This window comes from Mus caroli, unplaced genomic scaffold (assembly GCF_978045245.1).
Source record: "Mus caroli unplaced genomic scaffold, Mus_caroli_1 scaffold_3, whole genome shotgun sequence".
NCBI classification, from domain to species: Eukaryota; Metazoa; Chordata; class Mammalia; order Rodentia; family Muridae; genus Mus; species Mus caroli.
In genome coordinates, this window is record NW_028227258.1 from 17,465,591 (window position 1) to 17,526,779 (window position 61,189).

General features: G+C 43.3%; 2 protein-coding genes and 1 pseudogene across 8 annotated transcripts; all 3 read right to left on the bottom strand.

Moving 5' to 3' along the window:
* Window positions 1–6,152: 6,152 nt before the first annotated feature.
* On the bottom strand, window positions 6,153–17,927 carry LOC110290840 (guanylate-binding protein 3). 5 transcript variants are annotated; one of them, XM_085835469.1, is made up of 11 exons: window positions 17,690–17,927; window positions 17,101–17,238; window positions 16,067–16,262; window positions 13,542–13,669; window positions 12,717–12,826; window positions 12,457–12,527; window positions 11,544–11,824; window positions 10,076–10,288; window positions 8,767–8,869; window positions 8,275–8,468; window positions 6,153–6,890 (listed from the first exon to the last, which is right to left on the bottom strand). In XM_085835469.1, the coding sequence occupies exons 2-11, from the start codon at window positions 17,104–17,106 to the stop codon at window positions 6,672–6,674; spliced, it is 1,521 nt and encodes a 506-aa protein (XP_085691595.1). In that variant the 5' UTR covers window positions 17,107–17,238; window positions 17,690–17,927; the 3' UTR covers window positions 6,153–6,671. The 5 variants fall into 5 exon arrangements, with proteins under 5 accessions (XP_085691595.1, XP_085691596.1, XP_029331344.1 ...); XM_085835470.1 differs by having other exon boundaries at window positions 17,030–17,238; XM_029475484.2 differs by lacking the exon at window positions 17,101–17,238.
* A 9,954-nt stretch (window positions 17,928–27,881) lies between these two features.
* Window positions 27,882–30,253, bottom strand: LOC147005435 (acyl-protein thioesterase 1 pseudogene; annotated as a pseudogene).
* Window positions 30,254–30,388: 135 nt separating this feature from the next.
* On the bottom strand, window positions 30,389–47,826 carry LOC110291249 (guanylate-binding protein 7). 3 transcript variants are annotated; one of them, XM_085835466.1, is made up of 13 exons: window positions 47,672–47,826; window positions 46,107–46,260; window positions 45,701–45,813; window positions 43,085–43,280; window positions 41,448–41,575; window positions 39,759–39,868; window positions 38,965–39,161; window positions 36,318–36,563; window positions 34,776–35,056; window positions 33,694–33,906; window positions 32,478–32,580; window positions 31,973–32,166; window positions 30,389–31,708 (listed from the first exon to the last, which is right to left on the bottom strand). In XM_085835466.1, exons 4-13 carry the CDS (start codon window positions 43,272–43,274, stop codon window positions 31,454–31,456), a joined length of 1,917 nt encoding a protein of 638 aa, XP_085691592.1. In that variant the 5' UTR covers window positions 43,275–43,280; window positions 45,701–45,813; window positions 46,107–46,260; window positions 47,672–47,826; the 3' UTR covers window positions 30,389–31,453. The 3 variants fall into 3 exon arrangements, with proteins under 3 accessions (XP_085691592.1, XP_085691593.1, XP_021013943.1); XM_085835467.1 differs by lacking the exon at window positions 46,107–46,260; XM_021158284.3 differs by lacking the exons at window positions 45,701–45,813; window positions 46,107–46,260 and having other exon boundaries at window positions 47,672–47,825.
* Window positions 47,827–61,189: the final 13,363 nt, after the last annotated feature.

Consider the following 61,189-nt stretch of genomic DNA (forward strand, 5'->3'; position numbering starts at 1 on the left):
AAAAAAAAGAAAACGGATCACTAGTAAGAAGAAATAGTTCGGACAAGGGATAAATGTAGGGAAAAAATACTGTTATAATTTTTGTTACCTTGACACACATCTACACATACATGGGAGGCAGGGGTAGCAACTGAGGAATTGACTCCTTCAGATTGGTTTGAGGGCCATTTTCTTGCTTTATGATGAATAGAGGAAGGGTGAACCCACTGTGAGCAGTGTCATTCCTAGGCAGGTAAGCCTGGCCTATGTAAGGAAGATCTAAGCAAAAAAAAGAGACCAAGCCAATAAGAAGCATCCCTCAATCGTCTTTGCTTTCAGGACACAATGACTTCCCTCAAAAAACAGGACCATTGTCTGTAAGGTGAAATAAACCTTTGTTTTGCCAAGTTGCTTTTGTTCAGTGTTTTATCACAGCGATGAAAAAGCAAGCTAGAGCGTATACAATGATATACATTTATGAAAATGTTGCACAAGTCCATTGTTTTGTATGTTTAAGCAAAAAAAAAAATCTAATTAAAAGTACGTTTGAAAGCAATTTAAGCCACAGATAACAGTTTTAAGAAAAAGAAAAATCCTGAAAATTCTAAATCCTATACCATTTGGCACTTCCCAGAAGTTCCTCTGTTCAGTTAGTAAATGATGGTGTACAGTGTGTTCACCAATTGTTATTCCTCCACACTTGTACATGTGTTGATAAAGCTCACAAGACTGCTTCATGAGCTACTCACTATCACATCTGTTCAAGGAGAAAGGTGATTCAGAGAGAGGGTGAGTGAAGAGCTGCAACACCAAGCAACTTCATGGGATCCAGAATTGGAAATGGGCTTAAACGAATTCACTGCTCCTCTACTCTATACTGTGAAAGATAGGATGGGAGAAAAACAGCACCCCATGAAGTGAGAAGGCATGGAAGTGAGAAGAGATACTATTACTGGAAACAATCGAAAGCAGATCGAAGTTTCTTAGAAACAAATCTAAATACTGAGAAATAGGTTGTTTTCTTTAGACCAGTAGCAGTTGTTTCTATTAGATAACCCAGAATTACTTTGCATGCTTGAACGTTTGTGAATCTTGTAGAACTTAAATGTAAATTAAAAACAAATTTCTGTTTTTAAGCTCAAAAGTCTTCTTTGTAATATTTTTCTTGAGAGAAGAGTGTGTCAGAGTCCTTTTTCTAAACTACTGAGTATAAATAAAATCTGCAAAGGCTGAGAAAAGTCATTGACAGCTTCACATTAACAATGTTTGGGTGTCCTAGAGTTCTGACATTTGGGAACATTGTGGTTAACAAGACATCGATAGGCCTTGAGGCAGTCCAACAATCGTATTTCCTGAGGGAAGACCAAGGATCCAGTCGTTGTTCAGTCTGATAGTCTGGATGTCTCAGCAGTTCCAATGGTCTTAACCAAGTCAGAAATAACTTGTATGAGCACTTGTATACTACACTTGGCATTCCATTTTGCAGCTGGGTCTTGTTATGACTGCACTCTGAGTCCAGTCTGAATGCAAAGAAAACCAGCCTTGTTTTCTGGCTCAGCAAGTCGTCTTTACCTATAAACTCTATACAAGTAGAGCTTGACACTCTCACCTAGAAGCTTCACCCACACATCTGTCCTGGCCTCTGTCCTGTCTGTACTGCAGTCCTAAGTTCTTCTCTCTCTCTCTTTCTCTCTCTGTCTGTCTATCTTTCTGTCTGCTCTCTCTCTCCCTCTTATTTTCAGATATGTTGTTTTTATTTTGAATATATTATGGTATATTGGTACTAATTATATTAGTACTAATTATATTAGTACCAATATATTAGATTCACTGTGTGCGTGACCATACATACCATTCACCATCTGCTCTTACCACTCCCAAGGGCAGACACAATGCCTAGTAATCACTTTTCAAGTTTCAGATCAACTACCTACAGTGCACCACTTCCCAAGCATAAACACTGTCAAAAGGAAGGCACAGTGAAGTCTATCATGCAAGAGCCCACTTTGGTCAACTTCTTTGTTTTTATTACTTGTATTTTAAAAGTTTATTGTTTGAAAATGCCATAAAATATATGATATATTTTTCTCATACTCATCCCTTCAGCATCTCTTTTGCCCTCCTCTCACGCCTGCAAGAGTACTTCCCACTTTCATGTCTCTTGTTTTGTTTTTGGTTCTGCTTTGTGTCCCCCTGGGTTTGGCCAGGGCTATTTAAGTGGTCAAGAATAAGGAGGTTCCCATAGAATCATCAGTAATTCAGCAGTGGCTCCATGACTGAGGACAATGACTTTCTCTCCAGCATCTCTCAACTGCCCATAGGTTTCCAGAACGAGGCTGGCCCAAGGAGCCTCTCCTCTACCTGAACATCTGTGAGCCCAATCTTATTGGAACTCTAGGTTGGCAACTTCTAACCGTGTTAGCTCCTTCCTAACAACAGACTAATCAAAAGTGTACTTTAAGACTGTTTGTGATTGTATATGGTTTTGCTTCAGAGCACTCACCTTTCAGCTTCCACTAGTCAATCATTAGATGCTTGTCAGGCTGAACATCCTCCTCATTTGCTTACAATTTCTATAAAACCTTGTACTGATGAGAGTTCAGAGCTGTTTCACCAAACTCTCCTGAGGGTCGGTGGTGAGTAAGCACAAACTTGAATTTATAATAAAGAGACTCTAATGTGATGACTTCAGAGTCGGCTCCTTGGTAGTCATTTGCGGTTCACAAATGCTTCCTGGCACAACAGTATTGGCATAAAAACAGACTGGTTGATCAATGGAATAGAATCAAAAAACCCAGAAATAGACCAACACACATATGGACAATTGATATTTGACAAAGAAGCCAAAACTATACAATAGAAAATACGAAACCATCTTCATGAAAGCACCTTCAACAAATGGTGCTGGTCTAAATGGATGTCTGCATGGAGAAGAATGCAAATTGACCCATATCTATCACCCTACACAAAACTCAACTCCAAGTGGATCAACTACCATAACCTAAAAACAAACACACAAAATCTAATAAAAGAGAAAGTGGGAAACTGCCTTGAACTCATTGGCACAGGGAACAAATTCCTGAAGAGAACATCAAGGGCCCAGACCCTAAGATCAAAAATTTTGGGACCCCATGAAACGGAAAAAAATGTGCAAGATTAAGGACACCACCAATAGGACAAACATCATCCTACAGTATGGGAAAAGACCTTCGCCAACCCTACATCCAACAGAGGAGTAATAAAATAAATAAAGAACTAAGGAATCTGAATATCAACAAACCAAATAACGCAGCAAAAAACTGGGGTACAGAGCTAAACAGAATTCTCAACAGAAAAAAACTCTCAAATGGCTGCAAAGCACTTAAAGAAATGTTCAACATCTTTAGTCACTAAGGAAATCAAAAAGACTATGAAAATCCATCTTACACCAGTCAGAATGACTAAGATCAAAAACTCAAGAGCCAGCACAACTGTCAAGGATGTGGAGCAGGAGAACACTCCTCCATTGCTGGTGGGAGTACAAACTCGAACAAGCACTTTAGAAATAAATTTAGCAGTTTCACAGAAAATTGAGAATTATTTACATGAAGACCAACTATACTACTTCTGGGCATATATCCAAGAGAAACCTCAGTATACCACAGGGATACTTGCCCAACTATGTTCATGGCAACTTTACTTAAACAATAACAAACATAGATTGGGGAACAACCTAGATGTCCCTCAACTGAAGAATGAATTCTCTAGATGTGGTGCATCTACACAATGAAATGTTATCAGCTATCAACAACAATGACATCATGAAATTTGCAGGTAAATGGATGAGACTTGAGAATGTTGTCCTGAGTATCCTGAGTGAAGTAATACAGAACCAGAAAGGCACATATAGTATGTACTCACTTATATTTGCACATTTGCCATAAAGTGCAAGATAACTGTGCTATAATCCATAGACCCAAAGAAACTGGGTAATAAGGAGGGATGAAGGGAGGATTCACGAGTCTCACTCAGAAGGGGAAACAGAATAGTCATCAGAGGTGGACAGAGAGTGGAACTGGGTAGATGAGGGAGTGAGGAGGGCTATGAGGATGCTCATCAGGTATGTGGAGAATCTGGCTGAAGAGGGCTGGGAGTGAGACTGGAAATCAGTGGTGGACATCTCTGGGAACAACTGGAGACCTAAAGTCAGGTAGGCCGTGGGAGTCCATGGGGGTGATCCTAGCTGAGATTCCTACAGGCAAGGGACTGAAGTGGGAGCTTGCCTCCAGGGAGTGCTCAGACCCCAGGATTCAGGTATGATCACCATTTTCAATCTGGGGTCTCTCTGAGGCTAGTCTGCACAGAAGAAGCACGGGCCACAAAAGAAACAGAGCTTCCTGCCCAGGGTCCCTTCATGCCTTGCTGTGAACAGCAAGTCCAAGAATCTAGTAGTTGCTCAGTCCCATGAGGCTGATTGTTTCAGCTGGTCGTCTGTATAAGCTGGAATCATGAAGAAGTAGGTTCCAACAGATATGGTAGCAAGTAAGTGCAAGCAGTCTAAGATGAGTAACTTCCTTTTTCCAATGTCCTTATGTAGGCCTCCAGCAGAAGGTGTGGCCCAGATGAAAGTTATGCATTACCAGGCCTGAATCTGGAACTTGCTTTGTCCCATGCTGACATTGAACTAAGAGATCTACTTGCCTCAGTCTCCTGAGACTTATGGCATATGCCACCTTGCCTTGGCCTAAACTGTGCCCCATAGCTACTATGTCTCAATATCTCCATGTCAAGATCTAGGTCAGAAGCCTGTGTCTTCCAGCCTCAGGATCTTCATCCCAGGTGTGCCCTCCATTTCTGGATTGTAGTTCATTTCAGATGTAGTCTAGTTGACAACCAGGAATAGCCTCATCATCCATCCCTTATCAACTTGACACAAATAATATCTCATGCCCAAATGAAACCATAACCAGTTCATAAATACGCCTAACATGTTATAACTATCCCTAGTACAATCACACTGTAAATTTAGGTCAGTGTCCCTCGGGAACTTAAATACCAATTGATACTCTCTTAATTGATGTTAAAGAAATTGAAAGAAAACACAAACATCTATACAAATGTGTTCTCAACAAAATAAAACAGAATCATTCATTCCATATAAATCCTCAGTTTTGCACCTGGTCATGTGGCCTTAGGTAGTATTTATAACTACCTTCCCCCACTGCCCCTTCCGTATTTCCACCACCCTCTACAAGCACCTCAGCAGGTCTTGGCTCTTTGCCTTGAGTGTCCCATACCTTCATTCCTGATGGGTCTGTGCCCTTTGTCATCCTGCTTGGATTAAGCTGTTGTAGTTTCCCATTGACTTTAACCACAGGATATGGTAGTACGAAGAGACACCCTAAAGGATCTCCTGCACTCCAGACATAATCCTTCTTACCTCCATTGTGGAGAGGCAATCCAATTTCCCTATGAGAATCTGGCTCTGTCACCACTCCTAACACTGTTATTCCTTTCTTGGCCTGTTGGTTTAAAGGCTAAAAGCCCAAAATGACCAGAGGGAAATCTGAGCTTCCAACTCAATAGAATGTTTGTTTTCTGGATTGTAGTTCATTCTAGGAATAGCTATCACAAAATGTAATGTGAATTTTAAAAACTATGAAAAAATAAAATACTATTGGAAAGTAAACAAACAAACAACAATAAAATCTTCTCTCACTCTAGATCTTAATAAAAGCACTCAGCTTCAGCCATTGCAAAGTCTGAAGGCTTTGCAGTGTCTTGAAATTTCCTCCACCAAGGAAACTCGCACCCCAAATGTATACAGGTCACTGGCCACTCGAAGCTAGGCTTGTGGCCAGAATGAAGCCAGAATGACCTGTAGCCGATTTCCCAGTGAAGTCTGAGACCTCATGGGCCATGCTGTACTGTGTTTCTCTCAACCTTCTGGTCTCCCTAACTAAATGTGCAGTAAGCGCTCTTATAGCTCTCTAGGGCTTGCCTAGCCCAAGGCTCCAAACCCTTCTACATCTTACCTGCGAACCAGTTCTATAGGCTGCAGAAAGACAAGGCCAGGTTTCTCATTGTCTCCCTAAAAATGGTAGTTCCTTGCCATTTCAATTAACCCCTTGTCCACCAGGGTTCTGTCAAAACCCAATTCTTTTGCAAGTAAGAAGAGGGACACAAATGCTTCATTATTTTAATCTGCATGTCCTTTATTATCAATCAGTCATTTTTCTCATACATTCTCCTATGAAAAAAACCACTTGCATGTTTTAACAAGAGCTCTTTTTAACAATTTATCTGTAGTGTCCAACTGGGATACATATGCCAATGTGTCTTCATTTGACCATGTTTCTGTTTGATTTACTTACATCTTTTCTAGAAATAATTTCACTGTATTCTGACTGGCCTCCCTCTTTATTATTTAGATTATGTCACTGAAATTTGACAGAATTTATGGATGCCAGACCCTTATATTCTTCAATCATTGGTTTGTATCTTTAACCTTAAATATAATTGTTAATGAGCTGACACAGAATTAGACTCCGAGGAAGCAGTATCTGACAATTTAGCTATTAATGGAAGTTCTCACCTTCTTTGTAACAGTGGCTATTAAAGTAGAATGTGTATTTAAAAATCACAGCAAAAAGTTTGGTATCAAAATAATAGAAGCCTGGATTTTATAAATTCCTTCCCAGAAACTCTTTAGACTACTTTATAAGTGAGCCGAGGACTTTCAGCCCCGCACCAAATAGTTTACCAGCTCCTGGTAAAATCACAATGAACGCATCGCCAACTGTGTCAAGGATTTGACCAAAGAGTGAGGGTTTCCTTCTTGTTCTTTCCATCTCTTCTCTCAGATGACTTATTTCATTCGTTAACATATCAGATTTCTCTCTGAATCCTTCAATAAGCAGTTCTTCTTGGACCTGTCAAAGAAAAAAATCTGCTGTTGTTTGCAGGTAGAAATTTGTATTTTATAACTCTATCTTAAGTACCATTATTTACTTGTCTACAACCTCAGAAGGGTTTTTGATATTTCAATAAATTTGCACATACCAATAGAAATACTCATGCTTTATATATAGATAGAGGGGATCCCTCAGCCCCTCCTCATACAGAGTGAATGTTTTAATATAGAAAAAAATGCCCTGTGGGGGAGATTGCAGAAAGCAGGTGAACAAAGATTGACCCTGAGTTCCAATGAGGAGGTATCTCTTTGAATATTTAACAGATAATGGGAGTGCTGACCTTGTATAAAGAATACTGGTTATTAAACTCCAGCATGGGATCCGGTGAATGGAGAAGATATGGGCATAAATAGAGCAATTTATGAAATTGCATCATCCTTTATTTTATTGTATTATTTTATTTTTCCATTAAATGAATTGCCCTGTCTTTGTGCATGTGTGAGCACGTGTGTAAAAGGGAGCACATGCATGTGTTTGTACATGTCCATGGAGGATAGCCGTTGACTTTTTATATCTTCTTCAACTGCCTCTACCTTATTTTTTATAAAATATATTTTTTTATTTTACATTTTTGAGTACTTTGCTTGCATGAGTGTGTACTATGTGCATGCATTGCTGCCCAGAGGTATGAAAGAAAGGTATCAGATCTCCTGGAATTCTACGTTTGGATAACATACATTGCCATGTGCTTGATGGGAACTAAGCTCAGGTCCTCTGTAAGAATAGTAAGGGATTTGAACAACTGAGTCAACTCCACAGCCTCATTTTAAAGACAACCTCTCTCCTCAATCCAAGAACTCTCTGATTCTACTAGGCTGGCGGACTAGAAAGGCCCCAGGGTCCTCCTGTCTATTCCCAAAATGTGCCAGTGTCGCTGGCATATGTCACTTTCCTCCAGAGTTTTACCTGGGTTCTGAAAATCCTAATTAGCTCCTGTGCGTATACAATGAGAACTTTACTGACTTAGCCATCTCCCAACCCCATCATCCTCTTGCTTTATACTGGGATAAATCTGATACATTCACACAAGATGGGGCCTACCTCATGTCTCTTTGAAGGTTAAGCCTAGAATCCTAAAGTCTAGTGGGAAGCGTCAAGTGGACCTCAAGAAGACCTTCCAAGAAACTCACCAAACAGCAGTTCACAACCCTGGGGGACACTATCTCCAAAGTCTAACCCTCCACTGATGCTGGAATCTTGTGTTCTCACAGGCTTCAGTATGACCCAAGTGGACTTTGATTAAAAACCTTTGCAGTTGAAGTTACAGGCTCAAGATTAACACTTCCCTTCCTGGGGAGTCAGAGCACCAGCATCTGGCTCTGCCAAGCCCATCTACACTCACCTTCAGCTTGTGCTCCAGCATCTTCTCCTGCTCCCTCAGCAGCATCTCCTTTTCTCTCTCCATCTTCTCCTGAAGTTTAGCAATGTTTTCTCGGAAGCTTCTCTCCTGAGCCTCCATCACTTGCTCTTGCTCCTTCTGTCTCTGCCTCAGCAGCTCTCGTTCCTTCTCAGCCACTTCCTTCTTTGTCCGCTCAGCTGTTCCACAGATGTTTGAGAGAGGGAAGAAATCACAGTCAGAATGTAGTCAGGGCTTGTAGGGGAACCTCTGAGTACTCCCATTAGCCGGGCCAGCATCATTGTGGTCCTTAACACGATAGAAAGGTACTAACTGAATGGACATACAACACAACACCAAATCCATTATTATTTCCACATTGAGGAGAGGTCATGACCTCTGTCAGGAGGAAACTCCTTGCTCCACAAGGACCTCCCTGAGCATCAGTCAGAGGTCTTTGCAGAAGGTAAAGTCTAATACTTGAACCCTTTACCCTACCTGCTATGGCTCTCTCTCCATCTGTAAGAGCTTTGTCTGACTGCAAGATAGAGTCCTCCATAATAGCTTGTGAGTGTAGGAAACTCTGGAGAACCTCTTTTGCCTGGGGACCCAAAACGAGAAAACATAATTAACGCACTAAAGATATAGTCTTCTGCTAAGATATTGATTGATCAATAAAACATCTACTCTTTTGAGTCCTGTCCTACAATGTATAATTCCATAGTCATAACCAAAAATTCAAGTTCTTCTTGGATACGAAAACTCTGCCTCAGTCTCCTTGTTAGCTTCACAGCCTACCTTCCCAGAGATGCTGTCTACCAACTGCCCCAGGTTACATCTCCCGCCATAGTCACATGCTGTTCCAATGACATAGAGTCTCCACTGTTTACCATGCTTGGATATATTTTGTCTCCTACCTTCATGGGTATCCCCCACTTTATAGCTAAGATAACAGCTACAGACATCTTACTTTGTATCTCAGACAGCCAATACTTTAAAACTCTTAAAAGTCGGAGAAAAGCCAGGTGGCATTGGCTTTGTGATGGTGTTTTAGATTTAACAGCAGAAGCACAGACACATAGAGAGGTGAGAGGACAGGCAATTGTAAGCCCAGCGAAGGGAGGAGTCGATAAGATGTAAGGGAATATACAGAATGAGAGAAGGAAGATGTCTCAAGCTGCACAGTGATAAGGAGTTAATATGTAAAGAAGATGAAGAACATACACGACACAACAGGGAACACTAGCATGCTTAAAAAACATGTAACTGCCCTGAAGAGATATTTCTTAAAATAAGGAATTCAAATGGCCAGCAGATATTTGTACTTGGCTTTACTAATCCTCTGTAAAATAACAAATGAAAGCCACAAGGAGGTATCACCTCACTCTTGTGACCATGCCTATTATCAAAGCCTCAAAAGTTTTGGTTGTCTCTTCACGAAATGGAAACCGGTTGCAGTCGTGATGTGCAACAGCATAGATTCCTTAAAAGACGGAATTCTGAGATTCTATTGGCTGACCTTACAGATCTGCCAGTGAGTGGCTGTGTGGCCAGAACACCAAGTAAGGCCATCGATGCATTGCATTTGTCCAGTGCGTCAGAGTGGAAAACTCTGCTGGTTTGTTTATTTATCTTGAGAAGTAAAAACAGGTATTCCAGCCAAGCCACCTGAAATGAACCCTCAGGCCAGATCTGAATGCTCAGTGTCTGCTACCATGAACTCATCTTCACCTCGGTTAGGTCTACCAGTGCCCAGCAGCCAGCACTCAGCTGAGCTCTGTAAGCCACTGCCTCTGCTGTTCCCCACCTTCACTCCCTTCCTCGGCACTTGCTTGTAGCCCAGCTCAATCTTCTTCCTGGCTTCTAAGTAGAGGCTGTGACCCCCAGGAACAGAGAAAGCTCCACAGGAGATGCTCTCCCTCAGGGACTCTGAAAGCCTCTCCAGTTCAGCCTGGCAGTGACGAATAGATGCTGCTTCGTTCTGTAGCATGAAATCTTCCTTCCTTTCCTCTATGGTGACCTGCCGGGTGAGTAGGGGGAGACAGAACAATCTCTTAGAAGGAAAGTACCACAGTCATCATCCTGGATGATCCCAGTGTGACAGCCACAGCTTGAGGGATACAGGAAGAGGATCAGGAGAACCAGGACATTTGTTTTAGCCCCAGTTGGGTCAATTCTGAGTGACTTCCGGAAGTCTGTTAACTTCCTGGGGCTCATACGCAGCAGCTGTGAAATCGAATTGGAAGGCACAGATTTAGTTTACTCAGAACCTCAGATTTCAGTGGGGAACAATACAGGGGTAATTTTTGGTTTTGGATGTGATATTTTCCTCTGAGAACAGAGGTAGATGTGACTGACAAACCAATTCTTCACAGGTAAGTGTCCTCTTATCGGGATTTTGAACCCTTTTGCATTGTCTCAATAATGATTTCAGTGTCAGGATGCTGGAATAGGTATGCTTTGTTTCTTTATGTGGTTGTGTGTGTGTGTGTGTGTGTGTGTGTGTGTGTGTGTGTTCGTAACTGATCATCTTGATTAATTTCCTCAATATGAACTAAGAGATTTTTGTCCTCCAGGGCTCAAACTCAGATGAATGGAAGACAAGCTCCTCTCAGGGGAGCTACCTTTGGTCAGGTGGGTCATGGTTGTCCCCTGAGAGTTGTTTCTTGGTGAAAATGCTCTTATCAACCTCTGCTAATGAACATAATGGATAGTAACCCTATGCTGGTACTAATGATATATAATGACAGTAATTCTATTATTATATGGCACAGGGTGACCTAGTGTCACTCTTCAAAATATTAGCTTCATCTGGCTCTGGCAGAAAGAAAAATCAGAACATTAGAAACAAGAAAAGGGCCCAGCCCAGTGCTTCCGTGTTTGCTGGTAAGTGGACAGGGCTACCCCTGAACCTACAGATCAGAACTAAATCCATTTGACACAACTTTTTGTTTGTTTGTTTGTTTGTTTGTAGTACATTGAGCAGAAACTCACATACCCTTGCTTCACCTCTATTGTGAACTGCATTAAACTGCATTAACTCTATTAAACTGCATATTGTTTCAAGGCATTTAGCACATGGTAGCTTGTTTCATAGCAATAAAGGTAAATAAAACTCTATTGTTTTAAGAAAGAGCATAATTCTAGCCCAATGAATCATGTTACCCATAAAAATTCTAATGAGAATGATGCAGATCTTGAGATAAGAAAGGTAAAGTCTAGGGGCCCTATCAGAAATGCATGGAGCAGGAAAGACAAAGGCTAAGTTGTTTTACCACCAGCTTCTTCTGGAACTCCTGCTCATCATCCTTGAAGGAGTGCTCCATGAAGACAGCAATGGCTTCCTTCTCACAGGCTGCATGCACATCCAGCAGCTCCTGGAGCGTGTCTGTGGGGAGCCTCACTCGCTGGGCCATCTGCTCACTGTAGTGGTCAGCTGCCTTCTGCACAGCTATGGAGTTCTCACGCTGGGCCAGGGTTGTCACTGCGTTCTCCAGGCAAGGCACAGTCCCACTGTTGATGGCATTCACATAGGTCTGCACCAAAGTCCCCAGCCCTGAGAAAAACATCGTTAAAATATGGAAAGTTTCCAAGGCCAGCCTAGTCTATAGAATGAATTCCAAAGAGCCTGGGCTACACAGAGAAAGCCTGTCTAGAAAACAAAACAAATAAAATAAAATAAAATAAAATAAAATAAAATGAAATGAAATAAAATAAAATAAAATAATCATTCTCACTAATTGTTGCTATAAGCTTTAGGCCTAGAATTATTTAAAGCATTAAAATTCTATTTATCTTGACGTTTTCGTCGTCTCTTATGTCTCCCATATCTTCTATTCTCATTTCATGCACTCTTGGAATCAGTATCTATTTAATAAAATCAACTTCTTTCCTTTGTAGTTCTCAAATTCAATTCATCAAAAATAATCAGTGATTATAAATAAAAGGTTTCAAGGTTTCTTGAAAAGGGAACTCTTCCATCTAAATCAAATAAAAGATGGTTTGAAAGAGAAAAACATTTCACTTTTTGTGAAACCAAATTCCAAGTGAAAAGTCAAGTCCAAACAATAAAAATCACCATCAGAAATTTGAAGACAGAATAGAGAACATGGAATAACATTATGGACACATTTCAGGGGCAAAGCAAAGTTACACAGGCTTTATCTGGGCAGAAACCTACAAACTCACTGGAATCCTTCACTTTATCCTCTCTGGGGCTCGATTTTGCCCGGATTAGCTGTGTTAATTCAGTCACAAAACTGTGATTATAGCTAAGGATAAGAAACAAAATATCTCCCAGGTCTCATGTAGTCTCAATTATTAAAAATAGTCCCTTTGTCTGAGCCTACTGTAATTCAAGACTTACTGACTTAGACCAAACAACGGGCAGTAAGTTGCCTTCTTCCTACACTCAATGAAACACAGCAGTTTGGTCCCTGGAAGGATACTGCAGCTGCTCCAGGGCCTGCTGGTTGATGGTGCTCATGCTATTGTAGACAAAGGTGCTGCTCAGAAGCACAGCCAGGGCGAAGATCCACGAGTCATTCTTAGGGTCACCCTGGAGAGCACATAAGGAAGGGCAAGCAAATAAAGAGTCTCATGGTCATTCATTTATTCATCCATCCATTCATCCATTCATTCATCCAATCATCCCATTGTTTATTCTTTCAGCTACACTATCAGTGAATCTGAGAGAAATAACAAAATTGGAAGATACTGCTACATTCAGCCCTCATTCCTAATACTTACACTGATCCATCGCACGCCATTTGCTCCTCTAGCAATTAAATTAACTATAGATTAGTTGTTAGGCTATAGCTTAGTGGTAGGTGCGCAAAGCCCTGGGTTTAATTCTGAGAACTGACTGATAAAAATACAAGATATTCATTGTGTATAAAACATTTCCTAAGTGCCTAGAATACAGTAGGCAATGAAAAAACGGGCAGTTATACCTTTATAAATTTATCTCAATTATAGACACAAACCTTATTTCATTAAATGTAACTCTTCCCGTACCTCTGACAAAATGCAGAGGCATGGATTGTGGCTAGCAATTTCAACATGGTTGCCTTCTGAAAAATAACTTTTTGCAATAATAGGAAAAAAAACTTGTCAACATATAAATACAACCATAATGTCAATTGTGCTAGGAAGACAGTCAAGATTATAAACAACAACAAAAAGGCATAGAAAGGCACATGGTGGGGGGGGGGGAGGCTTATTCTGAGAATTTAGAGCAAGATGTCATTGTATTAGAGAAGACAGTACCTCACCTTTTCTACATCACCAAGGCCTTCAGTGTCCAAAAGGACCAGGGTGTGTGTTGGCTTGGTGGGATGGGGCACACACCACATCCAGATACCCTTGGTTTCAGATTGCACCGTGGAGCCCAAAGAGAAGCCTAAAGGTGAGAGGAAAACAGAAAAGGGTCACAGCAGGAAGACCAGGGCTAGTAGAGTATTGACACTGTTTCAAGGAAAGGGGTTGCTGTCATTTCAGCAAGGACAATCAATTTAGTTTGTATATAACAGATGCTTTCAAGAAACACTTGGTAAAGATTTCTTGCCTCATTCTTGCAACTCCTCAAAGTAGACTGTGTTATAGAATTAGTTTAGACTCTACTTATTAGTTGGAGTTTTTGATCTGAATCCAAAGACATGGGGTTCAGCAATTGAGGAACAGCAGCGAATGGTCACATAACTGGCCTGAGTTCCCTCGGCTTTGACCCTGGTGAGCTTTAGCATGCCCAGGGCCTAGTGCTGCACATCTGGTCACAGTTCCCTTCATGAAGTTCCAGCCAATATTTCTCTTGCCACATGTCGGCACTCACTCCTTACCTGCTTCTTTCAAACAAGGAGCTTAGTTCCTACCTGGTCATTCCTGCTGCCGCTCCCTAGACATTTGCTCACACATGCTGGTTCCCTTTGCCCCACTATGCCACTGTGAACTGAACCATCATGCCCTCCCATTACTCCATGACTGGGTGCTAGAGTTTAGATCTAGAATATCAACCAAAGGCTGATGAATTCAAGGCTTGCTCCACACAATGATGAAGGGACTCCTTGTGGAAACTTTTAAGAGGCAAGGCCAAGTGGAGGTCTTCAGGTATGCCTTTGAAGAACACTGGAGAAGGCTGTGTCTCTTTGATATTGTTGGTGTCATTACTGTTGCTTTCTTAATGCCTGACTGGAAATTAACAGAGCAGCACAGCTCTGCCATAGGCTTCCTGCTCATCTGTGCTGCCTTTCCCACCAGGTCCATAAGCACTGGGGCCAGTTACGGAGGACTTGAATCCTCCAAGCACTGCCAATCAAAACAAACGTTTGTCATCACCAATGATTTCGCTCATGCATTTGGCATGATGATGGACAGCTGGCTGGTGTAGTGGGCTCCTATCTCCTGCCAGGCCCCTGATGGGCACATTAGATTTATTCATTTTTTGATGCCCCTTCCTCTGAGGAATGGCAGGGACCAGGAGGAGAGATGAGAAATGAGAAAAAGAAAGATTATGGGGATGAAGCTTGGGAGGGGAGAGCAGCTCAAATGTATTATATCCATGCATGAAAATGGCCATATGTAACACAATAGAGCAAAATAAATCTTTAAAAAGGTTTGACAGGAAATACAAACAACAAAGCAATGCACACCCTCCCCACACCCTCACCGCACACCATCATGCCACACCCTCACCGCACACCATCACGCCACACCCTCACTCCACACCCTCATCCCACACCCTCACCCCACATCCTCACCCCACACCCTCACCCCACATCCTCACCCCACACCCTCACCCCACACTCTCACCCTACATCCTTACCCCACACCCTCACCCCACATCCTTACCCCACACCCCACCCCACACTCTCACCCCACACCCAGACAGGATGACAGTCCAGTTTGGATGTAGGATATATAAGGACCATATTACACATCCTTCAGCCTATCTATTTTTTAACAGAACAGGTGGAACAATAGTCATACTTGAAATGTGCTTGTGGCTTGGGCAAAGGTACAGAAGGGAGAATGGATGCTTTTGGTTCAGCTGCTGATCAGGCCAGAATAGTGGAGATCAAAAGGAATGCTGCGGCAAGCCTTTTGATGAAGTTGGGAAACGATTAATACTCAGAAGAACTTGATTTTTTCCCCCCATGGGTTAAGAAATTATAAATTTTATGACAAGAAGGGGAATTTTCACTTGTGAGAGGTGCTGGTATTCTGTCTGGAGTCCACCCCCACATATACCTAGCAACAGTCAGGTTTGCTCCTCCCCATGGCTAGCTGGTAACAGCCAGGTAGGCCTGGCCCTATAAAAGTGGCTGCTTGGCCTCTCTCTCTCTCTCTCTCTCTCTCTCTCTCTCTCTCTCTCTCTCTCTCTCTCTCTCTCTCTCGCCTTTCTCTTGCCTCTTGCCCCCTTACACCTCCTCTCTTCCCATTCCCTTTTCCCCTCTCTCCATGTGACCATGGCCAGCCTCTACTTCTCTCCTCTCTCCTCTCTACCTTTCTCTGCCTCTACTACCCTCTTAACTCCCCTTCCCATGCCCCGAATAAACTCTATTCTACACTATACTGTTGTGTGACTGGTCTCTCAGGGGGAAGGGATGCCTCAGCATGGGCCCACAGAGCCCCACACCTTCCCCCACACCCTACCAGAACATATTCTTATATTCTTTATCTTTTTATGACCACAGCAAGAGGGAATCAGACTTTTCCATGAGATGACCCTAGAAAAGTGTGCTCAGCTCTACCAGGACACTAGTCCAAGGAAATGGTCCCTATACACCCAAAGGACACTCACCATGGTTCTGTCCTGCAAGACGATTCATGAGGTAGGACTTCCCTGTACGATATAAACCAACAATGGCCACCACCACCAGAGGCTGTGCTATCTGCTCAAGAATCCTTATGGCCTCTAGGTTTACTGTCAGCTGATTTTTCCAGTTTTCCACCAGACAAATGGGTGCCTCCATGGTCCACCCGGAAGCTGCAGAACCCTGTAACTCAGAACAGTCACTCACTGAAAATGGGATCTTGAAATCATCTGTTGTCATCACCCAAGGCAGGCACAAGTCGGTTTTTGTTTGCGCAGCAAGTATCTCAACTTCTGTAGGTTTCTAAAGTGGGAAATGAACTCAGCCTTCCCAAACCTGTCACAGTATTTCTCATACAATATATCATGATTCTTCTTTGAACTATGAAAAGTATTCCCCGGCTTCTTAAAAAATAACATGAGAAAGCCAACAACACTGATGTCTGAGACTCGGTTTTGCAGAGGTGAGGCAAAAACGCATGTGGCAAAGTTGCAAAGTGGTTAGAAAGGTTTCCTGGCATTCTGAAAGAATTTGAAGTCTGTTTCAGTATGAGAAGTTTGCCGGGTGTGTGTTGGACACTGCCTTAGGTGGCTGTTATCAAAGAATAAACTAAATGAGTGCAATTTCCTACCTTGGTGAGACTCTGTTGAAATGGGAAAGAAAACGAAGCAGAAAATGAACACACACACACTTGCGCGCGTGCGCCCACACACGCCTTAGAATAAAGTAAGTATAGAGCGAGATAGGAACATTGGAGGTTGAATTCAGATAAATAAAACAGGAACTGACTCCAGCAAAACAAGATAAAATGAAGCCTCTTAGTGACACCTTTGAGGACAGATGTCTGCTATCAAGAAAACATTGCGGACACAAGGAAGGAGACTGGGAGAAGCTACCCTACAAGAGGCTGCAGTACTACTGAGTTTGGCTCCTGGGTACCAGGCTCTCACCACCAAGGATGGGACTTGGTCACTGTCTCCCAAGCCAGAGGGGTGGAATGAAGACCCAAGAAAAGCAGTACATGCATGCTTGGCCCTCCAGGTGGCGCTCTGCAAATGGCCACAAGACCCTGTGAGGTCTGCAGCTTGCACTGGCTTGCCCACCAGGGTGTGTCAGCCACCCCAGAATGGAGATGTCCTGGAAATTTCGCCGGCAGGGTCTGTTGAGAGAAATACATGTGGTTACTCACCCAGGCACTGGCTCTGCAACAGGGACAGTCCTCAGCCAACTTAGTTCTTTCCCTGAGCTTCCTACTGCTCCAGGCTCCTTGGAGCAGCCACTGTTAGTAGTGGCAAAGTAACAGCCGCCCAAACACAAATTGAGATAAAAGGAACTGAAATCGAAACCATGCTCCTTGCTTGATGACTCAAGTCAGTCATTGAGGGCTTGAACAAAATAACAGAATTTTTGACCTCAACTGAGCTGAGGTGAGCAGGAGGAATTTCCCAGATAACCCCGGACTTTCTGCCGTTATCACCGCGCCACATCTTGCAGATTGAGACTTTTTTTTTTTTCTTTCCTACAGCGTGTTCCATCACCGATGCCAAAAAAAAAAAAAAAAGGAGAAAACAGAATCACACTTGGCACACAAGTCTGTCTGTAGTACTCACCAGGGAACACTACTAATCAATGATTGTCATCGAGTGCTCTGGGTCCCCTGGCCTCGTGGATTTAGACTGCAATCTAAATCAGCAGTGTGGCCTCCTCCTTTCCCGCCACACATTTCAGAGGAAATGCTCCTTCAGATGCAGCAGGAGAAAATAGCAGTCGTTATACAACCTGAACTCAGGCTGTGAATTCCTGCCAAAGGCAATGACTGGACTTCCCCCAGCAGAAAAGCCCTTTCTCCTCCTCCCCTTCTTGTGTTTTCCAGGGATCTGGGAAATAGAAACTGAAACTGTGTCCTGACATGAACCAGCTTTGTTTAGGGAGTCAAAGATGATTGCTCAAGCCCTGGGTATTTTAGCCTTTTTGTTAAAGGAGAAAAAGTCCCCAATTTCCTTAAAGTGCATATCTGCTGTCTGCTCCCTGTTAGAGTCTTTAACCAAAGTGTCATAAAGATGGTGAACTATAGAGAGGGCCACTGTTTACAGCGCAGCTTGCTTGGCAAGAACAAGGCATGATTCAGTCAGGTCTGACAGTAGAGCTAACAACTCTGGGCTGCTCCTTCTCTACTCTGACTGACAGGAAGTTCCCAGTATGCTTTGCCTGTCTTTCTGGGGATGTCTCAGACTACTCTCTTTCTTTCTTTGCCATTTGTCCAACACAAGTGTTCAGTCCTAATCTGTAAATCCAAACTTCCAAATCCTCCCGATATTGATTTTTTTTTTTGAGTTCTGACATAAAACCACAAGTAGAAAAATTCTGTTCTATAAAAGTTTCCTGGTTTCATGAATTATTTAAAATATTGTCTGTGTGAACTGGGCATGGTATTACATGCATATAGCTGGAAGTGGAGGCAGGGGAACCATTCTGAGCTATATATTAAGCTTGAGGCTAGCCTGGGCTACATGAGATTTTTGTCTCAAAATATATATACAATGTGTGGGGCGGGGTTCATGTATGCTAAGTTGGCTGTGCTCAGACTACTTCATGTATAGACTACTTTCAAATAACTCATGAAAAAAGGAAACTTTCAACATTAAGAACAAGACATAGACAGACTGACTTTTCAGTTAATAGAGTTCCGGGTGAGCTACAACAGATATGCTTTTATTATTAACTGCTACAGGTTATCATTAACTATCCCTAAGGCTGGTTAGGTTGAAGTCCTTAGATAATACATATGAGTATCCACTTGTGCTTTATTCCTTCCTTGATCATAAGAAATAACTATATCTCCCTACTGGACGGACAACTGAGTGAAAGGTACAGAGTTACCCATGGCATTCAGGTTCTCACTAGTCCAGCTATCCCATCCTTACATCCCTCAGTGAGAAACAGAACAGTCATATACAAATTGCTCCATTCAACTGATTACACAAGGACAAGGGGAGGGGAGTTAAGAGAGTAGCAGAGGCAGAGAAAGGCAGAGAGAAGGAGAGAGTAGAGAAGTAGAAGCTGGTCACCAGCCAGAATGGCTAAGATCAAAAATTCAGGCGACAGCAGATACTGGCAAGGATGTGGAGAAAGGGGAACACTCCTCCATTGCTGGTGGGATTGCAAGCTTGTACAGCCACTCTGGAAGTCAGTCTGGCGGTTCCTCAGAAAACTGGACATAGTACTACCAGAAGATCCATCAATACCTCTCCTGGGCATATACCCAGAATATGTTACAACTTGTAATAAGGACACATGCTCCACTATATTCATAGCAGCCTTATTTATAGTACCAGAAGCTGGAAAGAACCCAGATGCCCCTCAACAGAGGAATGGATACAGAAAATGTGGTACATTTGCACAATGGAGTACTACTCAGAAATTAAAAACAACTAATTTATGAAATTCTTAGGCAAATGGATGAATCTGGAGTATATCATCCTGAGTGAGGTAACCCAATCACGAAAGAACACACATGATATGCACTCACTGATAAGCAGATATTAGCCCAGAAACTTGGAATACCCAAGATACAATTTGTAAAACACATGAAACTCAAAAAGAAAGAAGACCAAAGTGTGGATACTTTGTTCCTTCTTAGAATGGGGAACAAAACACCCTTGGAAGGAGTTACAGAGACAAAGTTCAGAGCTGAGATGGATGGAAGGACCATCCAGAGACTACTCTACCTGGGGATCCATCCCACAAACAACCTCCAAACCCATTTACTATTGCATATGACAACAAGATTGTGCTGACAGGACCCTGATATAGCTGTCTCTTGTGAGGTTATGCCAGTACCTGGCAAATACAGAAGTGGATGCTCACAGTCAGCAATTGGATGGAACACAAGGTCCCCAATGAAGGAGCTAGAGAAAGTACCCAAGGAGCTGAAGGAATCTGCAACCCTATAGGAGGAACAACAATATGAACTAACTAGTACCCCCGCCCCCAGCTGTGTCTCTAGTTACATATGTAGCAGAGGATGGCCTAGTCGGCCATCAATGGGAGGAGAGGCCCTTGGTCTTGCTTAGATTGTATGCCCCAGTACAGGGGAATGCCAGGGCCAGGAAGCAGGAGTGGGTAAGTTGGGGAGCAGGACAGGGGGAGGGTATAGGGGACTTTTGGAGAGGAAACTAGGAAAGTGGATAGCATTTGAAATGTAAATAAAGAAAATATCTAATAAAAATAAAATAAAATAAATAAGAATTAGAAAAAATTAGAAAGAGGTGATGGCGAATCAGGAATAGGGTTGTTGTATCTGGCTGCTTCATGCTGACATTGGGGCAGCGTGTGTCTGGGAAACCCAGAAGAATGGGTACAGGGGATGTTTGTCCTGTCTTAGGAGAGTTGGCTGCTTCCCTGATGTCCAGGGTCTGTGGCGCCATCTGAGGACAGGTCAGAAGGAACAGGTCCAGAAGTGACTGTGTCTGAGAGGAGATTGGAGCATCTGAAGGTTGCTTCTCTGGAGCTGTCCTGGGTGTGGTAAGTGCCTGGACTTGACAAGATGTTGAAGCATATTATAGGTAGAGAATAAGGTTAAGTATGTTTGGGAGATAGAAAAATTTTAGATTCCCAGAGGAATCCCCCTCTTTGGAATACGTTAGGCAGATGCACTTGTCGGATGGAGCCTATTTGGCCCATGTGAAGTGGATCTGAGTGGGTGTCCTGTAGCTTATACGTTTATAAAAGAGATAACATGAATTAACCACATGAGCAGTCTTTAAGATGAGCCTTTTATGGAGTAGAAGGAACAAGATTAAAAAGTTGGATGGTATAGCGGAATGTTTTATTAGAGTTAGGTAATTTTATAGGGACTCAGATAATATTAGGACAGTGGCATAGCAAGAAGAGGAAATATGAAGCATTCGATTCATGGAAACTGAGTGTAGGTAAGGAGATAACAGGCTACATCTGTGAAAGCTTTTTCTAGCTTCTGTCTTATCTGGCAGCGTAGTCAGAAGTCCGGGGAATAAATAATAGGCCATGAGAACAGGTCTGGGGTGTGGGAGCAGCTATATTATTTAAAAATGACAGAGTCCACTAGCCAACAGTTCCTGTGATCTCCACGGTCTCCATGGCAACTTGGGCAGAGTTAGTCTTTCAGTCTTTCAGGTGCAGAAAACTCAGGGCCTCTTCTCTGTGGGATGGATACGTGTGACATGAGAAATGGCTTACCTTTATTTTAGTTAAGCCATTTGACTCAGAGTATACAGTCTTGTCCACTGCGCATTTCAGTTATTGTCATATCACAGTCCAGAGGGTATTCTGAAGTTGTGTCCACATCTTCTGATACTTCATGGGAGAAACTGTGAGAGGCTTTTGAGAATTCTGTCTGTCATAAACTTAATAATTAACAAACTTCTAACAGGATTGGGCATGATATAGATTGGTTATAATTGAATAGAATTTAATAGTAGTAGTCAAGACAGGATAGGAAAGAGAATCTTGGGTAACTTTGACAGGTTGTATAGGTAGAGAGAAGCATATTTTTGTATTAGCAAAGGAATATTTGGCTAGGACCAAAATAAGAAAGATGGCAGCAGTGGCATAATAGCGTGGTGGCAGAAAATGAGTTTGTCCAGGCAGATTTAGACCTGGGACACAAACTGAGCACGCAGGCCATGAGAACAGGCCTGGGGCGTGGGAGCATGGACAGGTAAGTGCTTGGGCCTTTTTTTCATTTACCAGACTGCTGGCCGTACATGTGAAGATCCCTTAAAATAAGTGTTTGAAGACAATTTAGCGCCCCTTGGGTGGTGGGGAGGTTACTGAACTTTCCGTACTGGCGTCCCGAGAAGAGCACAGTAACAGGTCAGTGTTCAGCCAAACTAGAAATTCAGGTCATCATGAGGATAACCAGAGGCTGCAATTCCTGGAATTTCCAGAAAGCAATTCAACCTAGTACCAGGAATTTTCAGCCGGCTGCAAGAGCTCAAGGGATTTATGAACAGCTTTCGAGAAGCGAAAGCACCCAATGGTCTAAGTCTTAACTTTTAGGTCAGTCAAGAGACCGGTTATAAGGACCAGGGCATTGAAAGCCAACACCTCAGTCCAAAAGAGGCTGGCCAGGCGCCATCTGGGCATATATGGTCCCTCCCATCAACTGGAGAGGCTCCTTACTAATCAATATGCCAGTGTGTGTCTGTGAGCTTCCACAGTCTGGTAGCAGAAAATGTGGAACTGAGTGGTTGTTTTGGGCCCACCTGATTGTGTAACCAACATGGCAGAGACTGGGGGCTGGGTGAACGGGCAACCTGTAGGTCTGTGCTGCTGCAGTGCAGGGCTTCCTACCAGCAGCTGGACTTGGAGTCCGTGATGGGCAGGAAAAAGGAAGGGCCCAAGTAGCATGTTTCATATCCTAACAATGCACATATGGCCAGGTGACACTGAGTGGCACAGGTGGAGCTCGAGCAGGCTGAGGGAGCTGAGCACCAGGGGGAGGAGATCAGCCCAGCCTGGAATTCTCAGCCACGAGACTGTCTCTGGGACCATGCAGATGGTCACTCTGGCCAGTGAGAATGGGACCTTGTCAGATCTGGATTAGCAAGGGTGGGTCTCTTGTGATAGCTGAGGTGGAATGCAAACCTGCAGGGTTTCTAGATCTGAGTCAGAAGGCACCAATGTTGTGATCATAAAAAGATAAAGGAATATAAGAATATGTTCTATAGGGTGTGGTGAGGTGTGGGGGAAGGGGATAGTTCAGCGGGCCCATGCCAAAGGCATCCCTTCCCCCTGAGAGACTAGCCACATGGCGGTATAGTATAAAATAGATTTTATTCAGGGCATGGGGAGGGGAGTTAAGAGAGTAGTAGAGGCAGAGAAAGGCAGAGAGGAGAGAGTAGAGTAGAGGCTGGCCATGGCCACGTGGAGAGAGGAGGGAAGGGAATGGGGAGAGGGGTATCAAGAGGCAAGAGTATGAGAGTAAGAAAACAAGAGAGTAAGAGAGACAAGAGGAAGAGGAAGGGCAAGCAGCCCCTTTTATAGTGGGCCGGGCCTACCTGGCTGTTCCCAAGTAACTGTGGGGAGAAGCACACCTGGCTTTTGCCAGGAACTGTGGAGGTGGAGTCCAGATAGAATACCGACAATGCCTCTGCAGTTAATTGAGTTACATAAAAAACAGAAATAACACTGCGTTTCACAATCTGTTACATATTTGCAGTCTGGGTGTATGTTACCTCTGCAACCAAATCTGCCTCACTATGTGTCTGCCTATCTTCCCCAAGCAGATTCCCCAAACCACTCATTCTTCTCGATGCGTAGTTCTTATGTCTTCTTCTTGTTGTTTGGTTTCTGGGGTAGACTAGAGAATTTTCCAAAAGAGGCAAATCAGAGAATGCACTTCTTTAAGTATCAGAAGGTGTGTTTTTCTCTGTTCACAAGGAAGAAATTCTGTCTAGATGTCTGTCCCAAACCAGACACAAGAAGGATTTTCCACAAACAACTCACACCAGAAGGATTCCTCATGAAGATCTCTTCATGCAACCACCATTAACTTAAGATATGTTGGCACACCTGGTGGTAATGGTGCTTACTTTTAATCCCAGCACTAGGGGAGTGAGGGTTGGGCAGGTGGATCTCTGAGTTCAAGATCATCCTGGTCTACAGAGTGAGTTCAAGGACATTCAGGGCTACACAGAAAAACCCTGTCTCAAAAAACAAAACAAAACAAAACAAAACACAACAAAACAAAACACAACAACAACAAAACAAAAACCAAACCAAACATACAAATAAAAGTGTATTGGCAGGCAAAACCCATAGACTAATCTCTGAGCTGCTTGTTTCTTAGGGACCATGACTAATGTAGCACTTTAGTTAAGAAAGCTGTGTTTGTTATTCAAATTTTTACTTTTCTTCTCTATAAAGTGTTCTATATAATATGTACAATTTAAAGGAGAGTGAAGAGAGCAAAAAAACATATGTCAGTAAAGAAATCCTCTCCTTAAAGATGCACTCCTCAGCTGCATCCCACTTTGTTCCTGTCGCTGGACCTTCTTTTCCTCAGGTTCCTTTCCATTTCCATCCCTGTAATTCTTTCAGACAGGAACAATTATGGGTCAGAGTTGTGACTGTGGGATGGCTCCCCTCTCCCTCATTTGATGCCGTCTTTCTGCTGGAGGTGGGCTCTATAAGTTCCCTTTCCCTAGGGCATTTTATCTAAGGACCCCACCCTTTGAGTCCTGAGAGTCTCTCACCTCCCAGGTCTCTGGTGCATTCTGGAGAGTCCTGCCAACCTCCTATCTCCTAAGGTTGCCTGTTTCCATTCTTTCTGCTGGCCCTCAGGGCTTCAGTCTTTTTCCCTCACCCAATACCAGATCAGGTTCCCAGCTCCCCCCACACATACTCCCTTCCCCCACTGTCTACTTTCCCTCCAAGTTTACTCCCTACCCCCCCCCACACACACACTTGTGATTGTTTTCTTCACCCTCCCAAGTGGGACTGAGGCATCCTCACTTGGGCCCTTCAGCTTGTCGACCTTTTTGAGTTCTGTGGACTGTATTTTGGGTTTGTTTGTTTGTTTGTTTGTTTGTTTTATTTTATTTTTCTTTTTTGGCTAACATCCACTTATTAGTACATACCACGCATATCTTTTTGGATCTGAGTTACCTCAGGAAGCACTCACAAAAAGGGACCTAGCATGATCATACTCAGGAAGACCCAACAAGCAGCTGAAAGAGTCAGGTGAAGATATTTGCACCCAACCAATGGACAGAAGCAGCTGACTCCTGTTGTTGAATTAGGGAAGGCAGGAAGAAGCTGGGGAGAAGGGCGATCCTGTAGGAGGACCAGCAGTCTCAATTAATCTGGACCCCTGAAATCTCTCAAACACTGGACCACCAAACAGATAGCATACACCAGCTGATATGAGGCCCCCAACACACATACAGTAGAGGACTTCCAGGTCTGGTCATTCAGAGATGATGCACCTAACCCTCAAGTGACTGGAGGCCCCAGGGAGTCTAGAGGTCAGGTGGGGTGGGGGTGGAGACATCCATGTGGAGACAGGGGGTGAGGAGGAAGAATGGGATGTGGAACAGTTGGAAGGTGGATGGTGGTAGGGGTGTAGAAAATATGAAGTGTAAAAAAATAAACAAACTGACTTTAAAAAATTCACTCTTCAGTGGAAGAGGATGTGCCTAATCCTGTAGAGACTTGCCCCAGAGAAGGGAAAAGTCCTCCTGGGGGTACCCTTTCAGATGCCAAGGGGAGGGGAGATGGGATAAAGAACTCAGGGAGGGGGAACCAAAAGGAGGGGAAACATTTGGAATGTAAATAAATAAAATAATTTTTAAAAATGTACGTCTGTCCATCAGGAGACTTTCCCACGTCACAGTCCCACAGACTTGGATTACTTTTATTCTCCACTGCACACATCCTGATGTCTCTCCATATGAGTGGACACAATCCTGTCCTGCTGTAATCTTGAGCTCAGGGGACAGACTGTTGTATGTTGTAGTTCACAACCACAGGAACAGCCCACCTTAGACTCAACCCTGTGTCTTTGTCGTGGTCCATCACATGGTAAGAAACTCCTGGCAAACAGTTGAAGAGAATGTTTCCATTCTAAGTCCCAAGATCAATTTGTAATATCCAAATAGAGATGGGTTGGCTTCCGTCCATGGTCTGTCGTATTTGATTTATTTGTAGTTTACTAATGTTCATACTATACGTGCTTCCCCAGTACTTGTGCAAGGTAGTTTACTAGAGGTTAATTAGTTTTAGAATTTTGACTTTAATAACAGACCAATTAAAATACATTGGTAAAGCTATCCGTTTACATTTTTCATATATGTTTTTATCACTCCAAGGCCTTCAGAACCATTGTTTATACTGATTCAAAAAGGGAGGAAGGGTGGGAGGGAGGGAAGGAAGGAAGGAAGGAAGGAAGGAAGGAAGGAAGGAAGGAAGGAAGGAGAGGAAGGAAGGAAGAAAACGAGGCTTCAGCAATAGCTTAGCTGGTAAAGTGCTTAATAAGTTAGCATGAGAACCTGAACTTAACCCTTAACACTTACAGAAAACATCTGCACACAGTGGCATGTGCTGGGAATCTCACTTCTGGGGAGGTGGATTCACAGTTCCAGGGAGCTTCCTGGCCAGACAGCCTTGCCTGGTCAGTAAGCCCCAAGGTCCCAAAGAGAAACTTTTTTTTTTTTCAAAAACTGTGGGTGGTTCTTGGAGAAGGACATCCAGAGCTGACCTCTGCTTTACAATTTTAAAAATTATTTTTGTTTTGTGTGTGATTTTGTGTACTTTTGGACATATACTGTTGACACATGAACATATGCAAATATCCACATAGCACAGTATGCCTGTGGAGACCCGAGGGCAACCTGTGGAAGCCAGTTTTTTCCTCCCACCAAGTAGGCAATGGGCAAGAATATTATGTTATCTGGCTGGTTGGTAGCAGGCACCTTTATTTGCTGAACTGTCTTGCTGGTTCTAATTATTCTTTTTTTTTCCTTTACTATGAATTTACTCTTCCTGACTGTGAATTGTTTTTAAAATTATAGAAGTATGTATTCATAACAATTGTGTAGTTTTCATTTATAAAAGTACATTGCAAGAGTCCATCCCTGGGTGCAGGTTGAGGGTTGCTTTTCGACGTATTTATGTGGCAGAGAGAAATTTAATAAATTATTAATTGTGTAGAAAACTGTTTGTACCAGGGTTTAGCTGGGCACAAGTGAGTTACAGCAGTTTAGACAGAAGAGCCTGTTTAGCATGAGTGATTGTGCTGGCACTCAGACTTAGAGAGAAACTTCAATTATGATAGAGTTACCAAACAAAACAAAGGGGTGTGACATGCTTGTTCCTACAAATAAATCAAAGATAAAGGGTGATGTGAATAGTAGGTGAGTGCTGGGGAAATTTTAAATTTTATTCACGTAGTAATTTGGTTTTATTCATATAGTAATTTGCTTCAAATATTCCACAATAAGCCCTGTACATTTCAATACAATAGATGTGGGCACCCTTAGTGAGAGTCTTAATTGCCCTAATTTGAGAGAACTACTTTAAGAATTGGTGACTTAGTAGAACAAGCCTTGACATCAGGATAGGTAACAAAATGAGTGTCACTTAGCATGAAAGTGGGCAGGGATGGTGGTCACTGGGGTCTGGAGTAAGAGTTAAGTTAGGAGAAGAAACAGAACTTCATGCCCCTAAATGATTAGGGCACAGGGAAAGGCAGTTTCCATTGCTCAGGTCAGTGGCACCTGGTGAAGGACCAGAACCTGCTGTCTTCCTTCTCCCAACCCCAGAGCAGAACCTGATGCAAATATCACTTTAAGGCCACAGTTCATTTCACAGATTGTTACAGTCCCTACCCCCATGTTTCCATGAGGCTTCAGAGAGTTTCCTTATGCTCTTTCTGTAGTGACATCATAGGTAGGTGACTCATCATGACATGGGATTTTCTCTAACCATCAACTTAGTGTCAAATTCTTGTAAGAACCAAGACTCCTTGATATCTAACCATTGGGTCAAGAAAGGCTACTCAAGGAACCTCTACATCTGCTTCCTTGGTGGAAAGGGATAAGAGGAAACAGCTGAAGTGCTAGAGGGCTGTGGTGGTGCTTTCCAGGGACCTTGTGGGAACTTGGTCAGCTAGCCTGAGGCAAGCAACAGGAAGCAACTCAACAACAAACAAACAAGAAACCCTGTCTCACACAAGGTGGAAGGTGAGGAGAGACAACAGGAAGTGTCCCCCATACCCACACTAACACATATTCTAACACACATACACACCATATAGACTTTTTTGCCAGAATTAAATTTTATTTCACATTGATGGAAACTGTGAAAAACATGACATTTTCCCACATTACACCACAAGAACTCAATGGAAATTTTCTTAGCCCAGATAAAACTTTACTGATGATCTAACTGAAATAAGTTTATATTCTTCAAAGGAAAGCAAAATAGCAAGTGATTTTTTTAAAAAAAAACTTGTTTTCAATTCAAACCTGAGCACATGGCTTCATTATTAACATTTTATCTAGCCCATACAAATGATCTGCCCATCAGCTAGCACCCATTCATAAAGATGATTTTTAGCATGGTCTTTGTCAGTTAATAAACAGCAAGAAAGGCAACAAAAGCAACAGCTCATCAATAACCATAGTTTTGTATGTATTCAGCTGTTTTATGTATAGTGTGTGTGTATGTGTGTTTATGTGTGTGTTCTAATCAGTCTTTATTACCCGTAAATTAATTTAAATAATTTTCATCAATATTCAGGACACTATTTAAACTCAATTTATTGTTATTTTAATGTACGCACTGGAGACTTATTCTCAAAAACTTTTTTTCACCTAAAATGAACTTTTCTAATTAGTTCATGACCAGATGAAAATAAAACGTTTTAAGTGCTCCTTTTGAACAGTATTTGCATTTAAGCATAGCATAGGTACAGAAGCTGTAAATCCAAACTCTTCTGTAAGTTGTAACTGTTTTGAATTAGCCTTCAAAACTGATCCTCAGTGTTTATTTCTTAACATAATAAGGCTTTATTTACTCTTTCCGCTCTTTACCAAACAATAAAACCACAGAATTATCACCAGGGCTGACGATTCTGATAACTCTGCAGTCTAAAGCTGGACTGAGGTGCGATTATTTAATATGTAATCTTAGTAATGTTTGTTTTTTCACATTACCCCTAGATTTGAAATACAATGTCTATGTTTCAAACTGTAAAATTATAGTATATATTGGTAGGTTTTATGGCAAAGAGGCAATATTGGACTTCTATAGGAAATCATGATAGAAAGAAACCAACCATTTTTTGTTTCTCGAGAGAAGAAAAAATGAAATAGCAGAAAAAGAAAGGCCTGCTTTCCACACTAAAAGGGCCATTAACTGAAGAGAGCAGCGTTACTTTTTCTCTGATGCTCTAAAAGCATTATCCCTAGTATTAAGGATATTATAATACCATCTAATTCATATGTATTATAATCATGTATATGTGGATACACATATGAAAATATAGACACTGCATGGAGACCATAAAATTGTGGAGTAAAATTATAGTCTAATTCACAAAATTAAGAAGACATTTACATCCCAATGGCTTGTTTAGACCTGAAATATTTTCCAGTGAGCTTATTAGTCACTTTTCAAATGATGTATTAAGACTGATGGATTAATTTAAGAAAAAAAAAAGCTAGCTGCTTACTTTTCCTTCTTTAACACTTAGATATTCTGGATTGTATAATACTGATATGTGTTGTAGAAATTTAAAGGATCATACATTTCCCATGAGGAAGACCTCATTTAGTCTGTCTCACTGGTATGTATTTGTAAATCATTTTAACACTGCAACATTAGAAGTTTTCCCATCAGGCATGGGAAAATGTTTATACTCTACTACAGTGATGCCAGCCAACGTCTACACGAGGCTCTTAGTAATGTCAATCACTGGAGGTAGAAGTTTATCAATGAATTGCCATCCATCCATCATTTCCTGCAGACAACAGCTGTGTACCAAAGCTTTGAAGGTTACATTGACTGGATTTACCAATGCTGCTAGTCTTTCAACAGGAAGAGAACCGATGTTAGGGGAACTAAAGAGTCATAATCTCCATGGCACTGGAGAACAAAAAATATCTCTGTTAATGGTATTGATGGGACCCTGTGGAGAAGAAGCCGGAAGTGGAAGCCAGCAACTGAGCCCATTGGTGTCCTGCAGTTTTTGCTGTGTCTTAAGAGCATGATTTAAAAAAAAAAATCAACTGCCTCCCTGAGAAAATCCTCCCCAAATAATGCTGTTAGAAGCAATGTCATCCTTCACCTCTGATCTATCACAAAGCTCTTACATTCCCTGCCACCTGTTTAATTCCAGATTCGTCCTCCTGGGAATCTGCAGAAAGTCCAATATCAAACCAAGAAGGCCTGGTCATATTCATGTTGACTGTAATAGGCATATCGGGTGTCATGTGGACAGGTGTGCCTGATGTGGGATGTTCTGCCGCCTGCAACCAATGGCTCCTGCCCATCCTTGCCCAGTGTCTCCCAGTCCATGAAGGAAAATAACTGTGGCGTCAGGCAGCCCATTCCATGAGATGGAGAAACTCTCTTGGAGTAAGATTAATTTCCATTTGTAAGTGGTTATGAATTGGAGATTGCTTCTGTGTCAGAGATGAGGGCGTGTGTCCACTTTTCTTTTCAGCCCTAGAACCCCAACTAGTGCAGACCTGTGCAGGCCTGTGCATCCTTGCCTTTGTCTCTGTGAGTTCCTATGTACATTGATCATATTGGTTCAGTGGGCATTCTTTTTTTTTTTTAATGATTCCTTGGTTAGCTTGTTTTGTTTGGTTTTGGTTTTGGTTGTTTTTTGTTTGCTTGCTTGATTGGTATTTTTGTTGATTATTTGGGGTTTGTTTGATTTTTTTTTTTTTTTGCTTTTTGTTTTTGTTTTGCATGTATGTCTGTATGAGGGTGTCAGATCACCTGGCACCACAGTTATAGACATTTGTGAACTGCCATGTGGATTCTGGAAACTGAACCAGGAACCTCCAGAAGGGCAGCCAGTGCTCTTGGCCTCTGAGCCATCTCTCCAGCCCCCGCGAGGCGGGTGTTTTTCTTGGTGCTTTCCGTCCTCTCTGGCTGTTATAGTTTTTGTTTCCTCTTTCACAGTGTTCTTGAGCCCCGAGGGGAGGGGTTTGATAAAGACACCCTACTTAGGGTTGAGTGTTCCCAAGACTCTCATTCTCTCTCTGTACAGTGTCTGGCTGTGGGCCTCTCTGCATTTGTTCCCATCTGTGGCAGGGGGAAGCTTCTGTGATGATGGCTGAGCAAGGCACTGATCAATGAGTACTGCAGAGTGTCAGGAAGTCATTATATTGCTACTTTTTTTATAAATACAACAATAGTATTTGGTTTTACTCAAGGTTCGCTGGGCTATCTGATCTAGGTTCTGGATCACCCAGGCAGTGTAGACATGGGTTTCATCCCGTGGAGTTGGTCTTAAATCAAGTCAGATATTGGTTAGTTACTCCCACAGTTTGTGCCACCATTGCATTTGCATAATTTGCAGGCAGGATGCCATTGTAGATCAAAGGGCTTGTGGCTGGGCTGGCAATTGTGTTTTTCCTTTGGTAGCATGCAGAGTGTCATTCTGTGCCAAAGACGTTCGCATTTAAGGAGAAGGATCTGTGGGCACCAGCTTGAGTTCTCATCGATCAATGAGTTGTATACATTTGTTTTCAGCAATGGGGCCTTGCCATTAATTTATAGAGAGTGACCTATATTCTTGGTTTTTGAAACTTGATAAATGAAATTAAAGTGAGATGGACTTCAAAAGTAAGTCTCAGTGAGGTGGGGGAAAGCTATACCTAGAGTTTTCTAACTTTGCCTGAATTCTTTGTCTCATTCATTTGGCTGCTTAACATTTTCAACCCTAGACCAAAGTACTTACCAGAACCAGGCATTGCTGAAATTAATACATCTCCAAACCCATCAAGGATTTGTGCACCCAATGAGCTATTCTTCTCCTTATTTAGTTGAATCTCTTTTTGTAGTTGACTTATCTCCAAATCCATTGCTTCACATTTCCTTTTAAATCCCTCATTAAGCATGTCTTCTTGAATCTGTAAAAAGAAAAATACATTTGGAAAACCATGCCTATTGAGGGCTAGAGGGTTGGAGGTTGGCACTTGGAACTCAAGGAGTTAAGGACATGTGTCTATCTCTCTACCAAAAAGTGCTCATTGATGAATTTGCCTGATTCCTGGATTATGAGAGATGACTCAAAACAGCCTGGAGTCCCTCTATACCACTCAGAAGACTGGGAGACGTTTGAAAAAGCCAGAACTGGGCACTTCTGAGAAGTTCGGGGTCCTAGTCAGCCTTACCTTCAACTTGTGTTTCAGCTTCTCCTCTTGCTCTCTCAGGATGTTCTTCCTTTCTGTCTCCATCTTCTCGTGCAGCTGGGCCACATTTTCCTTGTAGCTTCTCTCTTGAGCTTCCATCACCTGCTGCATCTCCTTCTGTTTCTGTCTTAGTAGCTCCTGCTCCTTCTCAGCTGCCTCCTTCTGAGCTCGCTCAGCTGTCCCACAAAGGTTTGAGAGAGAGGAGACACAAGGGTCAGGATTGAGCTCTCTTTTCTTGAGTTCAGAGACCTAGATGATTTTGAACCATGCAAGAGAAACATCTGAATTCTAGCCACCACATCCCCAGAACACATTTCAGAATGATCCTGGAAGGTGCCTGTCACAGTCGCTGAGTGAGACCATACCACCCTCTTAATTTCAGATTAGCAGAAGTGTGAAACCTATGTGAAAAGATCTTCCTGTTTGTCAGTCAGCAGGCTTAGCAGAAGCCTACTGATTGCTGTGAGAGCTGAGCCCTCCCACATACCTTCCATGGCCTTCTGGCCATCAGTGAGGGCTTTGTCTGACTGCATAATGGAGTCCTCTATGAAAATCTGTGACTGTAGGAAGCTCTGAAGGACATGATTTGCCTGGTGGAATAAGCAGAAGAAATTGCCAGGTCACAAAAAACACAGGTCAGGGCTGTCTTCTGAGGTTTGTATGGCTGCTCACTACAATGAACTGCCCTGCCTGTCCTTCTGTGGCCTTAAAACGCCTTAGGATCTCCTCCATCCCATTCCACGACTCTTAAAGGTGCACAACAGTAGTGCTTAATTATACCCTTATTCTGAGGATTGAATTGTAACTTCCAAAGTGGCATGCGCTTTCAGGTTACTGATGCTATCTGTCATGTCATGTAAGGTATTAAAGTCTGGGCATGGTGGCTCATGTCTGTAATCCTAATATTGGTGAGGCTACGGCCATGGAACTGCAAATTCAGTGCCACTCTGTTCTGGTTACCTCAGGATTCCATCTTAGAACAGCACAATGGGAACTAAAACTTAAAAAGAGGGTATTGAATATGACATGTGAACATTATTATTATTATTATTGAAACCATGATAATACTAATTGCATCATAATTTCTGCTCACTGTTTATGCCAGGATAACTCTTGCCCTGATGTAACCAACTGACTATTTATATCTGAGACAAGCTCATCCATAGCTCATGGGCAAGTGTGTCTTTGTTCTTCAAATCCCATGTATTTAGTTAAGAAACAATTGCCATGTTTAATCAATGGAATAAGATTGTTCTACAACAGTTAGAACTATTTATTTTAAATTACTTCGGGGGAAAGATTAATTTTGGGTTTGTTGAGAAAAAGGATAAAGAGATACGGGGGATATGTTCATCATACCGTGTGTGTGTGTGTGTCTGTGTGTGTCTGTGTGTGTGTGTCTGTGTGTGTGTGTCTGTGTGTGTGTGTCTGTGTGTCTGTGTGTGTCTGTGTGTGTGTGTGTCTATGCATGTATGAAAATTTCTTAATGTAACACAGTGTCATGTGCAGTATAACAATAAAATACAATTAAATTTTTCAATAAGTAAATAAGAATAATTCATTCTGGATCTAGAGAAGCTGGCAGTGCATAGGCAGACATGCTCCTCCCCTGCCTCACCAACACTTCATCTGAGTCCTAAGGAGGAGAGAGACTTCCTGGCAACCCTACACTCCTCTCCCCGATGCTCACCCTTGTCCCTCACCTTCACTCCCTTCCTGGGCACCCGCTCATAGTCCTGTTCAACCTTCTTCCTGGCCTCCAAGTAGAGCCTGTGACCCCCAGGAACAGAGAAAGCTCCACGTGAGATGCTCTCCTTCAGGGACTCTGAGAGCTTGTCCAGCTCAGCCTGGCAGTGACTGAGAGATGCTGCTTCATTCTGTCGCAAGAAATCTTCCTTTTTTTCCTCTATGGTGACCTGCCAGGGGATGGTTGAGATATCAGAGAAGGAAGATGTTAGAGAGCAGATCCAACTGTGGTCTTGAGGGAAGTAATATACTCTGCTGTGAAAATTATACCACAAGTTAGAAAATTCTCTTCAGTCCCACAGAGTCTCTGAGCCACTATCTAAATAACCTTGGAAATAACTCATGCCTCCCGTGGCCTGCTTATTCCCTGTCAAATGGCAGAACTGCTGGCTTTTTCAGAGACACTGTGATTAACCATGAAACTCCCACCAACTGAGCAATGGAGTGGGATTGGCAGGGAGTTCCCTCCAGAGATTTATATAGGGAAAAATGTATTAGGAACAAGCGACTCAGCATAGTGACCGGAACTCTGTACAGGTTCATGAACCCTTCATCAATTCCTCCATGGAGGAGGTGGGTGCGTGGAGATAGAACAACAACATAGTGTGTAGTATAAATTACAGTCCGGGGACTCTCTGAGGAGGTGGGTGCGTGGAGATAGAACAACAACATAGTGTGTAGTATAAATTACAGTCCGGGGACTCTCTTGAGGTAGGAGACTCTCCCGAGTTTTCAGGCGAGAATGGAACTCACTTTACATCTTGTTTCCATCCTCGGATAGCCAGAGCAGAGTGGTCTAGCCTCCCTGAACCATGCTCATAATCTATAAACCTGAGCTAACCCATACATGCTTTTTCATGCTGATAGGTTCATTGAAAATTCCTTTGTTCCAGTAAAAAACAATCAAGTCCCTCGCTTTTGATCCTGGAGAACCCTGTCACTCACAAGAATAGAGAATGGCAAGGTCAAGATGGCAGCCATTAATCAATTCTCCTAAATGTGGGGATTTGGAATAGAAAAGAAAAGGCAGTTTCAGTACCACCAAGTTCTTCTGGAATTGCTGATTCTCATCCTTGAAGGAGTGCTCCATGAAGACAGCAATGGCTTCCTTCTCACAGGCTGTATGCACAGTCAGCAGCTCCTGGAGCGTGTCTGTGGGAAGCCTCACTCGCTGGGCCATCTGCTCACTGTAGTGGTCAGCTGCCTTCTGCACAGCTATGGAGTTCTCACGCTGGGCCAGGGTTGTCACTGCGTTCTCTAAACACGGCACTTCTCCACTATTGATAGCATCCACGTAGGTCGTCACCAGAGTCGCCAGTCCTAACCGCAGGACAGAATTTAAGGCTAAATATCAAACTAGCTCTCATTAATTTCACATTATTCATGAGTCAGCACTGAAGTAGACTACTTAAGCAAGGAAATTTCATGTATGAGAGCAAAGACCTATTTTGTAGGACCCAGCCTCAAATGAAACTGATAATGTGTTTTTTTTTAACTCAAAAATTTCACGATAATAACAGAGCATTATGTGAGAGGAACAGCTCTTATTACAGGCATGTGACTGTACAGAGTCATTTCATTGAAGGATATGTATATATAAGACAATAGTTATTTTGGGTTGGGAGGTTGTGTGTGTGTGTGTGTGTCTGAATGTGTCTGTGTGTGTGTGTGTAAGCCAAATGACAACCTCTATTGTCTCAAATGCCATCCCTTGTTTAAATTTTATATTTTCTATTAATTAATTCTCCCATATATTACATCCTGACTGCACTTTCCGCCCTTCTGTCACCCTACCTCCTCCCTTACTGCCCCCCTTCACCTTCTCCCTCCTCATCTATTCCCCCCTCCATTTTCATTCAGAAAAGGACAGGCCTCCCATGGATAGCAACCAAATATGGCACATCAAGTTACAATAAAATTATGTAACTTAATAATATCATAGCCCCTCACATTATGGCTGAAGAAGGCAACCCAGTGGACGCTGTTTCTGATGCTCTTGCCTGCTTTTAACTTTATATTTCATTGAGACAAAGTCCTTTTACTGGTTGAAAGTAGACAGGACTGGCCCCCAGAGCCTGCCTGCCTCTGCCAGGCCCCCAGTTCCTAGTGTGTACCCCCACTCTCAATTCTGTAGGTGGAATCTGGAGATTGAACTCATGCTTCCAAGCTAAGCACTCTACTGACGCCATCATCATCCTCGCCAAAAATAATGACTTTTATTTTTAATCTCAAACTCATAATAAATGTTTAGGAACCTTATTCTCTTATATATTTTAGAACTGTCTTCTCTAGCCAGGCAAAGAAACATGTGTGTCCTTTATATTACTTCAAAAATAGGTATTCCCTATTTAATCTTCATCTTGCTTCTTTAATCATGAGCATTTAACATGTATAAGATTTCAGTAAAGTCCCAAGTAGAGAGACAATATTTTCCTTAAAATGTGTGTCCTTCTTAGAAAAACTTTTCTGAGTAGCATGAACAGCTGTTTCTTTGTAATCATGTCAGATACAACATATATCAATGTTTTACAATACACCGTTTTAAAGTAAAGAGATGTGAACTGGGTCAAGGGTGACTCACGGTTTCCATTGACAACGATTCCCTCTTTCAAGGTCTTGGGCTTCGAATTGGAGAAGATGTAGGAACAGAATTCTTTTGACTGCACTTGGAAACTGTGATCCAACTGGTCCTCTGGCATTTCCTCAACATGCACTAAAAGTTCTTTGTCTTTTGTGGGTCGATCAAAGACAAAGCACTTCCGTCTTGGAAAGAAGTGCCTGATGCACTCCCTAGGCAAGTTAGCTTTCTGGGATTTGATACTCATGCCTGCAAAATACATATAAATGAGATTTGTTGTTGGAAAGGACAGTCTTTGGGCTAGGGGCCAAGTGTTTTCCTTTCCAGAGAGCTTGGCATCCCAGGTGTTCTTTTATTTCTCCATCTGTGGTAACACTCCATGTGACTACTCCTCATTTGAGCATCTATGAAAGTGGTTCTCAGCTTGTGGGTCACACCCTCTTTGGAAGTCAAATGGCCCTTTCACAGGGGTCATTGAAGATCATCAGAAAACACAGATATTTGCATTATGACTCACAACAGTAGCAAATTTACACTTATAAAGTAGAAATGAAAGAATTTTATGGTTGGGACAACTACAACATTAGGTAAAAGAAAGATGAAATTTCAAGACCTGTAAATCATATAAAGTACTCAGAAATTGCTGGTTGTTTGTGAGCCTAGAGAGTGCCTGGGGCTGAGAACAAAGAAAGACAAACCCGGGTATGCCCCGTAGTTAAAACATTCCTGGGAACATCTTGACCAGAAAGATAAAGAGGAATGTGACGACATAACAGGGCTATCTGAACTGAGTCAACAACTCACAGAACTCTGACGGCCTGCATGTACATGTAATTTTTCTGCTGATGTTTAAATAAGCCAATAGTGTGTCGCTATGCTGAATTTCACACCCCTAAGCCCCTTACCCCATAAAAACCCCTAGCTTCCGAGCCTTGTGGCTGACATCCGTTATCTCCTGTGTGGGATGCATGTCGGTCTGGAGCTCCATCATTAAACTGCCTCATGTGATTACAGCAAGATGGATTCTCGTGTTTCTTTGGATGCTCTCTCACTCCCGAGACTAGAGTGGGGGTCCCCAAAAAGGGGTCTTACAAAGGTACATATTAGTAGCAGTAGGAAGGTTGAGAACCACTGATCTAAGACAAGGGTAAATCCATTTCTGCTTGGAGTTAAAGAGCAATGAAATAATGATGAAGATTAAGAGGACCATTCATCCATTGAATGATGGCAACTAATCTTTGGTCTTCCTAGTACTTGTTGGTACAGGCCCCAGTGAATTAAGAACTTAAAACAAAACAAAATACTGGATAATTAACTAATGAAACCAAAGTATTAGAAGAAGTTTTCTGATTTTCCTGTATCTTTGTCAGAAATGAACTTGGGCTATGAAACAAAGTGGTGTGGAGAAGAATAAGATGCTACCAGGAAAAATGAAAGATGACATATCAGGTCAGGAGAGAAAAAAAAAAAAGTACACATATCAGCTTCCTGTACACATACTCATAAATGCACTCAGGATTCTGTGCCTTGCCAACTATGAGGAATAATATTAACTGGCTGTGATGTGAAGACCTCTTTTGTTCCCTAAATTAGAGTCCGTTAGTGTTGACCGAGAAATAGAGCCATCCTACACCACTGCGGCATTCAATGAATGAAATAGAGCACTCCAATGCCATGCATGCATTCAGTGAATGTTTGTTGAATGAAAAAGAAATGAATGAATCAGTAAAATTACTGAGAGAGCCCTCTCAAGAGATAAATGCTGCATATTTAATAAATATATAATGCCAAATATATTAACTGTAAAGCTGTCAAGAGAAGAGACAGATGTTATAAGAAACATAACATAAAAGATTTGAGTCTTGTTAAATGGAAGTATCAATGTTTTTCTTAACTATTTATAGTATATTCTCCCTAAAAAAACCTTAAGTCATAGTGTTGAAATACACTGAACAAAAAATTTACAACCTGGAGTAGATCACTTCATTTTATGGAATTTCATGTGATTTGTGAACTCTCTGTGCATATATATTTGTGTGTGTGTGTGTGTGTGTGTGTGTGTAGAAAGATAGATAGATGATAGATAGATAGATAGATAGATAGATAGATAGATAGATAGATAGATAGATATAAATATATGTTTAGGGCTAGTGTTAGAACACTGCAGAGAGAGAGAGAGAGGGGGAAAGAGACAGGGGGAGAGAGAGGAAGGGGGAGGGAGAGGGGGAGGGAGAGGGAGAGGGAGAGAGAGAATATATGTAGAAAAGAAAGAAGAAAGAAAGAAAGAAAGAAAGAAAGAAAGAAAGAAAGAAAGAAAGAAAGAAAGAAAGATGGAACACAGAAATTCTTTATAAGGAGCATGATGGGTGGAGTGTGGACATTATAGAATGTATCATCATCCAACTAACTTTTTTCACTATTAATTGGCTGGAGACCATTAGGTCCAACATTTGTGCCTCATTGTTTCCCTTGCCCTTATATTCCAACAGCTGAAGATTTTCCAGGATAATAACCATGGAAAATGTGCAATTGTTTTTCAGCTCTCATCAGTTTATTGTTGGCTTAGAGCTTATGCCAGTGTCAAATCAACATTTATGCAAGTTCTGAACGAGACAGCTGGAGCCCTTCCCACCCAAGCTGGCTTTGATACCTGGGATCAGCTTCAGGGCATTTTCTAGGTACTCGTCTGCTGTGATGACACGTCCCTCTAACTTCAGCTCCAGAACGAAATCTCGAACAGTCCAGATAAAGTCTGGAAAGAAACTTACAAACTCATCAGAGTCATCCACTTCTTCAGATCGTGAAGTGGACTTTGCCCTGATCAGCTCTGTCAGTTCTGTGACATAGCTGGGACCTTAGCTAAGGAATAGAAGGCACCACTCTACTTTTCCCACATTTTTCTTACAAATCCATTTTACAAGCACCCTCTTTGCCTCGCATACCAGTCTTAGGGTTTGTATTCCTGCACAAAACATCATGACCAAGAAGCAAGTTGGGGAGGAAATGGTTTATACAGCTTACACTTCCACATTGCTGTTCATCATCAAAGGAAGTCAGGGTACTCACACAGGGTAGGAACCTGGAGACAGGAGCTGATGCAGAGGCCATGGAGTTCTGTTTACTGGCTTACTTCCCCTGGCTTGCTCAGCTTGCTTTCTTATAGAACCCTGGACCACCAGCCCAGGGATGGCACCACCCACAATGCGCCCTCCCACCCTTGATCACTAATTGAGAAAATGCCTTACAGCTGGATCTCATGGAGGCATTTCCTCAAGGGAGGCTCCTTTCTCTGTGGTAACTCCAGCTTGTGTCAAGTTGACACCTAGAACCAGTTAGGACATTACCCTTTTCCTAAATCCTAAGAACTGAGTAATAGATGCAATATGCCCAGTTGTTATTATCTTAAGTCAACGAAACACAGCAATTTGGTCCCTGGAAGGATACTGCAGCTGCTCCAGGGCCTGGTGGTTGATGGTGCTCATGCTGTTGTAGACAAAGGTGCTGCTCAGAAGCACAGCCAGGGCAAAGATCCACGAGTCATTCTTAGGGTCACCCTGGGGAGCACATAAGGGCAAAGAACTTCAGACTCTATCCTCCATTCTTTCTTCCATTTGTTTATCTGCTGCTTAAGCAGCAACACTTCAGAATAATAAGATGAACAATAACAAATTCATATTTCTTTATCAATTTTGAAACAGACCCTTACCAGTTTCCACAACCGAAATCAACGACACTGTCAAAATATGAAAAATGTTTGCTATTGTGCTTAGACACAGAGAAATGTATGCACAATAGTAACACACCATTTCATTAACAGTTCATTGATTATGTCCTATTAACAACTGGGATTCAACTACTATTCATGGAACATCTACAAAATCTCAAGTACTCCATTGAGCTGTGTGAATGCAAATTTTCATATAACAATAGGGTCAGACAAAAAGTCCTGTACATATAGAAACACCACCATGATAATCACCTGTGCCAAAAGTACGATGAAGTGCTAATAGAGAAGAAAAATAATTAATTTTAATAAGTGACAAGAAGGTCTATGTAACTTTAAACTAATGTGACTCTAACGGGATATGATGGCAGTGGTATAAAAACAGCCTTTTAAAAGTAATTGCTAGTAACTGTAATTATAGATTTAATGAATCACACGTGTGGAAAGATAAATATTCAATAATTAAAAAGCAATCACAATCCACAGGCCATACGAATGCACTGGACACCCATTTTGTTTGACTGAAGCAGTTACTATGTGTGAGGACTTGGAAGCTGGGGCAGGACGTCAAGACTTGAGGTAAGATGTGATGCTGTGAAGGCCAGGCAAACAGAGGTAGATGCTATCCTGTCTCAAAATGTTCAGAGCCAGCGAGTCAAACCCTATCATCACAGTATCCATGGTGTCTCTCCCTTGTTCTTGTGCATAATATGGGTTCTGGGCTTATTAGATGTGATGGAGCGGGCAGGAAATCTTTCATACTCTGAGGGCATATTTTTTTAAAATGCCCATTTTGATAGCCCTAAAAATACTACATTCGTATTAATAGGAGCAAAGCTTAGGTCAGACACCAACTTGCTTGCACAAGAATTCATCTTGGTTTAATACAGGGTTGATTATTGGGAATTTTATATGCCATAATGAAATGCTTACTCCTATGTTAACAATAATAGATGTCTAAGGCTACTACCTACCACTAGATTAAAATTTTCAATAACCTCAAAGGTGACAGCTTGCCTTTAAGAAGGATTATACAACCAGATAACTTGGTGAATTGTCTACTTCTATGAACCCACAGCATCTTGTACTGATGTCAGAGTATATGCCTGCTTCCTCCTGGATGAGGTTATGTATCTGTGCCTTCCATTGCAGGATTATAGCATATAGTAAGAAACACTAGAATTCAGCTTCTCAGTAAATATTTACTGAACTGTATTGTTCACAAAAGTATCAAGATAAGACTATCCTCCATCACAACAGAATATTTGAGTTTATCAAAGGAGTAAACTTCACCAAGGGAAGCAACTTATTCTCCTTATCAATAGCTTGGTTGCAATTCTTGCAAGCAGCACAGAAGTTGAACTAAAGCAGCAGTCAAATGGTCTACAGAGAACCAAGACCAGACCTACCTTTTCCACATCACCTAAGCCCTCTGTGTCCAGAAGCACGAGTGTGAACTTGGGCTTGCTGGGGTGAGGCACACACCACATCCAGATGCCCTTAGTTTCAGACCTAACTGTGGTGCCCAGATTGAAGCCTGTGTGAGAGAATACGAAAGCACTATGGATTTATATGAATCCTTACAATATAGGAGGCAGAGGTTCCTTAATAGCTCTGAGTTTATTCAGATACAAATATGAGGAGGGAAAGAGCAGCTGGGTGATCTATAAAGGAAGAAGAAAGTAGTGGGACCAGGGCAAATAAATTGTCAAGAGATCAATAAAAAACAGAATGCTCTGGTTTTTAAAAAGACTCCAGTGTGCAGTTTACAGTTTACAAAGCAAGACATGCAAATTGCATGACATGAAGAGCTGTTTTCCCCTTGTCTATAAGCTCGTGGTACCACACCAAATTCACCACATTAGCAAAACTCAAAATCAGACGCAATTTTTGTAAAGGAGTACAGAATGTTCTATTGCTATGAATAAACATAAAAATTACACATAAAGTTTAAAAAGGAATGTGATGTCATCAAGAAACACTGCTTCATGCAAATGTCCTACAATCTAGAGATTCACTTCTGATTATGTCATACAAAGAGAAGTTCATGCAAAAATGTGGCAGCATAAAGACAAGCTTATGTGTAAAAGCCTTGTCCTCCAAAATAAGTTCTGGAAATAAATCAATACTCACCACAATAAATAATGCTATTTTCATAGTGACATGTTATGAAATAAAAAATTAGTAATTTAATAATACTTATAACAAACTGGGTGTTGAGCAAAAGAAGCCAGTGACATCTGGACACTTCCAATATAAATATTGTGATACATTAAAAATACATATATGTATTATATAAATATTTATATATGTGCACACTCCTTAAGAAGTTTAATAGTAGGTCAAAGTGAACTGATTTTTATAGATACACACTTGTATTTTTTTAACTGTTTTTGTAAATCAGTGGCAGAAGTTTCATGAAAATAAGGAGCCTTGGGAGAGTATGAGATGACATGAAACCCTATTTGAATGCTAACAAAGTTTAATATTTTGACCTGATCGATAATGAAATAAGGACTTGCTTGTGATGCCTTACACTGTATTTTATGTAATCTAGTTGTATTATACATATTTTAAAGGCTCACGAAAGAAACATAGATATAACTATTAAAGTGATGGTGTAGGGCATAAAATATAGTTATTTCAAACAAGGTGTAACATAAACATAAATCCTCCCTCCTTCTCTCCCTCCTCTTTCTCTCCTCCCTCCTTATCTCCCTTCTCTACCTCCCTCTCCTCCAGTTCTCTCTCCTCCTTCCCTCCTTCTCTCCCTCCAGCTTTCTTCCCTCCCCTCCTTCCATCTCCTCCTGTTCTCTCTCCCTCCTTTCCAGCCTCACAGAGGCAGTCATTCCTCACTTCCTTGCTTCCTTCCATCATTCCATCTTACTATGTTAATAAACAAATACATTTGCATTGACTCCATGGTAAGCAACGTGAGAGAAGTGGGAAACAAGATGGGGATTGAATTGGGCAGGAGATAATGACCACTTTGAATTGCCAATGATTCCAAATGGACTCTGTACTTTTGTCTGAGGACTGCACTTACCATGGTTCTGTCCTGCCAAGCGGTTCATCAAGTAGGACTTTCCCGTACGGTATAGTCCTACAATGGCCACGACCACTACAGGCTGAGTGATCCTCTCAAGAATGTTTATTGCTTTGGGATTCACCCTCATTTCTTCATTCTCATTTTCCACTAGGCACACAGGAGCCTCCATGTTGGGACCAGATGCCATGGTAACCTGCAAACCCCAAAATGTCTACTCAGTTGAATATGAGATATCCAAGCCACCTCTAGTGGCATGCCAATGTATCTGTGCAATGGGTGCATCAACTTAGAATTATTGATCATTGTTGTTGGGTTTGTGTGACAGTGTTTCAGGAGCCTCTCTAATATAAGCACTTTCAAGGCAAGAGGAGTGGAAGAGAGGAGATGTATTTACCAGTGACCCAAAGTCGGAATAGTTCCTGAAGGCTTCTGTCCAGAGTCTAATTTCCAACTTCATTTACAATCTAAGACCGCAAGGTATGGCAAGCAGGCAAGCAAAGGTTGTTTAGTTATTTGGCTTTTGTGGGGTTTTTTTTTCCAGAAGCACACATCGCAATCAAGTTCTTGCTTTACAAAGACACATGTTACATTTGACAGGCGTAAGCTTTTGTGGTCGGGTTAAGGGCAATGCCTTATTTTCTTTTAGCTATTTCTCGAGGTTGTTCTGTACCAGGGAGCAGAGTGAAGCCATGATTGACAACCAGCAAAGCCAAGAGCAGAGCTTTAAGCAAATCTAATTATTGGTCATTTTCACTTTATTCTACTTCAACAAGGTCTCGTGCAGCTCAGGCTAGCATCAAGCTTTCTGTGTAGATAGGCTGCCCTCATACACCCAATCCTATCATAGTCTCCTGATCTACTGGGATTAAATGATGGCATCATCTCACTTGGCTTTCCCATTGTGATTTTTCAGGGGTTACATTTTACATTTTAGGGGTGTTTTGTTTTGTTTTGCTTTTGCTTTTCTAGGTAGGATCCAACAAACTCAGGATGGCATCTCATTTTTTTTATTTTAATTTGTATTTATTTATTTGTTTGTTTGTTTATGGGGCAGAGGGTTGTTTTAAACTACTGGTTCTTCCAAAGGGCTCAGACTCTAAAATCAACACTTGGCAAATGGGAACTCATGAAACTGCAAAGCAAAGGACACTGTCATTGGACAAAAAAGCAGCCTGCAGATTAGGAAAGGATTTTCCCCAACCCTATGTCTGACAGAGAGATAATATCTAAAATTTACACAGAACTCAAGACATTAGACATAAACAACCCAAATAGTGCAATTTTAAAATGAGGTACAGAGCTAAAAAAGAGAATTCTCAAATGGCCGAGAAACACTTAAATGTTCAAAGTCCTCAGTCATCAGCGATATCAAAACAACTCTGAGGTCACACCTTACACCCATCACAAGGACTAAGATCAAAACCTCAAGAGACAGCACATATTCGTGAGGATGTAGACCAAGGGGAACACTTCTTCACTGCTGGTAGGAGTGCAAACTTGTACAACCACTTTGGAAGTCAATTTGGTGGTTTCTCAAAAACCTGGGAATAATTTTACCTCAAGATTCAGCTAAACCACTCCTGAGTATATACACAATGATGCTCCAACATCCCACAAAGACATTTGCTCAACTATGTTCATAGCAGCATTATTTGTAATAGCCAGACACTGGAAGCAACCTAGATCTCCCTCAACTGAAAAATGGGTAAAGAAAATGTGTTACATCTACACAATGGAATACTATTCAACTATTTAAAAAAAAAAGGCATCATGAATTTTGCAGACAAATGTGGAATATGGGAATATCATAGTGAGTGAGGTAACCCAGTACCAAAAGGACATGCATCATATTTATTCACTTATAAGTGGGTAGTAGCCATAAAATACAGGTACCAAGCTACACACCATAGAACCAAAGAAGCTAAACAAGAAGGAAGGCCCAATCTACAAATCTCACTTACAAGGAGGAATAAAATAGTAATAAGAGGCAGATGGAGGAGGGGACTGGGAGGGGGGAATGAGGAGGGGAATGGGGGGTATTCAGGATCAGGTGTGGGGAAAGACAGGAGAGGTGACTAGATGGTCACGAGAATGAATGGAAAACTGCACCTGACAGGGGCAGGGGTGCATCTCCAGGATGAGACAGACACCTGAGATAAAGGAGGCACCCACTAATCAATGGGGATGACCTTAGCTGTGACTCACAACACTGGGGATATGGAACCTGAAGAGGCCTCCGCCTTTAGCCAGGCAGAAATCCCAGTGGAGCAATAGAGACACCAACCCACCCACAAAACTTTCAACCCAAAATTTACCCTGTCTTCAAGGAATGTAGGCATAGAGAATGGAACAGAGACTGAGGGAATGGCCAACCAATAATGAACCCAACTTGAGACCCATTCCATGGGCAAGCACCAATCCCTGACACTATTAATGATATTCTGTTATGCTTGCAAACAGGAGCAAGTTGCCCTCTGAGAGGCTCCACCCAGCAGCTGACTCAGACAAATATAGACACCCATAGACAAATAGTGGATGGAACTTGGGCATTCTTATGGAAGAATAGGAGGAAGGATTGTAAGCCCCAAAGGATGACCAACAGAGTCAACTAACCTGAACCCTTAGGGCTTGCAGAGTCTGAAACACCAACAAAAGAACATACACAGGCTGGACCTAGGCCTCCGAACACATATGTAGCAGATGTGTGGCTTGGTCTTCATGTGGGTCTGAAACAACCAGAACGAAGGCTGTCCCAAAAGCTGTTGCCTGTACGTGGGATATGTTATTCTAGCTGAACTGCCTTGTTTGGCCTCAGAGGGAGAGGAAGTGCCTAGCCTCACAGAGATGTGACATGCAGGGTTGAGGTGATACCCAGGGGGGCCCCACCTGCTCAGAGGAGAAGGGGATGGAGGAGGGATTGTGGGAAGGCATGACTGGGAGTGAGGCAGTGAATGGGATGTAAAGTGAGTAAGTTGAAAGAAATTAAATTAATAAAACCAACCAAACAAACAAAACCTACTGGTTCCGCTGCCTCCACAGCCTGAGTGCCAGGATCAGGGATGAGTATTGCAGTGCCCAGTTTCTATGATGCTGAGGACTGAAGCCAGAGCTTCACAAGTGCTAGGCAAACGCTCTACCAACTGAGATCAGCCCCGGGACCTTCAGCTTACTTTCTGTACATAGATAAGTGACAAGCACGTGACCTTACACCAGCAAAGCATCACCTCCCACCTGCTTCATGCCCATGCTGTTGAAGATGACACATGGATATGATTCTTTTCCAGTGGCTAATTTCCCTGAAAATACATCCTCGTGAATAAATACTTCTGTGGGCAAATCTCCGATGGTGCATTCTTTCTTAAAACAACCGTAAGTATTAAAGGCTATTGTGTCTCCTTTTCACTTGTCTTAGAGGTCATGCACACATGCTAAATGAATGCTTAGGAAGTCTATAAACTGCCCAGTGGATCAGGGAATAAACACCAGATCCTATTACCAAAACTTCCCTGATAGAACCAACTTCCGCAATTCACCTTTTCTACACCTATAAATATCCTAATTGGGAAATACCAACTCTCAATTGATTAGTGGCATGCCATGATATAATGTATAAGGTGCACTCTGGGTGTTGTTTGTCCTCTGGTGGCATCTTAAAAACTGTAGGTGTTTCTTTACTTAGCATCAATTTAGCGTAGGTGTCTAATGGGAAATGTAAGCTCACCTTAATTCTGTGAAAGACAACAGTACCTTAGTGAGCAGTTCTATCTATATTAGGAAAATATTGATGGACATGCTATTTCTCTTCTCTCTGCTCTCGTGCAGGTCTGGGTTATTGTCCCAACTAAGAAACTTAAAATCCACAGTAAATAAGTAGAACTACATAGCTGCAATTGGTCATGTAAATTATCCATGGTCTCCAAAGGCAGCTCGAGCCACACGGAAGACAGTAAAAAGCTGCCTCCTCCAGAGATTTTTCACAAGCTCCAAAACCGGTCTGAAACCTTTCTTAGATGGACCACTTTGAAACAGTTCACAATACATGAAGGGGTTCAGGCTTTCCTGCTGTTTCTAACTTTTGACTGAGTACCCCACTGCAGAGCGCGAGAGTGCCCTGGTAGCACAGAGGTGCACAGGGAGGGCGCAATGGGAATTCTGTCTGACTCAACGAGGGAAGGCTGTTTTCTGTTTCTTCAAGACGAGCTGAGCTCACAGCAGCGGGAGTACCTGAGGACTATTGTAGATGAGGATTCTGGGGTTATGCCCTCTCACTTGGAAATAATGCAGGGGAATGGGTAGCCCGCGGGAGTGGGTAGCCCTGGGCTGATATTCCGGTAGGAACCGCTCACCACCCCACCCCATCCCCCACCATGCCTGGCTGTGGCGGCTGCTCGAGAGTGGTCGCACTTCCCACACTGAGCAACGCTGTCCACCCACCCTGAGGCCACCAAGCCGCCTCTGATCGCGGTCGTCCACCCTCCAGTGTCATCTTGCACCGAGCGTGGAGTTTATGGCCTGGGACCTCGGGACCTCCCTGAAGCTCCTTAGGAGATGTGTACATTGGGTACGGAGTCTCAGGGAACTCACCAGCCTGCACCGGATTCTCTGCTACCTGGATTCAGCACCTTTAGGCTTGCTGCTGCGCCTGATTCCTCCTGAAAGCTCTCTATTCTTAAACTCCAGAGTGAAACCGGATATTGCCTGCACTTAGTTGTGGAGATGGAGAACTGAAATTGAAACTGCACAGGCTTGTGCTGACTTTCTGAGAAGCTTCTGCTTTTCCTGGAAAGAAAACGGAATCTGTGGGAAACAAGTCCATAGTCTTCCCTGCCAGATGGGCGGACGAAAACAAGTCGCTGATTCTCTAAATACTGACTTCTATTGGGAAATACAGAATGCTGCAACAGAAATGTACCAGCTCCTGCCACAGTGATCCACTGGCTTATTCCAAGAGGTTGACGCCAACAAAACGTTTTTAACTTAAAAAATGTGCAACTCAGGCATGATATTAATACTGTACATATTAAGAAGGTAATGGGTTGTTTCTGTGCATTGGATACCTCATGTGATGTATGATGCAGACTGGGTTAACATAGCTATCTCTTCAAACAGTTAACACTTCTTTTTTGAGATGTATGCCACAGTCACCATCATTTATCTTGCTGTGCAGCAGCACATCTGAAGTCTGGCTTCTCCCTTTTTCACGTCCCCTACGGGTCAGCTTGCTATGCCTTCTACTATATGGAGTTTTTTTAAAGGCAAAACCGAAATGGATTACAACAGATGTTTTGGGAAAGAAAGAAAAAAAAGCCTTGTCTTAAGTGACTGTCCAGATGTCTGGTAACATACAACAGACTAAGCTGTCCTCTTTGTTTGGTTAAATGTCTTGGTGCATTTTAAATTCACAAATATTCACGTCAGGGTGATTCTGTGATTGGAATGTAACCTCGTGTTGTGTTGAGGAACATCTACATACAGACCAGACGAGTGAAGTATCCATGCCTGATGCTTTCTTACAGGCCCCTCGGAATCATCTTTCTGAGCTAGGGAGGAGGTGGGGCTTGGTCAGGCCTGAGAACCATCACTTAGTGTGTCCTAAGGTTATCTTTCAGGTGGGAACATCCGTTTGATTCCCATCTGTTAGTCTGACTGAGGTAAATTTCTCCCATAGAACAAAGGTAAGTGTGAACTCTGTGGAATAGCCGTTGTCAGACTCAAGGCTAGGACAAGAATGCACTTCATTGCAGTAACGCTGGATGAACTAGGCATGTCTGGGGTCAGGGCACAGGCAGACACTTAAGTGTTAAAGCTTTCACAATCCTCTCTTTTCTGTTGCTTTTTAAAAGACATAATGGATCTATTTCAGATTGACCTGCTGTGAGGATTTGTATATGCTCGGCCCAGAAACTGGCACTAGTAGAAGGTGTGGCCCTGTTCAAGTAGGTGTGGCCTTTTTGGAGTGAGTGTGTCACTTTGGGTGTGGGCTTTAAGACCCTCATCCTATCTCCCTGGAAGTCAGTATTCTGCTAGCAGCCTTCAGATGAAGATGTAGAATTCTCAGCTCTGCCTGTACCATGCCTGCCTAGATGCTGCCATACTCCCACCTTCATGACTAAACATCTGAACCTGCAAGCCAGCCCCATTTAAATGTTGTCCTTTATAAGAGTTGCCTTGGTCATGGTGTCTGTTCACAGTAACAAAACCCTAACTAAGACACCTGGAGCACAATGAGACCTCCCTGAAATCATCAGGAATAATGACCCAACATGTGGGAAATGCTATACTAATGGGAGTTCAAGGACAGACTCGAGATGGATCTGAGACTCCAATGAACCATATGTCTTTGCCTTTGCCTCTGGGTACAGGCTTTTGGGTAATTCCACACTTACCTTCCGCACTGTTGGGCACTGCCCAGACCTCAGCCAGACTTGACCGTGAGCTCCAGCACTTTCTCTTGCTCTTCTTAGATGGTTTTCTTTTCAGCCACCTCTATTTTCTCCTTTGTTTGGTCAATGCTCAGCTTTTTTTAGTGGCCATGGATTACTACTGTCTCTCTTCTGTTCTTAGCCATTTCTTTGAGTGTCTCCCTCATGACCCACTTGGCACTGTGCAGAGGCTGTGGAGAAAGGGAAGAAAGCAGACGGCCTGGGCTACTTTCTCCTGAGCCATCAAGATTTTGGAATGTGGTGGGAAAGGCCCTGCTCAGCTGGCCATTTACCACAGCAACACTTGTCATTGTCTAGATTCAACAGGGTGTGCCTTCCACTAAAAGAGAGCCGAGTCTTTAGCTGTAGGGAATTCTTCCTATCCAGACTCCTGAGAGAGGAGCTCCACCCATTAACTGGTAGAGCTTGTAATTCTCACCAGTGAGAACTCTAACTGAAGGATGCATTTCCACATCATTGCCTTGCCGTCCAGAAATTGCCCAGAGAAACACCATTGTCCAAGGAAACACAAAGGCAGATACAACATCAGCCTTTTTCTGAATATAACATGGTTCTATACGGTCATGTACCGGACACAAGAAAGTTTGAATCCTTTCTTTTTCTGTTTTTTTTTTATTAGTTAATTTATTTATTCATGCCAGTCAGAACCCTTCCTCTCTTCCCAGTTCCACCCTCAGAGAAGAGGAAGCCTCCTTTGGTACCAGCCAGCCCTGGGACATCAAGTCCCAGCAGGACTAAGTGCATCCTCTCCCACTGAGACACCACCAGGCAGTCCAGCTAGGAAAAGAAGATCTAATGGCAGACAACAGAGTCAAAGACAGTCCCATGCTCCAATTATTAGGGGTCCCCCCTGAAAACCAAGCTGCACAGTCTGGTCCTTTCTTCTTCATTTGCATCTTGTGATTTCCTCCAGGCCGTGAATAAACGGAAGTCTAAACTCAGGTCAGAGGTGAAAACTCCCCCATAGTAGCTTTCCTCTCAGCTCCTTAGATAATTCCTGCCCAGTGACACATTCACCACTCAGACCAAGTTCCAGACAACCAGATCACTGTGAACATCCACGAGCCTGGATGCTTGTCTATCCTTTAGTCCTTAGCACGAATACTTCATCTCAATCCCAGTCTTCCCTTCCGGAAAGCTCTCTCAACCTTAGCCTATGAGACTTGAATTCCTGTGGCAGGCATTGATTGTATCATTGACTCTGCCGATTGTTTATAGAGTCTGCTTTACTCGGCCATTGTGTGGGCCTGAGTACTTGTTAAATATTTGTTGAGTAGTTAATAAACTATTTTAAAATCTCAGAAGTACATCTGATTTTTTTTTTTTTTTGCAGTGTCAAGAATGAAAGGGAGACATTCAGTAATGTGATATGAGAAACAGGGGCAGTATTTTGGAAGATAAAAATGTCAGGAGAAAAACTAAAGTTATTGAGGACAATACAGAAGTAGAGGAACTTGATGGTTTGACTGAAAAGCTGTATCTACGATTTTTCTGGATTATTTCGTGCCTGGATGTCATTTGTTTGAAGCATGAGACAGTCCATCCGGTAGTAAAACACGCTGCATGAGATCATCTAAGTCTCATTCGAGTTCATTGACACTTTGGATTTATAGCAACTCCCATTCTGACAGTTTGCATTGTGTCTAGGCTCCGCCCCACAAGTTACCCCACCACAGCCAGGTATGCTCTGCCCCTCAGTTACCTGGCAACAGCCAGGTGTGCCTGACTCACTACAAAGGGGGCTGGTTGTCCCCTCCTCACTCTCTTGCTCTCTTCTCCTCTTGCCCTTGTTCCCTTATCCTCTTTTCCTTTTCTCCCCATTCCCCTCTACCCCCCCCACATGATCACTGCTAGCCTCTACTCCTCAATCTGTTCATGTGTCTCTGTCTCTCTCACTCTCTTTGTCTCTCAGTCTCTCTCTGTCTCTCAGTCTCTCTCCCTTCCTCCCTCCCTTCCTCTCTCTCTCCCTCCCTCTGCCTTTCTCTCTCTCTACTCCCTCAATCCCCCTCCCCATGCCCTAAGTAAACTCTATTCTATACTATACTGTCCATGTGGTTGGTACCTCAGGGGGAAAGGATACCTCAGCAGGGGCCCACAAAGATACCCCTTTCCCCCCCACCATACCGAACCTCCACCAAACATATCCCTGGATTTTATTTTCTTTCTTTCTTTCCTTCTTTCTTTCTTTCTTTCTTTCTTTCTTTCTTTCTTTCTTTCTTTCTTTCTTTCTTTCTTTCTTTCTTCCTTCCTTCCTTCCTTCCTTCCTTCCCTCCTTCCTTCTTTCCTTCCTTCTTTCCTTCCTTTCTTCCTTTCTTTCTCTCTTTCTCTCTTTTTCTCTTTTTCTTTCTCTCTTTCTCTCTTTCCTTTTCTTTTAATAAAACACAACACTGATAAGCTATGTTAACTAGTGAAGACCAGTCAAACCATACAACCACAGTAAATACAATTTTGATATAGAAATAGTTTCTAATTCTGTACCTATTATGTTTTAATGGTTGGTCGTAAACATTTCATGATACATAATAGTGAAACTGTGATTCTGAATGGATTGGAACTCCTATCCAGAATTAGATTTGAAGGTTTTGGTAGTCTTTAAACTTTTGTGATTTGTCTACTATTGAAGCACATAAAGCCCAGCTCAAATACTTAATAAATGTAGATGAAGAATGTCCTCCTGCTGCAGACAAACCTCTATTGGGTCTCCAATCTGCAGGGAAGAGGGTTCTGGTTACAGGTGAGCAAGGCATCAGCGAGCAATGAATGACAAACTGACACAAGGGAGTGCTGTATCTGGATGTAATTTGACAAATCAAGCACCAGTCTTATAATACAGATGAAAAACAAGAAGGCTAGGCAAATACATTTGCCAAGGTACACTGGTTCTTAACACAAAACAAAGAAAATGCATACATAAAAAGCTGAGGGGAGCCAGGCCATGTTTACAACTGAGAATAGGAACAACCCTTAGTTAAGATCAGCTAAACACAGGAGCCAGGTGAATGCTCTGATGCAATGCTAGTCTATTGTTAAACCCACCACCAGGGGTCCTTTAGTAAATACCTGATTATGCTATTCCTTTGGGCCTAGTGAAAAACCTGCACCAGGGGAATTCCGTTCTACTAACCCTTTCATGAATAATACTACAACCCACCTATTTCCTAGGACATTGTGTATTCCTGTGTTTAGGTGTGACTCGGCTTGTCCTAAGTAATTACTATGTAGACAAGCCCTGAGCTTTCTAGCTCTATTCAAGTAAATTGTAATGCCTGATTAATTTCACTGTCTCTACTAGAAGTAAATTTGAATGTTACTGAATAGGTAACATTCTTACTGAATTCCAAGCTCAGGGTCAGCTTCAAGGACTATCTAGGACATTGGAACACTGACAAAGGCTTAGCTATATGTCAAAATCAATCCTTAAAGGCACTTATAATAAAGCGATGCTAAAAGAGAGCTCACGGATCCATACACCAGACTAAAGTGGGGACAGGGTTTGAGTATACAGGCTATGGGGATGCCAAGGTTCCAGGAGGCTAAGATTCCATGAAACTCTTTGCCTCAGGACTGCTTCTGGGTTTCTAAACCTGTCAAGCAGACTTCACTGGAGTGGATATAGCATCCTCCCACTGCCCTTTGCCCTCATGTGCCTTCCAGGATGACCTTAATAGTGACTCATGAATCTTCACCCTTGCTGTGCTTTCGATCAGTAATTGTCTACAGCAGCACATCACCATCATCTCCCAGGCCCTGGAACAGCTGCAGAGCCATCAACCTCCAGGCCTTAGAGCAGCTGCAGAACACTTCCAAGGTCCAAACCACAATGTTTCATTGACCTTTGAGTAACAGCATCTGAGACTTTCTTCTTTATTGTGAATTAGTTGTCCTGCATGAAGGACATGGTAGACAAAACCTAATGCCACAAATGTAGTTTTAAATTTGGTTTGTAAAATATAATGTAGTTGTCTTAGGGTTTTATTGCTGTGAAGAGATACCATGACCAAGGCAAGTCTTATAAAAGAAAACATTCAATGGGGCTGGCTTACAGTTTCAGAGGTCCAGTCCATTATCATCACGGTGGGAACCATGGCGGCATCCAGGAAGATGTGGTACTGGAGAAGGAACTGAGTGTTCTACATCTTCATCCCAAAACAGCAGAAGAAGACTCTCATCCACTGGTAACTAGGAGAAAGCTGTCCTTGCTTCCATATTGTGCAGAGCCTGAGCAGAGGAGACTGAAAGCTCATCCCCACAGGGAGGCACTTCATCCAACAAGGCCATACCTATTCCAACAAGGACACACCTCCTAGTAGTGTCACTCTCTGTGGGCCAAGCATATTCAAACACATGAGTCTATGGGGGCAAAATCTACTCAATAGGATATTTTTCTGTGACCCTGAAAGACTCTAAGACTCCCAAAGGGAGACACTTACTCAAGCCTCGGGTCAGCCGCGCACCCAAGAAGACACTGAGACCGAACTTAAGATGTATAGAGAGTAAGATTTAATACAGCAACGACAAGAAAGCACATAAAAAGCACATATACCAGAGACTCTGGGGTCGAATCTCATGCACCCAGCATGGTGCAGAGGAGATTTGGCGCCCAGCCCAAATTTTCACAGGCTTTTATAGGAAATAGCCAGGGGAAAAGTACAAGTTTTACGTCACCAAGGGGTCGTGTCCTATATTTTGGCAATGTACTCGATCTATTGGAACATTCTGGGGTAGTACCAGGAGGCCCCTATCTCAAAAATGTTCTTGGAACAGTCCTCAGTTAGGAGGGGTAGGACTAGGTTTGTTCCAGGAGACCCTTTATCTAAAAAATGTTCCTGGAACAATTTTCAATTGGGAGGGGATACCTTGGGGTAAAAAGTTCAGGAGTGCTCCGAGAACAGTCTCTGGATGGGAGGGGTAAGAGAGTTCAGGAAAAGTTCAGTTTTTCCTCTTTCATTCCCCCCTTCTTCTAGTAAAAAGCTCTAATCTTAGAGCGGGGTTTTGGCCTCCTGGAGGACCCGATATCGTTGCCTTAGTACCATAACCTGCACTGCATTTATTCTTTTTCTAACAAAAGCTACTAACTTATTAAGAATGCAGGGGCCAAAAGTGAGCAAAAGCATAAGTGTAATTAAGGGTCCTGCTATGGAGGAGAGGAGAGTGGTAAGCCAAGGGGACCTATTAAACCAGCTTTCGAACCATCCTTGTTGGCTTTCTCTCTCTCTTTTACGCATATCTAAGCGTTCTCTAAGTCTGGCCATAGAGTCTTTGATTACTCCTGAATGATCAACATAAAAACAACATTCTTCTTTTAGGGCAGCGCAAAGTCCTCCTTCTTTAAGGAACAATAAGTCTAATCCTCTCCTGTTTTGCAGCACTACTTCAGACAGGGAAGTTAAAGATTCTTCTAATTTAGTTATAGACTGTTCTATAGTTCTAAGATCAATGTCCATAGCTGTACGTAATTCTTCATAGTATTGGGGGGTCTGAATTAAGGCAGCGGTCCCTGTACCTACTCCCACTGCTACTCCCAATCCTAAAAGTACTGCCAGGGTTAAGGTAATGGGCTCTCTTCTCCAACGGACCCGATGATCAAACTTATCTAAAAAGGAGCTATCATCATGATACAGGAGTCTAGGAATAAGCTGAACTAAAATGCAAAAATCTTTGGAACTATTAAAAACAGATATAGATACACAAGGAGTGAGACCGGTATTGCAAGCCCATACTGTGTCAATGGGGGGCACCAGATACTGACCACTTTTGCTAGGCTGGATGTTCTGGGTCTGATTGCAAAGGTGCCGTTTATCCTGAGGTGCTTGGCCTAAACAGAGCCCACTTCCTGAAACTGCTTCCAGAGTCAGCTTTCTGTTTTCCCCCCAAAGGCATTGAGAATGATCTGAAGTAGTATTATAAGTCCTGATCTGAGCAATTCCTTCATAATAAGGGGGCCTAGAGGCATAGCATAACCAACATGATTGAGTCATATTAGGATTAGTCCTATTTAACACCAAAAAAGCTCCTTGGACTAGACTGACCAGACGGCTCTCTGTGTCCAGGGGCGGTGGGGAAACTAAGGTCGGTAGGGAAGGTCTCACTGTTTTGGGCTGTGGAGTTGGTGGAGCTGGTACAGCCGTGACTTGTGGGGGAGCTGGTACTATTGGGGGACCCTGTTCCGTAAGGACTTTATTGGGCCCGATGGGTGTTATCGCCAATTTTTTCACAGTCAGCCTGATTGTAAAAATGAACCCAGGGTCTCTCGGTGGACTGGATACACGCCAACCCCACTTATTTCCTTTAAGCCAACTTAAACGATTTTGTTTCCCTTTTTCAGTGAATTTTATAAGTAGGGGGTTGCAGTATTTACCTTTGCATGGTCCTGGGGGGCTGTTTTCAGTAGCACACCCATAAGCTCCTACGGCGGCCTCATCTGAATCCAGGACATAATGGAGGTCGCCATCGTTTGGGTATTTATGGGGATCTCTTTCTCCTTGATATGGCTTATCATAACCACTACCTCGCTTAACCGTGATTAGGTCCCAGGCAGAGGAAGGCTTCCAGTAGGCTTCCCCTGTTGTTTCACATGTCCATTTACCACAAAAATAATCTGATGCCCCTCCACATTCTTGTTGAAGCTTTTTGCTTTGACCCTGACCGGGGCAAACATAGAACTGTGCGGCTCTAAGGTTAGCTCGGTAGAACTGTCCTGGACATCCATACGTGTTCCCTATTCCACCTGGAACACACCGCTGTTCAGGGGGTGGGTTACTAAAATCAGTATGGTCGGGGAGGTCCCAATTGGGAGATCCTGCTGCTAACTTACAAATGTCAGGGGTGAGATCAGGCCACCAAGTCCAAGGGGGAAGGACTGCAGTGATTGCCCATACAATGTTTCCCTCCCCATTAAGCACTTCCCAGGACTGTTGAATTGGGGCATGAGGGTTGTGGTTCTCCAAGCTTAGGGTGGTACCCGCGACACAAGCGAAGTTCAAGAGGATTGTCAGTAGTTGCCATCGTCCAGTTGTCTTCATGGTTGCCTCTACCCTGGCTAGGAGCCTTCTTGACGTGGGAGGCGTGGATCCAGGCGGCGTTCCCGTCTACCTTTACTGCCGTTGGAGTTGTTAACAGTACCAGATATGGTCCTTTCCACCGAGGCTCAAGAATGCCGGTGTGATGTCGTCTGACAAGGACCGAATCTCCAACCTGGAACCCGTGGGGCACTACCGTAGTCCCCGGTGCATCTGGTTCCAGATCTGTGTTCTGACAACCTCCAAGGCCTTTAAATGGGTAAACAGAGCAGAGGGTGAGGAAGAGTCAACACAGGGATCCAATATCCCGCTAGATTCAGTCAAGGGGGGCGGTCCCCCATGTCATAAAGGATCTTAAAAAGAGTAAAACTGAATCAAGAAATAGGGCATAGGGAAGGAACACCAAGTCTGTGCCAGTCTCCACGATTAATTTTGTCAAGGTCTGTCTTAGAGTTTTAGACTAATTTTTTATCTGTCCTGAGCTCTGATGTCTATACACAATGTAATTTTTATTTGACCTCTAAATGCTTGGCCACACCCTGACTTACCTGGACAACAAAGCAGGGCCATTATCTGACACTATTGCTTTTGGCACTCTTGGAAAATTTTTCTTTAATAGTCTTCTTGATGACTTATGTGAGCAGTCTCATTTATCCATTTTGAGAACGTCTTTTTCTGCAGATGTCAACAGCTTTCTTTGTTTGTATATTGTTCCATACAGTGGCAAAAGCATACCTGCTGTCAGTGTCATTTATAAAGCTTGTATCAAAACCACAAGTTCAGCTTTCTGGGCTGAAGTCTCTTTAGGGAGGCTGCTGGCCTAGATCACCTGCTTTTTGTCCACTGCTGCACTGCTGTCCCCGCCTTCCGCTTACCTTTAACCATGAGGCTACTGCCATCCGTGTACCAGTTTAAACTTTCAGGCCAAGGCTGATTTGATCTTTACCTGCCGAGGTAAGTAGCCCCCTCTGTTGGTAGATGGTCCCATGGATATGAGCTGCTTTTCATCTACTACTGCCGCTCCTGTGACAAAGCTGCTGCCATCTGTGTACCAGGCAGGCACACCTGTCCAAGGCTGATCAGTCAGATCTCTCCTCGTTCCAGTTTTTTCAGCCAGGACATCAACACATTGATGTACAGGAGTGGAGTCGTCCGCCAAGGGGAGGTGGCAGGATTGAGGATGGCAGGTGGAGCAAAAGTCACTCAATCATTCAGCAACAAATTCTGGTAGTGGGTATAGTCACATGCTGACCCAGAGTAAGCTTGTCAGGGCCCCAGAGTCTGAGTCAAAACCCCGCGGGCTACTCCAGCCCGCTCATCAACATATAGGGTAAAAGGCTCAGTCAAATCTGGCAAGGCCAGGGCGGGGGCTGCAAGCAAGGCTGCCTTTATGCTGTCAAAGGCTTTTTGGTGTTCCTCAGTCCAGGTGAATGGGACTTTTTCTTTTCAGATCTGCAAAAGCCCACCGTCCCCAGAAACTCACGTACTTGGCGCGGGGTGGTAGGGGTTGGGATCAGCATCACAGTCTTTTTTCTGGCCTAGCTGGGCTTTCTTAGCCGATACCCGATACCCCAACTCACCCAGTTCATTCAGGAGCTTCTAGGAGGGCCAGAATTTTTTCTTCGTTTTTAATGTCTCTGCCTTCAGCCAACCGCAGGGCTTGGGTTAGTGCCAGAAGTTCAGCCTTCTGAGCCGAAGTTCCTTCTGCCAGAATGTCAGAGCAGTGATGAGTAGGTGAAGACTCAGCAGGTTAGCAGGGGAAGCGAAGGTCACTTGTTCTGTCAACAAAAAGCTCTGATAATGTGTCCATCAGTCAGGGAAACAATTGGATCATGTGTCCCTGACCAAAAGCCATTATGTGCAGACAAGCAGGCCATCTCTCAGTCACCAGGTCTAATTTTTTCAAGTGCCACTGGTCTTTTAGGGTCCCAATTTCTGAGTAAGAACCTCTTTGGCAATACTTTTGTTCTCAGTCACATTTAGGAGTCCCAAAGTTGGGGACAACATTAGGGCAGTCTCAATAGCATCTAAGGCCATCCAAGGTTGTTCTTTATTTCTTATACGAGGGGCTGTTTATCTTTTTAATTTAGCAAAACCTGGAATCCACAGTCTGCAAAGGCCTGTAGTGTCCAGGAACCTTTTACTTTTAGCCACGAACAGGTGAAGGGTTTGGTCATGAGGGGGGCTCCTCTTCTTTTTGTTAGGACAGTAAACACTTTGATCTTTAGCCAAAGGCTTGCTTTTGTTGCCAGGTACTAAGTTTTCTAGTCTCCCTGACGTTTGTGACCAGCATTTTTTACAGATCATTTCTAAGTGCTAGTATTATTAGCAAGTGTCATTTTGCTAGGTTCTAGTCTTTGTCATTTATCTCTCTTTACTCCTGTTTTTAACTGCAATGGAGATCTCATTACCTAGGTCAGATTGTTGGGGCACTTTCTAGTCCCACAGAGACGAGACCATCAGAGCCTGGCAGTTAGACTCGTAGGTGCCCCTTACCTTGGACAGAAGAAGCCCCAAGTGAGTGGTCTCCCTCACCGGAGCTTAGAACAAACTCACGCAGCTCAGGGCGGTGTCTGAGAAGAGAAAACACATGGGGCAGAGAAGGGAGTGCAGCTCTTACGTCTGGCTGCATCAGATTTCAAAATGAACACAATTTTTTCTGTTAACAAAAGACAGGATACAGGGGACAGGGGAATAAAAAGCAACTAGGGAACCTTGTGGCGTCCTCAGATCAGACGTGGCGACCCGCTGAATTTAAGCATATTAGTCAGCGGAGGAAAAGAAACTAACCAGGATTCTCTCAGTAACGGCGAATGGACAGGGAGGAGCCAAGTGCCGAGTCTCCGCCGCACGCCACGGCGCGGGAAATGTGGGAGTGGCAAACAAACACTGGCAGGGAGGGGGGATTTAACCACTTGTTAGACATCCGGTACTCTCTGCACTGTCCTCCCGCATGGCCTGGAGGCGGCGGTGGGCCTGGCGGAGCGCAGACAGCAGCCTCCTCCCGCGAAACGGCCCCGCCGCCGGTCGGGCGGTGGCGGCTGCGGTGGGGGCAGCAGCGGCGGCTGCGCGGGTGGCGGACACAAGGGAGGGAGTGTGGGCAGGCACCTGTGCGCAGACTCCGGGAGGAGCCAAATGAGGGGCAATTTAACCACTTGTTTTCCGGCATGGCTTGAGCCCCTGGAGGCGGCGGCGACAGGGGCCCGCCACCCCGCACACAGGCATCCACGGAGCTCTTTTGGCCGGAGGCAACGGCGGCCTCCCGAGCTTTGGAAACGCAAGGCGCCTGCGTGGCAGGGCGGGGGACAACGACTACACTTCTCGGTGTGCCCCGCGGGCAGGCGCGCAGACACAAGGGAGTGCAGGCAGACTCCAGGGGGGAAGCCAAAGGAGGGACGGCGGCCGCAGTAGGCCCCTCCCCAGCTGTGGCAGGCTTCACGGCCGCTCTAGGGCGCCAGGCGGGACGGCAGGCCGCCGCACTAGCCACCAGCATCTCACAAGAACTCAGACCCCCAGCCGAGTGCTGGCCCCGCAGCAAGGCCAGCCGGCGCTGCCCGCCTGCTGCGAGCTGCCGGCACCACCTCGCCGAGAGCGCGGTGGGCAAGACAGGCCTGATGGTTCTTTTTTTCTCTTTTTTTTTTTTTTTTAAAAACCATTGCTGACAAATTCTGTCCTGACGTCAGTCCAAGTCTACAGTCGACAAAGGGTTAACACACACACACACACACACACACAGTCTTGTCACATGGCACAACCAGCCAAACGCCACTTTCTGACGGGGTCGGATTCCACATCGACTCCCTTTTTCTGACGGGGGTGGGACTCCACATCCACTCCCGCCCTGGCAGAAAGAACACTGTCCTGACGGGGGCGAGATTTTACATTTACTCCCGTTCTGGCAGATTGTCCCATTTCTAAAATAATAATAGCAGACACAACAAAAGCAGATACAAGACTGAGACAAAAAAGAAACCAAAAACAGTGGCGACTTCACATCGCCCACAGGCAACTTACAGATTCAGATGGCCTCTCCAAGGCCGGCCAGCTTAGACCTTCCACCAAAGTGATGGTCTCTTGGCCTTCAGAGGGGTTCATCAGGCGTCCCTGATCCTCCCCTATTCCTCCTGGGACGTCTCCCAGGGGCAGATCGGACGGTGGACACCTGGGCACGTCTGACCTTATCCACCCCGCGCTCTCTCTCTCCCGGAGCACGGTCTCTGGTGCTCGTACTAAGCACAGAGCGTCACGCAAAACCAAAACTGCGATCGCACCAGATACAGATTCAGATGGCCTCTCCAAGGCCCACAGATTGAGACCCTCCTGGCCTCCAGAAACAGAACACAGACACTAGACCAAGGCAAAACAGAAAATCTTACCTCTAAGTGGGTCCAGGACTTCTGGGTGGACGCGCTGATTCCCGGCCAATGCACCAAATGAAAGACTCTAAGACTCCCAAAGGGAGACACTTACTCAAGCCTCGGGTCAGCCGTGCACCCAAGAAGACACTGAGACCGAACTTAAGATGTATAGAGAGTAAGATTTAATACAGCAACGACAAGAAAGCACATAAAAAGCACATATACCAGAGACTCTGGGGTCGAATCTCATGCACCCAGCATGGTGCAGAGGAGATTCGGCGC

What these genes read in the sequence shown, in the direction of transcription:
- LOC110290840 (XM_085835468.1), bottom strand. Translation starts at nt 16,319, where the DNA reads ATGACAACAGATGATTTCAAGATCCCATTTTCAGTGAGTGACTGTTCT. An exon ending in TCTTGCAGGACAGAACCATG is followed by an intron (nt 13,670 to 16,066) that starts GTGAGTGTCCTT and finishes TCTCACCTTTAG; the next exon opens with GCTTCTCTTTGGGCTCCACG. An exon ending in GGATAAAGTGAAGGATTCCA is followed by an intron (nt 11,825 to 12,456) that starts GTGAGTTTGTAG and finishes TGTTTTTCTCAG; the next exon opens with GGCTGGGGACTTTGGTGCAG.
- LOC110291249 (XM_085835467.1), bottom strand. Translation starts at nt 43,274, where the DNA reads ATGGCATCTGGTCCCAACATGGAGGCTCCTGTGTGCCTAGTGGAAAAT. An exon ending in CAGGCCCTGGAGCAGCTGCA is followed by an intron (nt 39,162 to 39,758) that starts GTATCCTTCCAG and finishes CTAAGGTCCCAG; the next exon opens with CTATGTCACAGAACTGACAG. An exon ending in TGCCCTGAAGCTGATCCCAG is followed by an intron (nt 36,564 to 38,964) that starts GTATCAAAGCCA and finishes TGTATTTTGCAG; the next exon opens with GCATGAGTATCAAATCCCAG.